Consider the following 72,089-nt stretch of genomic DNA (forward strand, 5'->3'; position numbering starts at 1 on the left):
CCCTCTTTGGGATGTGTTGAACATTTTGAGTCTTTAAGTTTGTGTCTTTTGCTAAACAGGAAGTTTTCAGCTATCCTCCAAAAAAATTTTCAGGTCTACATTCTTTCTTCTCTTCTTTTGCAACTCTAATGACACAATGTTAGATATTTTGTTATTATTCTACATGTTCCTGAGGCTCTGTCAATTTTTTCAATCTACTTTCTCTCTGTTGTTCAGACTAGATAATATCCACTGGGCTATATTTGAGTTCACTGATCCTTTTCTCTGTCATATCCATTCTGGTATTAAGACCTGTTAGTGTCCTTTTTTTTCTATTGTAGTTATTATATTGTTCAGTTCTCGTATTTCCATTTGATTTTTTTTTTATATCTTCTCTTTCTTGTGCCTATTTTTTCATTTATTTAATGAGTGTTAGAAATTGCTTGGTGGAACATTTTTATATTAGCTGCTTTAAGTTCTTTGTCAGATAATTTTAATGTATTTTATCTTGGTATTAGCATCCATTGATTTTTTTTTCTCTTTGTGAATTGGTATTTTTCTAGTTCTTCATGTACTGAATAATTCTGGATTTTATCCTGGGCATTTTGGATATTACATTATGAGGTTCTGGGTCTTTTTAAAGTCCTATGAAAAATGCTATTTTTGTTTCAGCAGGCAGTCAACCTGTTTAGGTTTTGAATGCACATTCCAACCCACCTTCTGTAGGCTGTTGTCCCAAAGTTAATTCAGATTTCAAAGTCTTTGCAATACTTTTTGGAGCTGTCCCATGTGTGTGCCAAACAGTGGTCAGTCTGAGACCTGGGCAATAATCTGTTAGTTCCATCCTCAAATTCTTTGCTGTGTTGATTAAACCAGAACTACCTTTGCCCAACTTTGGGTTGAGGGGAGAAATTCATTAAGAAAAATTTTGCAGTATCTCTTTCCCAAGGTCTTCCTTTTCTGTGATTTTCTAGTTTCATGCCCCCCTCTTAATTCTTAGGCCATAAAACTGGGGCTTTATTTACCCTTCTCTGTCTCATGCCTGTGCAACTACTTCTGTATCCAGAGACAAGCAAGAGGACAGAGGATGAAAGAGAATCAATAGGGGTTTGACTCATCCTCTGGGTCCCAGAGCTCCACGGATTGTGAAGGATGGCTGCTCTCCTCCAGTCTGGATGCTTATGGGCCCTGACGTCCACTACTGCTTCCACCGCTAACAGACTGCATCAGGTCCAGGAAGCAAGAAAATGGAAGAAAAAACTAGCCCAAGATTTTCATGCTGTCTTTAATCATTAGGAATTCCCTTTTCTGCTTATTGAGCCTGAACTCAAGGGCTTTTCCTAGAGTTCTTTCTCCACCCTGGTGCCAATTTCTGGATTTCAGATTGTTTTTGTTAGGCTGATGGAATGCCAGAGCAGGGAAAATAGTAAATTTACCACCAGTTTGGTTGTCCTTTGAATTCTGGTTTTCTTCCCTATTCTTCCCATCATTATTTACTTTTCAAATTCCTCAAATAACTGCTCTATGCATTTCATCCAGGTTTTATGGTTACATTCAGTGGGAGAGACAGGGTGGACTATGCTTAGTCTATTAAACTATAACTCCTCTAGTGAATTTTTTATTGCAGCAATTCCACATTTTGTTCATTTTTAAGATGTTCTTTTGTTCTAAGATCTTTACTTTTTTTTTAATCATTTATAATATTAATAAAATATCTTTGAACCAGAGAAAGCCTTACTAATGAGAGCTAGATGTGAAAGGAGAGGTCTTTTGTAATTTTGAAAATGTTTCTTTTTCTATTGATTAGATTTTCTTTTGTCTTTTTTATTTGTATCATAATATTTCTGTTTTCCAGAAATTTGTATTGTGCATTTCTGTTTTCCTATAGTTTATTTACTACCCAATACGCTCATGGGACCACAGTATTTGAAATGGTAAAAACATTGAAGGCACCTCAGTTTCTCTCTGTATATCTCATATATTGTGATATGTAGTTTTATAAATTTCTCCTTTTTTCCTCAAAATAGACTTAAATTTTTAAAAATTTTATCTTGTTATTTAGGAGGCTAATGCTTATATTTCCATATTTTTGGATGTTTTACAATGTGTCTTGAGAATAAAGCCTGTAAAATTTCTTCTTTTTAAAGTACATTCTTAGTGTGTCTTATTTTTTATCATTCTTTTCATATACCATCTGTGGCTACTGTAAAAATATTTATTTTTGTGATTCTGGGATAGTGAGTTGGTATCAGTTAATGACATCTAGATTATTATCTGTTTATTTCTCTGCCTTCCTTACTGAGCTGTGACCACCTTGAGGGCAGGTGCAAATGATTTCTCCATGTTTATATTCTCAGCAGCCAGAGAAGCCAGGCAGAATGTAGATATGAGAAATATTTATTCATATTATTTTCCACTGTGTTAATTTCTTTGACATTCTGTATGTTTCTCAAGCTTATTTTCTAATTTACTAATTGATTTTTCTGCAACACCAATTCTATTATTAACCACTTCTAATACTGATTTAAATTGTTCCACAGTAAGATTCAAGTTTGCTCTGTTCCTCTTTCTAAGATGCCCAAGAAATATTGTCTTATGGTTTTAAGTTTTTTTCATGTTTGTTCAAATTTTCCAAGTGATCAGTTTTCCTGAGAGGCTGTTTTGAAGTTCTGTTTTTGTTGCTCTTTTATTGGAAGAGCCTGAATTGTCCAAGTCCTGGTTTTGTGGTTGGGTTATTCTTGAAGGAACATTTTTAACACATTGATTGCCACACTAGGAAAAAAAATCTCCCTGTGGCCACAGTGTTTTATTAAAACAAAATGATACTTTCTAATTCGTTATTTTTTATTGTTTCCTGTGTGTGAGTTATATGCAATGCAGTCCATGTTTTTAGAATTAAATTGTCAATATTAATTGCAACAAGAACATTGACAAGTAAGATTTTCATGAACCAACTGCAGGGTTTTGCTTCACAAGGCCCTGGGCTCAAAACTAGCATGAGTTAAATACAACTCACATGGCAGTTAATGGGTTAAGTTTCATGTCCAACCAGGGCTGAATGGTGTTGGCTTCTCTGTGCTGCTAAAGTTTATATTTTCAGTTTGCCCTATAATCAGAAAAAATGATCATCGATATTGCTTTTAAATCTGAGGTTTTAAATTTATGCACAATTTAAGAAGTTTATTATTTATGTCTTCCCATTTTTCAGAATATCCAATGCTTCCAAACATGAAACAGAGCTCAATGAGAAAGAGTTCCTTTCCATTTGGGATGAGGGTCAAAAAAGTATCTGCCTTTTTGTAACCACACTGCTCAAGTACTGCCCCAGTGTTAAGACTAGGGCTGGGGCTCAGGCTGGTTGGTACATTTGCATCTTGTGTCTCTCCGATGAGAGGCAATAGGCTACCACGGGATCAGAGCCTGGAGTCGGAGCTCACCCTTGTGAGGTTTCTCCATCCTGGCGGGGCTGTGCCTCTGTGGGTGGAGTGCAAGCACTGAGCTGGCCCCGAGAGGTCTCAGGCTACGCCAGTCTCTTCTCCTGACCCAATGTCCTCTCTGAGTCAGGGTTCTGGGTTTGGGTTCAGCTGCTGGTGCCAACTTTTAATTCTCTCCAATTTTGTCAGATAGAGTATACATTTGCTGCAGAATATGAAATATGCTTAAAATTCTTGTCAAACATTTTGAGTGTTAACGTGGATTTTTTTTACCCTTTGACAGAAAATGTCATAGATATTTTAAGAGGAAAAGGGAGAGGGGAACTTATACAAATTTCTTCATAGTGCTGTCATTTTGGAATGACAATATGGTTCTATCTTAACTTCCCTACCTGTTATTTTTATCTAAGAATCTTTTCTGTGTCGTGTCTGGTGGCTTCTTAGTTTTCATTTGCATACTTTTGTGAAGTTTTCTTCTTTTTGACAGTACTTTCCGTCATCATCTTTGGTCCTGTTTTTAAGTCTACTGTCTCACATTCTTTCCTATCCCTACAAAATTCCCTCTGTCTTTTGCCATAATTCAGCCATTCTCTTACATAAGTCGTGAGTCAGGAGACTGAGTCTTGTGTTAGCTTCTCCTTTTTTGATACTTCATACTCCATACTCCTTTCTTCCTTTTTTTAATTTTTATTTTTTTAGAGACAGGGTCTCGCTCTGTCATGATCATAGCTCACCTTGAACTCCTGGGCTGAAGCGATTCTCCCATCTCGTCTCAGCCTCCCAAAGTGCTGGGATTACAGATGTGAGCCACCCTGCCTGGCTCATACGCCTCTCTTTTATAAAGTTATAATTTTTAGATAGAAAAAAAAAAAAATGAAAATGTAACCACCATTTCTATGCTCTTCAGTTTTTTCCAGATCTCTAAAATCTCTAGATGTGCAGTTCATTTTCTTTTTATTTTATTTGCTCCCAGGTGATGTGGGAGACATTGATGGTTCAAGTGCTGGGTACAGATCATAAGACTTCCCGTCACACACCAGGCTCATGTTTCAGGAGGAGAGTGTATCTGTCATAGCAATACACCGTCATCTCGACCAGGCACCTTGGCGACTACTTTGCCAAACTGGTCAGGCTAGTGTGAGCACTGAAGATAAAGTTGTATGAGGATCTGTAAGACTATCACAGGAGCATCCAGGAGCAAGAAAAATGTAATAGACCACCACAGGGGACCAGAGTCAAGACCTGAGAGAACATCTGGAGCCAGGGTTACTCTCTGTTTCTCAGGGCTGCATAGTCTCACCTCCGTGCTTCTCTGTCATCCACGCATTTCTCCTCTTTGTTTTTTTTTTTTTTTTTTTTTGTGCATAGGAATACAGCCACCTCCAGCTCAGTTCCTCATTACTTTCTAGTTCAAATGCACAGCAGAGATTGGCTAATATTTCCAAAGCCCAGACTCCAGGGAGGAAAAATCCATTGGCCCAGATTAAGTCCAATCAATTACATCAAACAGGAATGCAAAGGCACATCTCTGTGAGTGGCGGGGTCGTTCTCAGAAAAAGGAGTATGTAGGCTGGAGGGAAACCACAAAAGGTGTCTGCCACAATGTCTCCTTCTTAGAACTTTACCAACTACCTAACGTTCTTGGACATGGCAAGTGTAATGTTCTCTCCATTCTGTTCACCCGACTGTCCCTTGGAATTGGGATGGTTTCTATTTCACCAGAATACCTGCTACTCATCCTCCAAGAGAGGAATCCTGAATACGTGGTTTGGCTCTAAAATAAGACACAGATTCTTCATTCTTTAATTCTTCCTCCTGTATGCCAGTTTCCTTATCTATAAAAAATGGACACAGTGACACCTCTGGCCATTGGGAATTTAAATAGGATCATGTATAAAAACATACCTAGAATAGTAACTGGCACGTGGCACACACTCGAACAGTTTTGAGCCATAGGCTATCATATTCTTACATTGGACACTGATTTATCCCTTGTCCTTAGGGATATTTTTCTTTTTCCTAGCTTCCATCCTTTATTGTTTTTTTATGACAGCACACTGTCTTTGCCAAACCCCTGTCTATGGTTTGCAGAATTCTGCTCCTTAAAAATTGGAATATTTAGGTTGGTGCAAAAGTAATTGCAGTTTTGGACTGTGACTTTTATATCATTATAACTAGACTCAAATACATCTTTATTAATCTAAACAGGAACCATTACAATCAACATATTTTTGCTAATGAGAAATAAGTTTGTTTATTCCTATAGTGTAAAAATCAGTGCTTTAGGATTCCACGAACTCTTGGAGAGCATGTTCTGCATCCTGCTGATTGCGGAAGCATTTTCCCTGCAAAAAGTTGTCAAGATGCTTGAAGAAGTGGTATTCAGTTGATGAGAGGTCAGGTGAATATGGCAGATGAGGCAAAACTTCATAGTCCAATTCGTTCAATTTCTGAAGTGTTGGTTCTGAGACTTGCAGTTGGGCATTGATATGGAGAAGAATTGGGCCCTTTCTGTTGACCAATGCCGGCTACAGGCATTGCAGTTTTCAGTGCATCCCATTGATTTGCTGAGCACACTTCTCAGATGGAATGGTTTCACTGGGATTCAGAAAGCTATAGTGGATCAGACCAGCAGCAGACCACCAAACGGTGACCATGACCTTTTTTGGGTGCAAGTTTGGCTTTGGGAAGTGTGTTGAAGCTTCTTCTCAGTTTTACTACTGAGCTGGTCATTGTTGGTTGTCGTATAAAATCCACTTTTCGTTGCATGTCACAATCTGATTGAGAAATGGTTCGTTGTTGTTGTGTACAAGAGAAGATGACACTTCAAAATGACAATTTTTTTTTATTTTTGGCCAGCTCATGAGGCATCCACTTATGGAGCTTTTTCACCTTTCCAATTTGCTTCAAATGCTGAATGACCATAGAATGGTCAACACTGAGGTCTTCAGCAACTTCTCATGTAGTTGTAAGAAAATCAGCTTCGATGATTGCTCACAAGTGGTCATCGTCAACTTCCAATGGCCGGCCACTTTGCTCCTCATCTTCAAGGCTTTCGTCTCCTTTGTAAAACTTCTTGGACCACCACTGCCCCATAAATTCATTAGCAGTTCCTAGCCCAATGCGTTGCTGATGCTGTGAGTTGTCTCTGCTGCTTTACGACCCATTTTGAACTTGAATAAGAAAATCACTCGAATTTGCTTTTTGTCTAACATCAATTTCCATGGTCTAAAATAAATATAAAATAAACAGCAAGTAATAAGTCATTAGCCAAAAAACATAAAGTAAGAAATGCACATTAAAATGATGTATAACATAACCACATTTGTTTAAGAACGTATTCCAATATCAAACAGCAAATATCAATAATGCTAAAACCGCAATTACTTTTGCACCAACCTAATAGCATTTTTTTCATTTCCAGTCTATCAGAAACTTTCCATTTTACATGTTTCTCAAAGACACTGACAGAAGCTTGTTGATCTGCAAATTCTCTTTGTACTTTGAGCTCTAATGTCTCAGCCAAGAGACTTGAAGACACTATGAGAACGTGGGTCCTTTTAGTGCCTCTACTTTTCTTACAGTGGTTCAATCCTATTCTCAGTTTAAATACCAGGCTCTTGAAGAAGAAAACGGAATGTACAGGAATTCACTTTTCTTTATCCCTCAATATTCCATAGTTAAACTCAAGTTTACCCCTGCCTTGGACTTCCCTAGGCCCTCAGAGTAACCGAGAAAGCCTTTATTCAGAGTCTTAGTGTTTTTGCAAACCACAGCTAGCCCTGGTCCCTGTCCATGTCTCTGTTTGCCATATGGCTCCTTCCCACCTTTCAAATGATTTCTTTTACAACCTGAATCAATTATTGCTCAGTGGGCAGATCTAATGTTTTCTTTAGATAACAATTTTATTAGTTAACTGATGAAATGATTAACGTATTCCACGTCTGATTCTGTAGAGGGTTTGAAGCAGCTGCAGCTACATTGTACTAATCAGCACACATTGCATCGTACTTATTCAAAATAGTAGACGGTTGCTGAGGGTAGGGACCAAGCCTCATCCTTATACCTTCTTTCCCCGAATGGAGCCTGGTACCTGATGATAACAATGGTGCCATCTACTGAGCTTTTACTAGGTGCCAGGCACTTAAAGTATGTTATCTTATTCAATCATCACAGCAATCCCATGGAATGGATGCTGTCGCATCTCCATTTTTATGGATTAGAAAGCCGTACCATAGAAAGGTTAGTTAATAGGCCCAAGATCCCTGCTATGAATAGTGAGGCTGGGGTTGAAATTCTGTTGGCCAAACTCCAAGACATGGCTCTTAGACACTAGACTGTTCTGTCTCATCCACTGGGAGCCTCAAGCACAAGTGTTGAAATGAGCACCCGGCCTCTTTGTTCTCAAATGGAATCACATTTTTGAAAATTATCTTCCTTCCCAAAGTATCTTGGATTATGATTCTGCCTACCCTTTCTATTAAATTTCTGAAATTTGCCTTTAAAAATCTAGCATATCCATTCAATTTTGCCCAACTGTTTCCTTTTTTGCTATCATAAGGTGATGACAATGTTCTTTGAAGCTCTGTTTTTTGTTTTTTTTTTTTTGTAAACACAAGTTATTCCTTAATGAGTATTCATGGAGTTCATGAGAAGAGGAAAGTCAAAATGTTTGAGGAGTCAAATCAAAGATAATCTAAGACCTTTTAACTGTCCAATCTATTATTATTACTCTCTTGGTGTGTTATTAAGACACAGAACAGTAAACAATCATTCATAAATTTGAAATTCCTCAAGTTGATCCGAAGTCTTAACTGATTTTCCATGAATCTACTTGGTACGTTACTTGCTAGAATTCAATGACTTATAATTTACTTATTTAATTTCAGTTGCAGCTTAATGATCCACATGTGTGGGGTTAGTCAAGTTGTACAAACTTCCCATAGAGTAAATAATCTAAAAAGTGCATTTAGAATGTATTATAGATTGAGCTCATTTTATGTATTGAATTCAAACATTTCTTTTTTTTTTTATTTCAGCTTATTATGGGGGGTACAAAAGTTCAGGTTACATATGCTGCCCATGTACCTCCTATCCCCCCAAGTCAGAGCTCCAGGCATGTCCATTCCCCAGACAGTGCGCATTGCACTCATCATGTAGGTATACACCCATATTTCAGCATATTATGGGGGCTTTGAAGTTCTTGTAATTCCCACTTCACTGAACCATATCTTCTTGGTGGCCAGAAGAAAGTCCAAGGTGACACCTCTGATCACTTCCTCTACCATCTGCTACCCCTCTCTCCAATTCAGTATCTTTTGAGTAGGACATACTCAATGCTCCCAACTGGAGTTTCTTCCTATTATGCTTAAGGATACCATATAAGCATACTTTCATACTGTTTAAATTCTCTTAATATGTTATGTGTTTTGTTTGACAGATGTTGAAACAATATTGTTTTTTACCTGAATCAATAATTCCTTTGAGTCGATCATGGTGACTGCTGTCATTTAAAAGTCCCAGCTGCTCTCTTCTGTAGGAACTTGTTTCATGAGTGTATCTAGGCATACCTCTTTAGGTCTTAGACCAATAACCATTTAAAAGATTTATCTCCCCACAGTGCCCTTGGATTTTTAGATTGAATAACTCCATGTGAACAACAATTCCAACTACTTATAACTAAAACGATTGAAAGATTGACACAGGAGGACTTAACGCTGGCCCAGAGCCAAGGCTTTACACAGACGACCCGTGCTTCCTCCTCCAAGGTGGAGATGGGTATCTGCAGGACGTCTGGCCACCAGATGGCAGTCCAAATGGTCGCCACAAAGTTCTCCTTCATTGCCAATGTTTTCACACACTGACATAGAGAGACGTGGAAAAGATATATAAACACTGGGGTTTCCTAAAGTTTTATGGTAGAAATTAAGGTCCATGGGTTTTGAAAAAAATATTCTCAAATGTAGATTAATGCAATCATGTCTATGATCTGAGTTCAGCAACAGGGATGGTGAGGGTAGCACAATTGTGTTTGTCATAGTGTGTGTGTGTGTGTGTACATGTACCCTAGTATAGAGAAGATTCTCTGCTCACTGTAGCCATTTCTCTTCTCTTTCAGCTTAACATCCTCTTGCTGAGACCAGCTGGTCTCCAAACACAGGCTTGGGAGTTATGTATCACCCTGGCTAAGAGCTTATAATTTTGTTATCTTCAGCTTTGCTCTAGAAATTCAAATCCAATTTGTGAATACAGTTTCTGTGTTCTCTTGTTTCCAGATTCAAGTCTCCACTGGGAAGAGACATGAAATTGCCATCTGGGCTTCTAGACCACCTGCTTTCTTGTTGCGGACCGTACTAATCCATGGGTTATTATTTTTCCCAGTTCTTTTCTTGAAGTTTTGGGCTGTGTTTCTGGAGGGAGTGTCATAAGCACTGCAACTTTCTAGTGCTTTCGAGTCTCATTTCCTTCTCTGGAACTTAGAATCTTGCTCATATCCTCTCCATTCTACCAAGTTCAATGCTGAGTTTCCTAAGGTCGCTGAGACAGTCATTGGAGGAGCTAGGGTTTCAATCCAGGGGACTTCACATCAAAGGGAAGCTGTTTTCACAGCCCTGTGAAGCTTCCTACTGGGGAGTCTTATTATTGGTTCATGTTCCACAGATTGTCACTATTTCTCCAGAAAGACCCTTTGTGGGAGGTTTCCTTGAATGCAGAGCTCCATCTGCACTGACATCGGGATTCCACTCCTATGTGAGGCAGGATTTAAAAAGTTTCCTTGTTTAGGCCAGGCGCGGTGGCTCATGCCTATAATCCTAGCATTCTGGGAGGCTGAGGTGGGAGGATTGCTTGAGCTCAGGAGTTTGAGACCAGCCAGAGCCCTGAGCAAGCATGAGACGCCATCTCTACTAAAAATAGAAAAATTAGCTGGGCATGGTGGTGCCCACCTGTAGTGCTAGATATTTGGGAGGCTGAGGCAGGAGGATCTCTTCAACCCAAGGGTTTGAGGTTGCTGTGAGCTAGGCTGATGCCACAGCACTTTAGCCTGGGTGACAGAGTGAGACTCTGTCTCAAAAAATTTTTCTTTATTTAAAGTGCAGACTTGAGTCCTGCACACTGCCAGGGACATAGCACACTTCTATTCTCAGTTTTCTATGATGTTTTCTTTAAAACATAGTTGCACCTGTCTCAGAGGAGAGCCTGTTATGGGATGGCCCTGCCCCAACACCTGCAGAATGTGGCTACAGGACTTAGAAGACAGAGAAGATTGAGATAGTCCCAGAGTCTCCCCTGGCTAACCTCCCATATATGTCTCTAAAGATGTGACATTTATGAAAAGGATCTGGTTTAAAAGGGGATGCTTATGTGAAAATATGAGGAAATGGGCTATTTTCAGCTTTGCTATGCTTTAAAGCTTGGAAAATTGGGAGCCACATAGAAGATTAACCCAATCTGTTACCTGCTGCACTTCCTCTGAAAAAGATCCTCTGAAGGCCTTGCTGCCTGACTCTCATTAAGACAGTCCCCATCATCAAGTTGAATCAGGCCCTGACTCTGGGGTGGGATTGCTTGGCAGGGATATATTTCAGGAGGCTCTGTGGCAAACCCACTGCTTTAGACTCGGCCAGGAAGGAGAATGCGGTTTTATTTGGTGATAAAACGAGATTGCAGCTATCAGGGAAAATAGGAAAAAGGAGAATTTCTGATGAGAGTTTTTAGCATGGTGTCAGGATCCCTAAAGCTATAGCCTATAAGTGACTAATTGGATCAAATCCAGAAGTCGGGACATGCCTGGGTTAAGCTCTAAATAATGTATGAGGACAATGGCTTAGTTCGGCAGCCCCGGGCAGGTTCACCACATTTTATCCAAGGAAAGAAGGAGGGAATTCAAAATTTATGAATCACCTACTAGAGGTGCTTGGTTCTTTAATTGTGTTATTTTGTTTACTGTTAAGAAAACCCCTTTGAGAATGAGTACTCTTATTATCATTCCCATTTTATAAATTAAATACAGAAACGCAGGAAGATTCAGTAACTAGTTCAAGGTTACATGGCTGTCAGTGCTGGAATCCAGACATGACATCTTGGCCCATGATTTGGAGGTGGCAGATCAGTGTGTTTTGTCTATCTTACACACGGCTTAATCAAATGGTGACCCTCGATATCACCGAAGGGTCTGCTTTGTCACATACACACACATACACACACACACTGCAAATAATGGCTTGTGAGCACCTGTAGGGAAAGTGAGATTACTAGGACACAGACAGGTTTACTGAGAACAAGCCTTTTCTGATTAAGTTCATGTTTTTGTTGTTGATAAGGTTACTGGCTATAACACTTTGCGAGGAGTGACTTTAATAATCGTTGCCCGAAATAGCAACTGTGACTGCAGGTCACTCCTCTTGGACTGATTGTCAGTAGGATATTGCTCTGACCTTCCACCCTTGGCAAGCATTTCCCCACTTCATTTGACCCTTGACCCTTGACTCTTGATCCTGCTCGGGTTCTCACATTTTGATTCTACATTATATCCCCAACTCCTGGTGCGTTACTGATGACAGATTCTGTGTCATAATTTGCCTCTGTGTTTATAAATCTCACAGAGCCCTTCAAACTTTAGAGACACCCCCCCGCCGCCCTTCCAGCCTCTGTTGAGGATGGTATCAGTTTTAAATTCTTATATACACCTGACAAAGGCCTTGAACATGTGAATAGACAAGGGAGTGGAGCCAGCGTGGGTCTAAAGCAATGCGGGGTGGAAGTGGACATGAGTAGGCAGCACAGGTAAGTTTCATGCACTGAAAGGATGAATAACATTGACTCCGGGAAGGTGAGTCAGCCAAAGCCTTATAGGTGATTGAGAGAGGGGGACAAAGAGGACAGTACCTCACCTGTGTGATAAGGAGAATGCACCTGAACGGGGGAGACAGCAGCTGTTTTGGTTATCTGTTACCATGTAACAAATCAGCCCATCGGTAGTGGCTCAAAACAACAATAATTTATTTAGCTCAAGACTCTGCAGCTTGAGTGGGACTTAGTGGGAGAGGCTTGCCACTGCTGAGTCACCCTCAGCTGGAGGGCTGGACCAGACCTGGATTTTTCACTTCCAAGAAGGGTCACTCATGTGGCTGGCAAGTTGTTGCTGGCTGAGGGCTGGGGCCCTTGGTTTCTTTCTACATAGACGTCTTCACATGGGCTGCTTCACATGGGCTCCACGGGCTGCTTGGGCTCCCCCATGGCATGGCGGCTGGGCTCTCAGGGTGGCCCTGAGAACCAGGCAGAGCTTCATTGCCTTTGGAGACCTTACCTCTCATGGCATCACTTTTGCCACATTCTGTTTGTGGAGTCAGTCACAGAGACCAGTCCCCATTCAAGGAGAGGGAACATAGACCTCAGTCCTTGATGGGACAGGTGTCAAAATCACATTGTAAGAAGAGCAAGTGAGATGGCGGAAGTTCTTGTGGCCATTTTTGGAAAATACAATCTGCCACCAAAGCTGACAGGGAAAGTGCAAAACGAGAAGAGGTTACAAAATGTATTCCCGGGCTGTGGTTTCAGGACCTCTGATCTAACTGTCTGAATGGATTGTTAATCCTACAAGGTGATTAACTGATGTTGGAAAGCTCATGGAAAAGATAGTGTGTTTTGTTCTAAGAGTACTGAAGCTTTTGGTGGTAGAGGTAGCCCAGTTAATGGCTTATTGCCACCAGTGACAGCTGTGGTGCGGTTAGTGGAATTTGTCTCCATTCTGGTCTGGTCTCAGGGAAGGGGAAGTCTCTTCTAATTGGAGATGTGTCAGAGGAAGGCCTAAAGAATTTGTGTAGAACCTCGTGTGTATGTGTGTGTGTGTGTGTGTGTGCGCGCGCGCGTGTATGTCCGCATCTAGTTGGTACAACAGGCCAGCTGGAGTGTGTGAGTAAGTGGTACCGCAGATCAATTGCTATAAGCTGTAAGCCCTTGGGACCAATTCAACAGCGTGGGAGGATTTGGGCATTGCCCAGTCACTGGGACAGAAAATCTCTGGCCTTGGAGCCCACAAGGACAACATGATGCCTTACTTAGGTCAAGCTGCATAAAAGTTCACCCATGCTTTTGAGCCAGATGAGGTTTAATGTGGGCAGGAAGAGGCCTCAGGTAACAGCTGTTTTCTCTTGTCTCATAAAAAGCTCTAGGTCCACTAACATGAAGATGGGGTGGGATTAAGGCCTCTTAAAATTGCTAATTGTTATTTCTGTAAACACAACTTTTGTTTTTGCTTTTAAGTGCAGGATAAAAAGAGTAATATGGAGAAGAATGTCAGGTCAGGGAAGTACACAGCCACAGGCATAAATGTCCAGTGACTCAGTCATTATGCAGTCTATTTGTAAACAGTTACTGTGGCTCGATGGGGAAAATCAGCTTTCAGGACTTTTAAACGTATCTGTTCATGGGAGGGCTTGCACCTAGTCAGGATGAATGTGTGTGTGTGCCGGGTCGATTTCACTTTGAATATGCGATTTCTTCTTGGGTCTTCACAACCTGAGAGAGTATGATTCTGTGCTTTTTCAATATTTCAAGGCTGCAATATTTCTATCAGTGGGCCAAGAAAATTAGAAAATTCAAATGTCATTAGAATATAAAGCAGTGTTATAAGTGGTAGCTTCGTTAAGGTTAGGTGCTAAATCACAAACTTTACATTTTATTTAATTGTATTTGTCAGTCAGGCAGGCAACATGGGTTTATCGAGAGCTTACTCCGTTTCAGGTGCTGGTGTAGATGTGGGGCAGATGGTGGAAGAAGAGCCAAGTCTCTGCCCTCGAGAAGGCATAGACTACTTTGGCGAGGAAGTAAACGTGCAAATAAGTACAATAATTTATATGCATATAAATCAGATAATTTGAGGAACTGATTAGTGCTGTGAAGAAAACAGAAATTAGCGGCATAATAGATGTTGACCCAGGCCATCAGGAGGTGTCTCTGAAGGGTGGCATTTGAGAGGGAAACAGCAATAAGACCCGGCTGAGGAGCATCCCATGGAGAAGGTCTTCAAGAGATGAAGTCGGTGCTGGAAAGAATAGAAATAAGGCCACCGGCTGTGAACAATGAATAAAGGATCTGGGAGAGGTGGACAGGAATGCAGCAACGGGAACTTTTGGCTGAAGAGTTTGGTTTCACTCTAATAGCAGTTAGAAACTACTGAAAGGTTTCGGCACGAAGGTGGTGCTATCTGGCTTAGAATTTAGGGATATCACTCTGGGTATGTAAAGAGTCAAGTTTGGAAGCAAGAGATTGCTGCCCTAGTCCAGATAAGAGATGCTGGTGGCTTAGTCTTGGGTGTTGCAATGGAGACAGTAAATAGTGATATAGTTTCTGCTTTGCCATAGAAGTTGAACCAATAGGATCTGGACGTGGTTTGGATGTGAACTGTGCAGAAAAGAAAAGAAACAAGGATAACTATTGGCTTTTGGTTTGAGGAACTGAGTGGATGGTCTTAATATTTTCTGAAAAGGAAAAGACTGTGATAGAGCAGCTATTGGGGGTAGGTGTGGAAGTTAATGTTTGATTACGCTAAGTTCAGAATGGTTGTTAGATGTCTAATTGAAGGCATTGATTTGATAGTTGGATATCAAGCTCAAGGAGTATCAGCCTATCCAATCAAGGCTGGACTTGTAGATTTGGGAGTTAGCAGGCTAGAGATGGCACTTAGACCGATGAGACTGGATGAGATCACCTAGGGAGAGAGGGGACACAGAGAAAAGAGAAAGTGAGAAGGCCAAGGACAAAGCTCTGTGGTTTGCTGACATTTAGAGATCCAGCAGTGGATGAGACTGTGGAGAGACTGAGATGGGGCTATTTACTGAGATAGGAGGAAATCCCGACAAACGTGGAGTCCCGGGAACCAAGAGAAGAAAGTGCTTTAAGCAGAACTTCATAGCCAACCTCATCCAATGTTGCCGAGAAGCCTTGTACAATGAGAACTTAGCATAAACTCTTGGGTTTAGCAGTATGAATGTCTCAGGTGACCTTAGCAGAAGCCAGTAAGGTGGAGCAGTGGGGAGAGAATGGGAGACAGAAGTGGATACAGCAAAAGGGATACAAGGTCAAATGAAGTTTGCTTCTTTTTTTAATATGGGAGATATTAATGCATGAATTGAAAAGGATTGGGGAGGGAGAGAGAAAGAGGGAGAGAGAGGAGGGTGATGTAGGCATGTAGTTGAAGGAAGTGCATTAGATGATGTAATAGTGAAATTGTTTTTTATTTCATTATGTAAATTTTTTCTCTATTATTTTATTTATTTATTTATTTTTTTTTTTTGAGACTTTGTCTCACTCTTTTGCCCAGGCTATAGTGCAGTGGCACTTCCATAGCTCACTGTAACCTTGAGCTCCTGGGCTCAAGTGATCCTCCTGCCTCAGCCTCCTTAGTAGCTGGGACTACAGACATGTACCACCATGCTGGCTAATTTTTAATTTTTTTGTCAAGACAAGGTCTTGCTGTGTTGACCAGGCTGAATCTCAAACTCATGAGCTCAAGTGATCCTCCCACCTCGGCCACCCAGACTGCTACGGTTATAGGCGTGAGTCACCGCGCTTGGTCTTTTCCTCTACTTTGAGGCAAGATCATCAGGTAAGAGTGGGGATGTGTCTTACTAGGGAATGCAGTAGTTACAACTGTTAAAGTTGGGTGTTAATTTGAATTTTGAGGACATAAATCAAAAGCGAGGCCAGTAGCATGGTTGTGGATTTTTTTTATAGGGTGGTTTACTGCAGGATTTGGCAAATTTCTTCTGTCAAGGATGGATAATAAAGTATTTTTGGCTTTGTGGGCTGTACTGTTTTTGTCCCACTGTTCAACTCTGCCATTGTAGCAAGAAAGTAGCCTCAGATAAGACAGAACTTAATAAATGTGTCTGTATTCCAATAAAACTTTCTTTATAAGAACAGGCAGTGGTCCACATTGGGTCCAAGATTATGGTTTGCTGACTCCTGGCTTAGCTGCCCAGGTGTCCATGTGAAGGCAGAAGACATATGGACACCAGTAGTCTTTCCTCCCGGTGAGTATAATGGAATGAGAGGGATGCCGGGAGATCAAGGGCATTTACACAAGATTTAGGTAAAAGTATTGTACCACAGGCTCCAAGTTGAGCAAGGAAGGACGTGAGCACATGAGGACCATGCTGGACAAGGATTCCAGGTCCCAGTGGGATCAGAGAGTGGCAGAAATGGAATGGCAATACCCAAATCAGTGAGCTGAAAGACAGGAAGTTAGAGATATAGGGGTGCATGAAAGGGAGGCTCTTCAGAGGGGGCGCAGTTGCTAGGGGTAATAACCAGTATTACCCAAGTGGTTGACATGGCGCAGAAGGAAAGGTTATCTGAAGCTGAGAGGAGATATTGTTGGTTGGATCAACTATGTATGTTCCAAGGATGATGATATAAGAGGTAAAGGAAGACAGGGACCCAGGCCTTAAAATCTGCAGTGAATGAGGAGGAATGACCATGAGGTCAGCAGATGATGAAGAGCAATGAGGGTAAAGACTGACAGCTTGGACTTAAAAAGAGCTAGGTTTATGAGCTAGGAAAGGGGGTGCTTCAAGGGGAAGAATGAAGGATACTGACCCCCCCTCCAGGTACAGTGTACAAGGCCGTGGGGAGAAAGATGACCACTGCTGAGAAAGCTGCAGGGTATTTGGTGTGCATAGTGGACAAACAAGATGTCCCATTAAATCAAGGAAAGGAAAGGAAATTTCAGCCAAGGCTTGAGGAAAATTTAGTGATGCTGGAGGATGAGTTCCAGTGGCCACAGAGGCTGTTCTCTCTAAGCCGGAGGGGCTGCAGCCACTGAGAGCACATGGTGGCCAAGCACCTTGGAGAGTGGCCCCTTTCCTGGAAATACAGGAGAGTAAGTGGGTAGAGTGGCAGTCAGGAGAACAGGGCACTGAAAGCCTCTGGTCAGCTGACCCTTCTATGGTATGTGAAGATAGATTTTTCAGTTCCTTTTTCCATGCATTTTTAATAGACTTGATTGATGACTGATTTTTAATTGATAAATGATAATTGTGTATATGCATAGGGTACAATGTAATGTTTTGATCTATGTATACACTGTAGCAAGATTCAATCAAGCTAATTAACATATCCATCCACCAACTTGGACTTCAAAAGAGCTGGGGTGGTAAGAACGTTGAAAATCTTTTCTTTTAGCAATTTTGAAATATACAATAACTTATTATTAACTATGATCATCATGCAATGCAATAGCCTTCTAAAATTTATTCCTCCAGGCTAACTGACACTTTGTACCCTTTGATTAACATCTCCCCTTTGCTCATCCCTCCCCACACCCCAGCCCCTGGTAACCATTATTCTACTCTCTGCTTCTATGAGGTTGACTTTTTTAGATTCCACATATAAGAGAGATCACACAGTATTTGTCTTTCTGTGCCTGGTCTATTTCACTTAGCATAATGCCCAATTCCCTTTACTATAAGAAATACAGCGATCAAATTACGCTTGTTCAGAGATTTAGGTTGGGATGGCTGGAACCATGTTTAAATAATCATAAAGATCTTAAGAGTTCATATTTAATTAAAATTTGTACATGTATTACTTAAATTCAGGAGAACTGTCTTCTCATAGCATTTCTGGAAGAGGTTAAAGGTTTTCCAACCAGCAGCAGGTTCCTCAGTTTTGCGATGGGATAAGTCAGATTAGATGGTGACAGTGACAGCTGGCCAAGTGGAGAAATTATGTGTCCACACAGTAGAACACATTCTAGAAATGTCTTTGCACTAACGTGAGGCACATGTGTTAGGACCTGGCCCCCTAAGGCTGTTTTTTCCTTTCCCTGGCAGAACAAGTCTCTGGTAAATCCAGCAGAATAAGATGCCATAAAGGGAGAGATGCCCAATAACAGGTTATAGCTGAGGACATCCCAGGAAACAAGAGCTGAGTTTTGTGTCCCTTTGAATGGATATATTTTAACCTGACATTTCCTTTGATAACAAAAAGGAAAAGAAAGGAGAATAATACCATGTAATAAAATGATATGGGACAATTGGGAAATGGAAATTAGGCCATATTAATAAAATTTTAATCATATAATTACATTCTTAAGTTAGGCGATTGACTTACTTGCTCTTAATTTGGGTGGGGAAAGCAATTATTGTGAGATTTTATGCACTCTTTTGTGTGCTGTGGGTGAAGGCGCGATGGAACTTGAAACTGGATGCAAAGCCGCAGGCTCCACTGGAAACACCTGGTACGAGACTCTGATGGAATTTATTGAAAAGCACTATGTCATTTTCATTCTGTAATTTTCTCTCTGTGTGTATATGCATGTGTGCGTGCTATATTTGGAAAAAATGCCAGAGTTGTACCAAAGATTACTGGGAACCAATGTATTAATAAGTAATTTGGGGAAGTGCCTGAGGCAATGGAATGTGGGAATGCTTCTAGAACAGCAGAAGTAAGCAGGTTGTTCTGCATCCCCTTGGAATGCCACATCGACTCTACCATGTTCTTGGGAAAAAAAGATGATTTTCATTTAAAATTGTAACTGACATCAACGATCAGCTTCCTACAAAGAGCAGTGGTCAATAAATGGATTCTAATAAATTGTCAGCTTTTAATGCTTTGTGTTTCAAAAGATGCCAGAAATCTCCAGGAAAATGTTAAGAGCTTTTTATAAAAAACGTTAGAGTAGAAGGCTAGGCATGTAGGAGTAAGTAGCAAAGGACTGATGCACTAATTCAACAAATACTTATCATTTCCTTATGAAAGTCTTCTTATTATCCATGTACCATGCATTATTCTTGAGGGGCGAAATAGTAATCAAAACAGATAGAAATCCCTACTCTCCTGGAGCTTGCATTGTAGTGGAGAGAGACAGATTGTAATATATATATATGTGTGTGTGTATATATATGTATCATATATATGAGAAACATAAACTGTGCAGGTAAGTGTTAAGGAGAAAATTAAAGCTGGAAAAGTGGACAAGGAATGGTGGATGCAGGGAGTCAGTTTTCAATAGGGTGGTCAGGAAAAGCTTTTCTGAGAAAGAGCATTTCAGCAGTGATTTCAGGATGCAAGGGAGTAAGAGGTGTGCAAGAAAGAATGGTGCAGGTAGACAGAGTAGTGGTTGCGAAAGCCGTGACCCTGCAGCATGTCTTGGGTGCCTGCAGGCCAGCAAGGAGACTTGTGGCTGGGTGGAGTCAGGTGGAGTAGTAAGAGGGGCGGGCAGAGATGGAAGTGTGCGGGAGTGTGTGTTGAGCCTCGCAAGCCATTGCAAAAACGTCCACGGCTTCTCTAATTCAGATGGAGTAGCTAAGGCTGATTTTTCTTTTAATAGGCTCATTCTGGATGAAATACGGAGATTAGGTTGGAGGCCAGCGGGACTGCTAGCAGGAAGACCTGTTAAGAGGCTCTTGAAATGTTCCAGGTGAGAAATGATAGTTGCTTTGGACCAGAGTGGTAACAGGGAAGGGGGGAGAAGGGGTCAGATTCTGGGTATATTTTTGAGGAGAACTTTGACTGTTTGCTGACAGATTGAGTGTGGGAAGTGAGAAAGCAGAGGAATTAAAGATGAGGCTAAGCTTTTGGACCTGAACTACTGGAAGGATGAAGTTGCCATTAATTGTGCTGGTGAAGACTCCAGCTTTGTGCTTGCTACGTTTGAGCTGCCTCTTGGGCATCCAAGCAGAGGGGCCTTGCCATTAAATGCATGAGTTTGGAAGTCGAAGGAGAGGTCTCAGCTGGAGCTGTAGCATGTGCACCATCAGCATAATGATAGTATCTAAATCCACAACACTGGGTGAAAACACTAAAACAGTGTGCGTAGATACAAAAAGAAGGCCGAGTGAAGACTAAGAATTTTCCATTGGTCTTAGCAGCCTGAAGGTCACCGGTGACTTCGGTGGGGAGTGACTAACCTGATTGCAGAGGGTGCAAAAGAAAATTGAAGGAGAGAAATTTGAAATAGCGAGCAAATACAATTCCTTTTATTAATTTTATTGTAATGGGCAAGCAGAGAAATAGGGTGGCAGTTGGAGGGAGAAGTGGAGTCAAGAGAACGATTTTATTTGTTATTTATTTATGTATTTTTTAGTATGGGAGAAATAGCATCATGTTTGTAAATGATCCACTAGAGGGAGAAAGTGATGATGCAGAAGAGAAGGAGGATTGGCATGCTCCATTGGCAAGCAGGCGCAGAGGGCAGGGATCCACTGTGCAGCGGTTGCCGCTAGCTGGGAATTGGAGCAGTTAGTGCCCGGCACCAGAAGGGAAGACTAAGTATTTAGCCCCTAATTCTGGGTGGGACAGAGAGGTATTGGAGTTTATTCAAGATGCCTTCTGATTGCTTCTGTTGGAGTTAGGAAGTTCAGGGATAGCGTGCAGGAAGTGTGACGTTATCTAAATCTGCAGACCCTAATTCTCTACCAGTGATCTTGGGCTCAGACTGGATCCGATCTGAGATGCTTGGTCAGCTTCAAAAGCCATGAGTGGGGTTGGGCCAGTGTGCTCCTATGGGGTCTCTGCCTGCGGCAACACCACCTTGCCTACTGCCAGCAGGATCCTATCATTGACGTGAGTCCCTGTGTCCCATCTCTGCATTATGCCTGATTTACATATCCCATCCTTCTGAAAGAGTAGATAGAAATAGATCCTGGGATGGGGAAAGGCTGTTAATCCAGAATGTGCTTCTATAAATACCTGGCTTGTAAAGGTTTAAAAAAAATTTTAGTGGCTGCCCTAGAGTTTATAGTATACATTTGCAGCCAATCTAGGCCCATTTTAGAAATAACACTATACTACTTCACAGATAGTATGGTTACCTTATATCAGAGATTCCCAAATTCATCCTTCCTGTTCTTTACAACATTGCTCTCATTTATTTCAGTTATTCATAAGTTATAATCACCGAATATATGGTTGCTATTAGTATTTTGAACAAATTATTATGTTAGGTAAATTCAGAGAAATGAATTAGATATTTATTTTTAAGAAAAATAAAAGGTTTTATTTTATCTTCATTTATTCCTTGTCTTATTTCTTCCTTTTTCTGTGTGGATCCAAGATTCTGACCTACATCATTTTCCTACTTTCTGAAAAACTTAAACTTCTTTTTAACAGTTCTTGCAGGTCTACTGGTGACAAATTCCCTCAATTTTTATTAGTGTGAGAAAGTCTTTATCTCTCTCACACTTTTGAAGGGTATTTTCATTCAGGATATGAATTCTAATTTGGTGGAGTTTTTTGTTTTTTTGTTTTTATTTTTCCCTCAACACTGTAAATATTTTATTCCATTCTTTTTACTCCATGGTTTCTGAAGGAAAGTCCTATATGATTCTTATCCCCGTTCCTCTATAGATAAAGTGTTTGTTTTTCCTCTGGCTTCTTTCAATATTTTCTCTTTGGATAGGTTTTCTACAGTTTGAATATGATGTGACTAGTGCACATGTTTTGGTAGTTGTGCTTGATGTACTCCGAGCTTCCTGGATCCATGGTTTGGGGTCTGTCACCAATTCTGGAAAATTGCTAGCTGTTATATCTTCAGATATTTATTCAGTTCTTATTGTCCTTTCTTCTCTTTGTGGTATTCCCATTATGCATATGATATTATGTCTTTTGTAATTGCCCCATGGTTCTTGGATATTTTATTCCCTTTTTTTTGTTCTTTTCCCCCTTTTTTGCTGTATTCTTCAGTTTGGGAAGTTTCTACTGGAATATTTTCAGGCTCACTGATTCTTTCCTTAAACTTGTCCAGTCCACTGAAGAGCCCATCAAAAAAGCATCCTTCATTTGTATTTTGTTTTTCATTTCTAGCCCTTCCTTTTGATTCTTTCTTAGAGTTTCCATCTCTCTGCTTACATTACCCATCTCTTCTTGAATGTTGTCCACTTTTTCCATTAGAGCCTTTATCATATTAATTATTGTATTTTAAATTCCCAAATCTGATAATTCCAAAATCATTGCTATGCCTGAATCTGGTTATGATGTTTGGTTTGTCTCTTCAGATTGTTTATTTTTAATTTAATTTTTTTCCTTTTAGTATGCCCTATAATTCTTTGTTTAAGATGAACATGATGTATTGGGTAAAAGGAACTGAGGTAAATAAGCTGTTATGTGGTTTTATGTTTTTCTGCCTAGGAGTCAGGCTATTTGTCTATTGTTCGATATAGTTGTAGGTGTCAGAAGCTAAAGTGTTTTCTGGTGTTCTTTTTTTTGGTCTTCCCTGTTTTTGAATTTCCCTGGAGACTCCTTCTTGAATACAGTCTGAGCCTTGCAGTTCTTTTTAGCTGTAGTCTCCTGTTGTTATATAGGAGCCCCGTTAATGTGGTGAAAGCCTTTTGTTTTCTTATGATCAGGCCTCAGTCTTTGGGATTGGCCTGTGCCCATGCTGTGACCCTCACAAGTGCTTCTCAGCTCCCTCCCTTGCCTTCTTAGTGGACACAGGAAGGCCAGAGGTGGCTGAAGTGTGTATTTCCTCTTGCCCTTATTGGCTAGGAACTGATAAAACCCATGGTGGTTAGGCTCTGGTAAAACAGTTTCTTTTGAGGACAGGCCTTTGTTAATGAGAACAGAAAGCTCTGGGTATATTTTAAAATGGTTACTTTCCTCCTCCCCCTGCTCAAAGCATGGGGACATTTTCTCTAATCTCTACTCCAATAACTTGGTGGGGCTCCTGGTATTAAAAGTAATGAAGACGTCCTCACCCCACAGAGGGTGGGTCCCCAGAAGGCTCTCCTATTACTGAGTCTCCAGAAATTAGTCAATTGTCCTTCAAGTGTTCCTACCAGCCTACAGCTGTGGCTTCTGCCCTTGCTCAGCTCTGATTCTCTGTACTCACCTTTATCTACAGATTTGGGGCAAGGAATTTTCTGTGTTCCCTCAATTCTCTGATGGATCAAAGAAGAGTTGTTGATTTTTCAGTTCAGATTTTTCTTGTTATGAGAATGGGAGTGACAACTTCCAAGCTCTTCACATGTCAAACTGGAAACTGGAGCTCAAATGTTTTTCCATGGGAAACGATTCAGGTCACAAGACACTTAGCCTAAAGGAAAACAAAGGAAAAAAATCAATACCAAAGGAGCTGCTTGTTAAAAAAGACAGAAGAAAGATGGTCAATTGGACAAGTAAAGGGAAATAAGAAGAGGAGATTTTCATCTTTTGACAAGGGTTTATGATGTTATTTTGACACAAGCAAAAATAAATCTCTTTCCTCCTCATCCTTTTCTTCTCATCTCTTCCTGCTCTTTACTCTAATCTTCCTCTATGTCCTCCTCTCCCTTCTCCTCCTGCCTTCTCCTTTCTTCCTTTGTGCTAAGGGTGTGAGAGATTTCTTCTACGATTCAGGCATGTCAGCGGTTGGTATCTATGCTGGGGGATGGTGGCTCATCTGCCTTGAGGCTAGCTGTGCTGCCACGCCAGACAGACGCTTCACGTTGGGGTCACCTGCATGCTCACATGGGAGCCTGTCCCAGACCTTTTACATAATCGTCAGGAGGACTCTTTTTTTTTTTTCTCAAATATTCTCTTATTTTTTAAAAAACCCACTTTATCAAGGTATGACTGACATACAGAAGCAGGTACATATTTAATGTATACAAATTGATGAATTTGGAGATAAGTATACACCAGTGAAACCATCGCCACAGTCTATGCCATAAATATATCCATCACCTCCAAAAGGAGGACTCTTACATGATCCTTTCTGTACATTTTATTTTTATTGACAATAGGGGAGACATAGGATCTTAGGGATTGTCTCTGGAGGTTACTACTTGAAGTGAGGGTGATTTACACCCTTACCAAGTGCAGATGACAACTGTCTAGGAGTCTAAGAGACTGGTTGGAAGCTACCAAGTCCACCCTCTACTTGCCATGTTGGAGTTTATGACACTGCTTTCATTGTTTTTAATATACTTTGCTTATACTCTTGTGAACCATTTCAGTCTTCATTAATTTTCACAGGGCTCTAGCTGTAGACAGAGTGAACATATAAGCTTTCTCTCTCTCTCTCTTTTTTTTTTTTGGCTTCAGTGGGAAGCTATTCAGAAGCAACTGCTGCAGCCTAGTGAGTCAGCAGTTCTGGCTTTTGAAATAGTAATCTCAGGCCAGCACATTACTGGATGATGGATAAAACGTAACAGTCTAGACACTGACCACAGGTATGTGCCTTATCAAATGGGTGATGCTGTCAATACTGAGACACACAAATGTCCTTAGAATCTCGGTTACCAGGGTAGACTATTATGGGGACTCAAACCCTAAAAAGTTCAGCGAATTTTTATGTAATGCTTGGCCTTCCAGGGATCCCAGGAATCTAGTTATAAAGTCCAGACTGTGGCTTCACTCAGTCTCATGATAACTCTTTTTCTCAGGGCTTCAAGAAATCTCTAAATATAGTAGTAAACATCCAAGAGCCCTGCATGGGGGACATAATGAAATGAGAGCTCATTGCATTGGCCACGGGAGGGAGAGATCAGCAGACATATCTTGCGAAGGAGGATGAGAAGGGCCAGGGTTTGCATCCTGGGCACAGAATGTGGAAAGGTAGTCAAACAAGGCCTGGCTCATGGAGGAGGACAAAAAAAGCCCATACTGGTGAGAATGTAGATGTGAGTTGGACTGACATTGCCTTCAGGGGAAGGTAACTCAGAAGGAAAAAGGAAGAGATATATAATCAGGCTTTTGCTTCTGCATCTCAGGCTTAATTACCTTTAAAGGACATAGACTCGGGATCCAGAATGCTGGGAATTGAAACCCAGTTCTGCCTCTTACTCGCTGTTAAACCTTGGACAATTTACTTAACCCCTCTGTTCTCAGGGTTATTATGAGAATTAAATGATTTGATAACTATAAAGCTCTTAGAATACTTCCTGGCATGATGTCATGTTGTAAGCACCATCGGGTACGTGAGTTTCATATTGCGTAAGTGTGGATTGCTTGCTCTGAACGATGTTCTAAGTATGGGGGTGCCTGCATGTGTGTAGAGGTAGAGTTTGGTTCTGCCAGTGAGGTTTCTACTGTGCAATACTCAGCAAAAATACTTATTTTCTTGTGGATGAGACTAAAAAATACCGGTTGGAGCCAAGGTTACAGGGGGATCATGGAGATTGTGCACCGCACGTGGTATATAGAACCTGGTTAAGGTCAGCCTGGAGAAGGGTTTCCAGGGGCTTTGTTCAACCACGGCTGACCATAGCTATCCTGCAGCACAGGCTCTTTGGGACTTGGTGAATATATAAAGGTTGTGCTCATTGGAGCTATGGGGGATGTATACTGCATATGTTGGTTTAAAGAATTCAGATCCCAAAAGGTGTCATTCAGCTTACGTTGTTCTTGCTTGTCTCATTGTAACTCCTAACACTGTTCTCCTGTTATTGTTTGTCTACACGGCTTGAGTGTTCCTGTGCACACTGTATACCTTTTCCTCATGCCATTCCTTCTTCCCATCCATGTAGAGCATGCCTTTCTTAGATGATCAGCGGAATAAAGACCTTCCTCTTTAGGGCTCATTCAAGGCCATGATGCTCTAATCACAGCCCAGGGAACTGCCTGAAGCTCTTGGAGGCTCAAGACAGACCGAGGGCTTTGTTGGCAAATCCTGGCTTTGCCTTGGATGGCAGGATGAGGGAAGCTGCCCATCCCTATGGGCTCAGTGACTGACACATACGTGTTTACTTCACACTGAGCAAGATGCTCTCGACCCTGTGAAGGAAAGGGCCCTTGCCACTCCAGTGGGGACTTGCTGCTGTCCTGATCTGGACACACCCCTTTGTGTGGTCCCCTGTGTCAGCGGCGAGGAAGGGCTCCTCATTTAAGGGTTTATTAAATAGACTGGACTAGGCAGGGAGACCATGAAACAGGTCTATCATTCCCCCTCCCTGCCTTCAATCCCCTTTTGTCTGCCCTCCCTGTCCCACCACAGGATCATTTCTAGGGCAGGTATCAGAGCATTTCTGGTGCATTTCTGATATTAGAATAGTCACATCTTCAGGTATTATCAAGTTGAGATCACTTTAAATCGAAACTTCCTTCTCAGGTGCAGTGTAAAGCCTGTCCTCTGCCCTGCTCAGGCCCGACCCTGTCCTGGATCAGCGCTGGGACCGGCCGCCGCTGCCATGCTCCTTCCCTCGGCACCTGCATTGCCCACCTCCTCCTACCCTCTCGCTGCCTCTGCATCCTCCCGGGTTTGGGCTTGGAGGAGGGAGTTATTCATTGCATTTTTAATTTGCATCAGGCACTGCTCAGAGTTCTGGGTATAAACCAATGTGCTAATGTCCTGCTTCTTGGAACTTTAATACAGTAATTTAAGCAGGGTGAAGGTAAATATATTAATAAAAATACAACTTAAGAAAATGGGGGGTGCAGAGGAAAGTAAAGCAGAAAAGGGGAACAGAAATTTCTAGGAATGAGGTTTGCTATTTTGTACAGAGTGGTCACTGAAAGAGTTTCAGGGAAATAAGGGAATAAGCCATGGAGAAATGTGGGGAAGAAAATGCAAGCAGAGGAGACTGTTATGCAAGGGACCCAAGGAGCCCTGTGTGGCTGGTGGGATGAGTGAGATGGAGAGGAGTGGACATCGGGGTAGAGAGGTGGTGAGGACAGGGTCGGGGGGAGCTGTGCAGACATCAAGGTGAGAAGTGGGGAGACCAGTTGAGGGGTTATTGCAGCAACATAGGAATAGGAGGACATCTGGACAGAGGCTGACACTGCCCACGACAAAGACTCTCTTCTGGGAGTGAGCAGATGCTGGAGGTTTGAGCATCAGGGAGAAGATGTGAAGGAAAGGAGGGAAGGGAGAGAACTAGGGAAATACGACTGCAGGATGGCAGCAGCCCTAGTGGCCCCTTGAAGTTAGTGGTCATGAATTAAAACAAAAATTGGTCATCTGGGTTTTACTTTAGTGGCATTCTGAACATAACTTTGTGGCTTGTTTAAAGGATCCTGTACTAGGACCTCTGATGTACCTCATGCCCTTTGTGACTTCTGTCAACCCCCATGAGGCAGAACGCTTCTGAGATCTTGCATCTTGGCAGGACACCCCCTTGTTCAGGATCCTTTAAAAGTAACCTGAGATTTTTTTTTTTTTTGCACTTCCCACAGCATCCACTTTGCCTTTTCTTCCTGTTGGTGGTGGATGCAGTGGAGCCCTGTTGTCCTCGCTCCTTGCCCAACCATAGTGGCCGATGCAGCCTTGTCCAGGTGGGAGTCTCCAAACTGTCTCCTTGTAACCCACACTTTAGAAGGTACATGTCAGGTTCTTCCAATAACTTTCAAGGCTTGATCAGGTAGCAGTGGGTGTCGAACCTCCATGTTTCTGCAGCCCAGAAAGTCTCTAGCTGGAGAATAAGATGGTAACTTGCTCTTCTCAAAAGCACAGCCTTGGATCTCTCTGCATTCTTCCCGTTAAAAAAAAAGACTATCTTTTTATTTGGAAATAATTTCAAACTTACAGAAAGATTGCTAGAATAAAAATACTGCACCTGTATAACAGGACACGTGTGTACCATATACTATAGTAATAGGACACCTGCGTACTCTTTACCCGGATTCATCTACTGATAACTTTTTACCACAGGTGCGTATCGTTCTCATGCTCTCACTCTGTAAGAAGAGACACTATAAGAAATTTCTCCCTCTCACAATTGCTTCTTAAATCCTTCAGTGTGTATTTTCCAAGAGTAAGGATATTCTCTTACATAAATACAACACAGTTATCAACTTTGAAAATTTACATTGACATAATTATTTTATCTAATCTCTCATCTCATATTTCTATTTATCTGTTGATTTAATAATGTCCTTTAAAACGCTTTTCCCTTGAGTACAGAATCCAGTCTAGGGTGGGGTGTTGCACTTCGTTATTCTGTCTCTTTTACCACCCTTTAATTTATAACATTTCCACATAATTTTATGACACTGACATTTTTAAAGAGTACTTTCATATCCTTTAAAAAATAAAACATTTCTCATTTTGTGTTTGCCTAATATTTTCCTGTGATTAGATTGAGGTTAGGAATTCTATTTTAAAAATTAAGATAATGTTCACTTACCAAAAAATTCATTTTTAAGAATGTACAATAAGGCACAATTCAGTAGTTTTTAGTATATTCACAAGACTGCATTAATACAACCATCACCACTATCTAATTCTAGAATATTTTCATCATTCCAAAAAGAAGCTTTGTACCTATTAGCAGTTACTCCCCACTAGCCACTCCTTCCAGCCCCTAGAATACATTAATATACTTTAATTCTCTCAGTATTTACTTATTCTGAACATTTCACATAAATATTGTCACACAATGTAAGACCGTTTGTGTCTGGCTTCTTTGATGTAGCGGGTTCATCCTTATAGAGTGTATGAGTAGTTTCTGGATGAGTAACGTTCAGTTGGAGGGAGATACAACACTTGTTTATCCATGCATCAGCTGATGGATATTTGAGTTGTTTCCACCTTTTGGCTATTACAAATAATGCTGTTGTGAACATTCATGTACAAGTTTCTGTATGAAGATATGTTTTAATTTCACTTGGTTATATTCCTAGGAGTGGAATTGCTGGGTTATAAGGTAACTCTATTTTTAACTTTTTGAGGAGCTGCCAAACTGTTTTGTAAAGTGGCTGCACCACTTTACATTCCTACCACCAGTGAATGAGGATTCCAGTTTTTCCGCATCCTGTCAATACTTCTTTATGTCTGTGCTTTTGACAGTGTCTATCCTAGTGGATGTGAAGTGCTATCTCCTTGTGGCTTTGATTTGCATTTCCCTAATGATTAACGATGCTGAAAGTCTTTTCCCGTGTTTATTGGACACTTGTATATATTCTCTGGGGAAATGGCTGTTCAAATTTTTTGCCCATTTTTAAATGGGATTGTCTTTTTATTGTTGAGTTGTGAGAGTTCTTCCTATGTTCTATACTAGATCCTTAGCGGATACATTTACAAATGATCTTTCCCATTCTGTGGGCTGCCTTTTCAGTTTCTTAATAGTGTCCTTTGATGCATGCAAGTTATTACTTTTAATTAAATCCAATCTATTTTTCTATTATCTGGTTTTTTTGGTTGCTTGTGCTTTTGGTATCATAGCTAAGAAACCATTGCCTATATCAAGATCGTGAAGACATACTCCTATGTTTTCTTATGAGTTTTATAGTTTTAACTCCTAAACTTAGGTCTTTGATATATTGAGTTAATTATTGTATATGGTAAAAAGAGGGGTCCAACTTTATTCTTTTACATGTAGATATCCAGTTATCTCAGCTCCATTTTTTGCAAAAACCATTCTTTCCCTATTGGATTGTTTTTGCACACTTGATGAAAATCAATTGATGATAAATGCATGGGTTTATCAGGGACTCTCAGTTCTATTCCATTGATATGTATGTCCTTAAGCTACTATCACATAGTCTTTATTGTTGTAGCTTTGTCGTAAGTTTTGATATAGGGAAATGAAAGAATTCCAACTTTGTCCTTCATTTTCAAGATTATTTTGCTATTCTGTGTCCCTTACATTTCCATATAAATGTTAGGGTTAGTATGTCAATTTCTAAAAAAAGGCAGCTATGATTTTGGTAGGAATTATATTGAATCTGTAGAAAAATTTAGAGAATATTACAATATTAGCAATATTAACTATTCTGATCCATGAACACATGATGTTTTCCATTTATGTAGGTCTTTAATTTTTTTTGCAATTATATTTTACAGATTTTAGGTTTCAAGTTTTTCACTTTTGATAAATTTATTCCTATGTATTTTATTCATTTGGATACTATTGTAAATGGATTGTTTTCTTAATTTCGTTTTTGAATTGTTCATTGTAAATGTATAGAAACAGTTGATTTTTATATGTTGATCTTTTATCCTGCAACCTTGCTGAACACTTTTATTAGCTCTAATAGTTTTTTTGTGATTTGCTTATCATTTTCTACATGTAAGATCATGCCATGTGAAAATAGATATAATTTTACTTCTTTTCCAAACTGCATGCCTTTCATTTCTTTTTCTTGCCCAATTGCCCTGTCTAAAACCTCCAATGAAATGTTGAATAGAATTGATAAGAGCAAAAATATTTGTCTTGTTCCTGATTGTAGGAGCAAACGTTTAAGTTTTTCATATTTATGTATGATGTGAACTGTGGGATTTTCACCTACTATAGTTGGCCTCCTGTCTGTGGTTTTGCTTTGCGCAGTTTCAATTACCTGTGGTCAACTGTGGTCTGAAAATGTTATATGTAATAAGATATTTTGAGAGAGAGGAGAGAGAGAGAGAACACAAGCACATTTGTATAACATTTTAAAAGTACATTGTTATAATTGTTTATTTTATTATTATTACTATTCTTTTACTGTATCTAATTTATAGATTAAACTTTATCATAGGGTATATATTATAGGAAAAGACATAGTATATATGGAGTTCATTACTATCTGAAGTTTCAGGCATCCACTGGAGGTCTTGGAACATATCCCTCTTGGTTAAGGGGGGACAACTGTATGTCCTTTGTCAGACTGACGTTTCCTTCTATTCTTCATTTGTTGAGTATTTGTCATGGAGGGCATTAGGTTTTGTCAAATGCTTTTTCCATGTCTATGGAGATAATCTGTAGGTTTTTGCCCTTATTCTATTAATATGATTTATTACCTTGATTGCTTTTCATATGCTAACCAACTTTGCATTCATGGGATAAAATCTACTTGGTCGTGGTGTATAATCCTTTTAATATACTGCTATATTTAATTTGATACTGTTTGTTGAAGAGTTTTGCAGCTATATTCATAAGGGATATTCATTTGAAGTATTCTTTACTTATGATGCATTTGTCTAGTTTTGGCATCAGGGTGATGCCTTATTCTCCTATAACAAGATGCAAAGTTTTTTCTCTTCATCTGCTATTTGGAAGAGTTTGTGAAAGATTGGCTTTAATTATCCTTTAAAAGTTCTTGGCTTTTCCTCATGGAACATTTTTTTAATTATTAACTCAAACTCTTTACTAGCTGTAGGTGTATTCAGATTTTCTACTTCTTCTTGAATCAGTTTCAGTAGTTTGTGTCTTTCTAGGAATTTATCTATTTCATATAGGTTATCTAATTTATTGCCACATAATTTTTCATAATATTCCCTGACAAGTCTTTTTATTTCTGTAACGTTGGTAATAATGTCCTCTCTTTTATTTCTGATTTTTAGCAATGTGAGTCTTCTTTCTTTCTTTTTCTTGTTTATTCTAGCTACAAGTTTGTCAATATTGCTAATCTTTTCAAGCCACCAATTTTTGTTTCATTGGCTTTCTGTAACGTCTTTTTATTTTGTTTCATTCATTTCTGATCTAGTCTTCATTTTTTTCCTTCCTTCTGCTTGCTTTAGGTTTAGTTTTCTCTTCTAGTTTTTTAAGGTAAAAGTTTAATTACTGATTTGAAATCTTTCTTCTTTTTAAATATGCACATTTACAGCTATACAATTTCTTCTGAGCACTGCTTTTGCTGAATCCCATAAATTTTGTTATTGTTTTTTTAATTTTCAGTCATCTCAAGGTATTTTCTAATTGTTCTTTTGACTTGTTCTTTGGCTCATTGATTATTTAAGAGTGTTTCACGTAATTTCTACATATTTGTAAATTTCCTAAATTTCCTTATGTATTGACTTCTAACTTTATTCCATTGTGTTTGGAAAATATATTTTGTATGATCTCAAACTTTTTTAAATTTATTGAGACTTGTATTATCTCTTATCATATAGTCTATCCTTGAGATTATTCCATGCAGACTTGAGAAAAATGTGTATTCTGCTGTTGTTGGATAGAGGACTCTGCAGACGTCTGTTAGGTCTAGTTGGTGTATAGTGATGTTCAAGTCTTCTATTTCCTTGTCAAGTTTCTGTATAGTTGTTTTATCCATTATGAAAAGTGAGAGCATTGATGTCTCCAGCTATTGATATTATTGTTGATGTGCATCAATTCTTACAACTGCAGATAATATGAAATTATCTCAAAATAAAATGTTTAATTTTGAAAAACTGCACAGAGTTCCAACTCTAAAGAATGTCCCTTCCTTGCTCTTTGCTTGGGTTTAGTTGTCGGGGACCTCTCCCTGCTCTATTACTGCCAACTTGAGAGCCATAGCTGAACTGCTAAATGGAAAGAAAAGCTCCTATTTAACATGCTGCTATTGAAGTGTCATGATGAATCAGACTACAGAGGGTCACAGCAGGTGGTGGGGGGTGAGCTCTGGGCATGACCGAGTTGGTGTAAGAGGGATTGTCTGAACACAGGAGTAATTAGGTCTCAATGTCTGCAGAGTGGAGTCTCAATTATAGGTCAGTAATAGAGTTAGAAATTGAACTGGTTGAGGTCAGAGCAGTCAGTGTAGCTCAAGTTAGGTTGAAAATTAAAAACTAGGAGGGGACATTGGGTATCACTGTCTCAGAGATAAATTAGGTAGGCGCCAAAGTGGCGATCAGGAGATCCTACCAAATCCAAGCAAAGGGAGTATACCTCGATTCTGGCAGATTCCTTCCCGATTCCTCATTTATGGCTGCTTTTATTCATGCTCTGTCTTCAAGAGGATGTCTCTACCTCTTTAAAAGTGCCCGGGACTTCCAACAGTGAGCTCCCTGTGTGCCTGCAGGAAGAGGACACCTGTATCTGGCCAGAAGGCCACATGGGACCAAGGTAGGCTGACCTGTGGAAAGTGTCTGGCACTACCTCCAGCCCACAGTAGAGACTCAATAGAGGTGGCTTCCTGTTTGTTCTTCTCAGGTTGTGGTGTGTCTCGTGTGCCAGGCAAATTGCACTGAAATTTATGTATGTAGGTAGGTATTGCTGTGGGTAAGTCCTTGAGATTCTGCTTTGGGGACAACATGGTATGATAAAAGGAAGCTTTTGGAGCCATAAACCGTGATCATGCTTAGCTCTGATAGTTACTGTAATTTAGGCAAGTTATTACACCTCTGTGTGTGCACAAATGCATGTACATATAGCCATGGATGCATGCACCCTTACACATAGATGCATATACTGACACATATATATCAGACAGTGACTGATGCAATTTATTAATTTATTTGTAAAGCACTAACATGGGGTCTGTTATCACAGAATGGGATTTCTTTAGCATCTTCTCCCTCTTCCCCCTCCCTTCTGCCTGTGTGTGGGGGTGTGGGAAAGAGAGAGAGAGAGAGAGAGAGGTATCTTACTCAATAGGAAAAGCAAACTCAAACACATAGGGGTTTGTTGCCCAGAGAGACATCCCGGCTTTAGGCAAGTCAACCAATAGCTCTAATAGTTTTGTTCCTGAAACTGGCCATTTTAAAAAGCTAAACTAACTAGATGGAGGAGAGGCTGTGGCCTTAGGTAGAAGAGTGTCACTGCTGGTAAGGGGTCATTTTACCTTGTAAAATAGATGTGAGTATTCCTGGCCTCTTCTGGGCAGGACTAAGTGAAGATAGATGTGGATCCTGGACAGCCCCCAGGCCACATGTGCACGTTTCAGCACCTCTCCTTCCCTTTGCCCTCCCTGTGCTCTCCATCCTCATAGAAACCGTGGTTGTGCTGCTGCACCTGGATTTTGTTACCGTGGTTACAGATGTAGTCCCTAGTGGAGGAAGGGGAGGGAGCTGTATTTTTATAAGAGCAAATTGTACTGACATTTAAATTGGAGGCATCACAACCAAGTACATCTGCCGAGGAATGGGAGAGTATGTGTCTCCTTTGCAACTAGGATGTTAGGAAGACTCCTGCCTCCTGTGTGTGTGTGTGTGTGTGTGTGTGTGTGTGTCTGTGTCTTGGGGGGGTGGACTCATCCCTTAGCCCATAGCATGTTTGGAGGACTGAGATTCTGGTTGGGAGCAGGGAAAAAGCCTGTTTCAGTGATATTTTGAGGGGTCAGGGCTGAATTAGGAGTTTTGCAACAGATGCTACAAATGATGTTAAACCAAAGAGCCAGGTCTGAGTAGGGAGCCAAACCCATAAAGCCTAAAGGAGATTAGGAGGGTGCCCAAATGTAAGGAGCTGGAGTTGATCTGACAGAGGGACTCAGCAATCTGAGGATGAGGAAGACAGAGCAGCAGGTGTGCAGACCAGTGCCCGCCTCTGGTAGTTACTCGTGTGTGCAGTCTGCTTCTGGGGATGGTGCCTGTGTAGGTTGGCGGAATTTACCAGGTGGATCTAGCTCAAGGATGCCCATGACATCTGGAAAGTGAGACAGCCAACCAGACTGCTGAGTTGGGGTTTCTTCTCCATCCTTAGGGAATATGATGTGTTTACGGATAAATTGGTTGCAAATGTTCTGAGTGGTAGCAGGCTGAAAGTATATAAAACATTTTCATCCACAGAAGTGGATTTGCCACTGGAGCTTCTGGTTTTCCTTGTTGGTTAGTCAATCAGTCAGTTAACAAACATCTACTGAGTTTCCATCCTGTGCCAGGGATAAAGGGCTAAAGCTATCTAAGGGCTGAAATGCTATTCTTGTGTTTAACCTCAGCGTCCTCACTTTAACTGAGCATCCACACTCAGTGGATCAAGCACAGTCTCACTGAAGACAGGAATTGGGTTCCAGGATATTAGAGAATGAAAAGCCCAGAGCCCCGGAAAAAAGTCTCTGATTGGCTATTGACCTAGTCTCTGCCTTCAAGCAGGCAGATGTTCAAGGGCTCCTTGGAGTCCCTGTGCTAATTGCCGGCTCAGTCAGCCAAAAGTCCAGGACTGTGCAGATGGAGGAATTGCTGTGCCCACTTTTAACTTATTTTTCTGGCATTGGGTAAACCAACATGAACCGTTTACTGATATGAATACTTTAAGAGATGAAGAGCTTCCATGTTCAGTCAGTCTGGAGAGAATGTGTACATGAACAGGTGTGTATATATAAAGCTGTATAGATTTCTATTTGCGTGTTCTATGTATACATCTAAGTGGGTGCCTGCATGTGTCCATGTGTGCAAATGTGCGTGTGCACATACATGGGTAAAAGGCTTCTCAGTGTAGGCATTTGGAAACCAGAGAGCTATGGATTTGAGGGTTAAATATTCCTCTTATTAGTCCTATAATTTGAGTAAACAATGTTAGATCTTTCAGCCACATTTTTCTCATCTGCAAATGGAAATAATTAATCCTATTTCACAGGCATCTTTGTGAGGATTATATGCAGTAATTAATATAAAGCATCTGGCGGATGTCTGGTAGAGAAAAGGCAATTAACAAATATTCATTATATACCTTTCCCTCTCCCTGCTGTGGAAAGGCATGCCTCAAATTTTGTGTCATTACTCTCAATTGATGGAGGAGCAAATGGCCCTCAAAGCAGGCGTATCAATAGCTTGAATGGTAGGCGATTTATAGAGTTTTGTAAAAGCATGTTCACATACTTGTTCTCATAATATCCATTAGCTAATATAAAGCAGTCAAAATCGTCGTAGTTGGTGAGATGCAGAAGAAAAATGCAAAGGCACAATCAGAAGAGCTGTTAACCCAGCTTGCAATTCCTGGCTCACAGCTCTCAAGCACTTTGAACCGGCCAGAGGAGGACAGGGCTGCTCCATGTACAGTGACAGCCAAGTGCAGACAAAGTGCTCATGTACTCACTGTCCCCTTTCCTTTGTGGTTGGCTGCAATTGGTCCATTGACCCTAAGTCTTGCAGTGGTACCCCAAATTGGAATTGCATATGTCAAATTCCTGTTCCCTCCAGACTGAAACAATTACCATCTTGTTGCTTCACACCAAGCAGAGCAGGAGTCCCAAAGCAGGTGTGAGAGGCCCTCAGGGTGGCTCCTGCCTCGGTCTAGAAGCCAGCACAAGGCCCATCCTGATGGCCCCTTCATGGGCAGGCTGTGATGCCCCAGCCTGGGCAGGAACCCCGAGCTGGTTCCCTCTGAGAGGTGGTTCACACTGTTCTTGCAAGGCCTGTGCCCTGTGTTTGGTACTCGCAGCCCACCTTTGATGGGGGGTCTCGTACTTGCACGGTTGTCTTCAGCAGCGTTGAGCAAGAGCCACACTGGCAGCTGTAGCCATACTGGTCAGGTGCAGTTGTCATTTTGTTGAACCCAAGAGCACAGAGTTAAGGAGAAGAGCTGCAGCTGAACTGTGAAGAGCAGGACTTAGGTTAGACGTCGGGAGGAATTAGTTGTCTCTCTGGCTGAGCCAGCACCAAAACCCATGCTGGAGTGCTGGCTCATTGCTCTGTGTGGGATTCCCTCTGGCGATGTGTCTTGGCCAGTGTGCAGGTGGTCAAGGGGAGGGGCTGAAGGCAGGTCATGGCTCTGAACACAGGTACAACCAAAGTGCTCAGATATCTGGGGAAGCAGGAGTACAATTAATTCCTTATTTGTCACCACATTGTTAATTTTCCTTTCTAGCCTCAATCCTTTAATATCATTTAGGTTCTTTGTTCTATTCTATTAGAACAAGCAATGCTTTGACCTAGTGGAATTTTAGTAAGTTACGGTGAATGAATAAATATGTTAATTATATGCCTGCTCAAGGCCCAAGTATTTCTTCTTTAGAATATATCTGATCTCTGGTAGGTTACACTATTGTTAAAGACTATTTTGTAATCCCTAGGAGAGGGAGCTAATGCATTCTTCAATTTTTTCCAAATGTGTATTGAAGAAAAGCATGAACTGAAACCTGCTCTATCGAACTCTGTCTCTTGTCCAGCTGGGCTAGTCTCTCAAGAAACGCAAGTCCACTGTTCCGTTTCTAATCCTGCGCTGTGTCACTCACATTGTCCACCTTGGAACTACTCTCCCATACAAACCCTACCCATTTATCACCTCCCTGTTCATGGCATGATCACTCCAGCACCATTGACCGACCTCTTCTAATACCCACAGGTATAGTTGTCTGAGCTAGTGTCAAAGTGTGAGTGTTGAAGCTCGGGTAACTGTATTTGAATTCCATCAACAGACAGTCATGCACCACATATGATGTTTCAGTCAATGACGGACCACATATATGATAGTGGTCCCATAAGATTATAAGGGAGCCAAAAAATTCCTATTGCCTAGTGACTCAGCCTTTGTAATGATGCAATGCAACATATTACTCACATGTTTGTGGTAGTGCTGATGCAAACAAACCTACTGCACTGCTAGTCTACAAAAATATAGCACATCCAATTATGTAGAGCATATAATACTTGATAATGACAATAAACAATTATGTTGCTGGTTTATGTATTTGCTATACTTTTTAATTGTTATTTTACAGTGTAATCCTTCTACTTATAAAAAAAGAAGTTAACTATAAAAGAGCCTCAGGCAGGTCCTGCTGGAGGTGTTCCAGAAGAAGGCATTGTTGTCATAGGAGATGATAGCTCCATGTGTTTTTTTGCCCCTGTAGACCTTCCAGTGGGACAAGATGTGGAGGTGGAAGACAATGATATTAATGATCCTGATCCTGAGTAGGCCTAGGCTGATATGTGTGTTTGTGTCTTAGTCTTTAACAAAAGAGTTTAAAAAGTAAAAAATAAATAAATAAATAAAAATAAAAAAATGTTTATAGAATAGGATATAAAGAAAGAAATATTTTTGTACAGCTGTACAATGTATTTATATTTTAAGCTAAGTGTTAATATAAAAGAGGCAAGAAGCTCAAAAAACAAAAAACTCTACAAAGTAAAAAAGCTACAGTAAGCTAAGGATAATTTATTATTGAAGAAATTTTTATATAAATTTAGTGTAGCCTAACTGCACAGTGTTTATAAAGTTTATAGTAGTGTATAATAATATACTAAGCCTTCACATTCACTCACCACTCACTGACTCATCCAGTTCTGCAGGCCCCATTCATGGTAACTGCCCTATACAGATGTACCATTTTTTGTCTTTTACATCATATTTTTTCTGTACCATTTTCTATGTTTAGATACGCAAATATTTACCATTGTGTTACAATTGACTACAATTGCCTGTATTCAGTACAGCAATGTGCTGTACGGGGTTGTATCCTAGAAGCAACAGGCCTTACCATATAGCCTAGGTGTGCAGTAGGCTATGCCATCTAGGTCTGTGTAAGTGCACTCTGTGATGTTTGCATGATGATGAAGTTGCCTAAGGATGCATTTCTTAGAAAACATCCCATCGTGAAGTGATGCATGATGATATATATAATCTGTAACATGCAGGCTCTTAACAAATATCCATTCTTTCTCAGTTGTCTTTATTCTCCTCCATGATTTCTATATTAGGCAGGAATACTTTAATTGTAAGTGAAATAGACCCTACCCAAACCAGTTTAGGTTAAAAATAAATGGTGGTGGGACTTAGTAGTTTCTGTAAGTGGGAAGCCAACGGGTAGAATTGACTCAGGAATACTACTCAGCCATAAAAAGAATGAAATAATGTGTTTTGCAGCAACTTGGATGGAACTGGAGGCCATTATCCTAAGTGAAGCAACTCAGGAACAGAAAACCAATGCTGCATGTTCTCACTTCTAAGTGGGAGCTAAGCTGTGGGTACACAGGGGCACATAGAATGGAACAGTAGACACTGGAGACTCAAAAGGTGGGAAGGTAGGAGGATGGTGAAGGATGAAAAATTACCTATGGGATACAATGTATGTGGATGCACTGAATGCCCAGACTTTACCACTACACAGTAGATCCATGTAACACAGTTTCATTTGGACCCTCTAAATCTATTGGAATATAAATACATACATACATACATACATACATACAGTATCGAAATATCACCAGGAAAAATAATCAAAAGCTCAAAAACATTATGAGGATATTGAGCTTTCTCTTTCCATCTTTCTGCTGTGTTACCTCTGGGTTTTTTCTCAGGGAGGCATTTTCTGCATTATGGCAAAGATGGTCCCCTGCATCTCTAGGGTTATAACTATTAATAACTAACCCAACCACAGGTAGCAGAAATTCTCTTTCCCCAAAAAATGCCACAAAAAGTTCTAAAGTTTGATCTGGAAAAGTTTACCAAGCTCTGCATTGCCTGGCCACCTCTGACCTCTGACTCAGATCAGATCAGGCCTGACTCGAAGACCTTCACTTTGATCTGAGAATGGGCTCAGTCCCGACAAAACATGTAGAACCAGAGTGTGGAAGAGGGAGAATTTTCAAAGGAAAATCAGGGCTCTTGCACTAAAACAGAAGGAACTTAGTGCTTGGCAGACAAACAACAGATGACCAGTGCAATGAATTTATCCAACTTTGACCAACTAGTCCTCTTGGGCAATATTTGGAGTCATTCAGGCCCTAGATTTAATGCACAAGCTTTGCTTTCTGTTCTCCCTTGTTTTCTCTATTTAGTCCTTTCTTTCCTCCCAGACTGGAAACTTCACAAGGACTATGCCTCCTCTGGGAAACATGCAATGTGTTCAGAATGAACAATACTTATTTGAAACCAAATGTAGATTTAGATGCTCCTCCTACATTATCAGTGGCACCGTCATCACCATCCTCCTCCTCATCACCATGATAATCATCATCACTGTCACCACCATCACCATCACTGTAATAGACCTCATCATCATCATCATTGTCATTGTCATCATTATCATCATCTTCATCAAACACCCATTTCTTGAGTACCTAGCCTGTGTCAGGCCCTGCATAAATGCCTTTAAACATTGTCTCATTTTATCTTCACAATGGGTCAGGTTTCTTTTTCCTTTATTTTACAAATGAAAAACATGGGGCTGAGGTCACAGCACATAGAGCCAGAATTTGGGTTGGATTTGCCTGACTCCAAATCCCTTGCACTTAACTACCATGCTGCATCCCCTAAAAGCATTTTAATACTAACAATTTACTAAATATTAAATATTAAGATTTTTTTTTCTGTTTCTGGAGCACTGTTATTGACATATGGTCCAAGGACCACCTATAACAAAATCACTTTGGGTTGCATGTTAAAAATTCAGATACCTGAGTCTTATCTAGCAAAACTGAATCAGAATCTTTGAGATGAATGATATGTCTCTCACATGATTCTTGCTATAGTCTGAGAACCATTGTTCAGGGAACAGGAGGATGTCCCAACTCCATGGTTATCCTCCACCCTTTGGTCACTTCCTCAAGTAGTTCTCATTATAGCCGTAATTTTATAGGCTCAGCTACAGGAAATATGGTGAGATCAAAGGAAATCTACTGGAGAAGGGGGAAGTCAGGAACAGACATGGCCAAGGTCAGGAGAAACAATCTGACTGCAAAGCTCAAACTGGTGTCTACAGGGTGTGGGAAACTCCAGCTCATCTAGAAAAGCTCCAAATTAGCACAGCAATTGACATAACTGTCCCATTCCCGTCCTTCAGTGTAGATGTAATTTCTTCTACTGTATTTCATCACCCTTATTATTTTCTTCATTGCATTTATTCAGATCTGTAATTATTTACTTATTTGCTAATGTGTTATTTGTCTACTTATCCAGTTAGAGTGTAACATTCATGAGGGCAGGGGCTTGGCTTTGCTGAGGAAAATCAGAAATCACATGGAATTTACAGAGCCTAGCACATACATGCCTGACATCTTGAAGATATGCAAAAATACTTGCCAAAAGAATGCATCAATAATCTGGTGAGAGAGGCATGGCGGTAGCAACCTCCTGGTAGTGACCCAAAGGCTGACACCGGATGGTGCTGAGGATTGAAGACCAATGATTTCAAAGAAACTTGTGATAAATTCGTCATTGCTATCTCTGATTGATGTGAACTGGGGATATTTGGGAATATTCCTAACATCACCATGCTGACTGGGAGGAGGCCTTTCTGCCCTATCAGAGATTGTCCCTTGAGATGTTTGGGGCTCTTGACGCAGATGATGAAGCATTTCTGTGGCCAATAGTGATACTCTTTTACTTTTGATGACAGGGATTTTTCTTTCTCCTTCTTTGGAGCTTTCCATGCCCTTGCATCCTGCTCTTGATGAGGGTTCTTAGAGCAGGTGGTGTAAAAGAATTTCCTTGGCCCAGGTACTAAAACATCTTCCACAAATGCTGAAATACCACCTCAAGTGTTTCAACGTCTTCTTGTCTCAGCAATGGAATTTTGAAAGGCTTTAATTTTGCCTCTCATTTCTAATTTTTCTCTGCTTCTAAAAATTTATTGGTGGAGCTTTCAATATAAAATGAATACATGCCTATTAAAAATATTTGGAAAATACAGCAAATTAGAGAGGCAAAAATAACATCAGTGATCCTATACCCCAAAACAATTACTGCTAATATTTTGGCTTATTACTGTCCTACAATTTTATTATGAATAGCTTTTAAAATTTTTTGTTTGTTTTACATAGTAGCAATCATGCTTTATGCACAATTTTGTATCCCTAAGTATAAAATTATAATGATAACACAGCAGAAGCTTTTCCCCGTGTTATTATAAGCGGTTCATAAATATCAATCATGTGTAACACCATTGAATTAATCATTTTTTTATTATTGGACATTTAGGTTGTTTGCAATTTTTGAATAATGCTGTGATGAACATCTTTGTAAGTAAAACATTTCCCACACTGGGGAACTTTTTACTTAGTGTAGATTTCATGGAAATGGAGCTACTATGTTCATGTATGTAAATGACTCTTGCCAGTCACTAGTTGGCAAGGCAGCTGTGCAAATTAGAAAGAGGCACAGGGGACTTTCCACCAGACACAGGACTTCCATCTACAGGAAAATTGCCTAAATAACTATACATAGAGTTCCTGCAAAGTGAATCATGTCCCTTGGAGTTGTACAAAGTACAACTTGCACAACTATCAGTGCAAGAACTGATGTAAATATTTCTAAGATTCCAAATTCCTTTCCAAAATTTTTATAGTAATTTATTGTCTTAACAGAATGTATAAGTAAGCCATTTTATTTCACCTTAGTATGGAGAATTATTTTAATTTTTTTTTTTTTTTTTTTTTTTTGAGACAGAGTCTCACTCTGTTGCCCAGGCTAGAGTGAGTGCCGTGGCATCAGCCTAGCTCACAGCAACCTCAAACTCCTGGGCTCAAGCGATCCTACTGTCTCAGCCTCCCGAGTAGCTGGGACTACAGGCATGCGCCACCATGCCCGGCTAATTTTTTCTATATATATTTTAGTTGTCCATATAATTTCTTTCTATTTTTAGTAGAGACGGGGTCTCGCTCTTGCTCAGGCTGGTCTCGAACTCCTGACCTCGAGCGATCCACCCGCCTCGGCCTCCCAGAGTGCTAGGATTACAGGCGTGAGCCACCGCGCCCGGCCTATTTTAATTATTATAATTTTATGAGTGAAATGGCATTTTACTTATCAATTTATATTTATTTAGATTATTAATGAGGTTTACAATAGTAAATGCATTTGTCTCATCTTTCTCTAAAAAAAAAAAAAAAAAAAAACTCTAACCAGAGATAGGATTTTTTTCTTTTCAACAAAGGAAAGCTGAGCAGAAGTTGATAACTGAGGCCAGATCTGGCTCCCAACTAGACAGAAGGTGTTTCGTGGCTCATGCCCAAGACTTGTACTTTCTGTCTCTGTGGCTGGGAAAGCGTGTAATTGGCTCTTGCTGCTTTTAGCCTTCCCTTCTGAGAAGAATTCCTCCGGCTCTTCCGTGTCACATCTGGGCTTCTCCAGTGACGATGGTGATGTCCTCGGAGACGGAGGGTGCTCAGCGTGATCTGACCTAATGGAAACTTCCCCCCTCTCTCAGCTGCCTACCAGAGACCTGAGAGACTGTGGAGGATACCAGAGTGAATTCTGTGAGAGAAAGCCCTTACCGCTGCCCTCGGAGCCACCTGCTGAGCCAGAAGGCCACGGTCTGCCTGTGATTCTTTCCTGAAGCCCTTGTCGTACGGCAAAGCTGGGTCAGTGCCTCCGTCTCCACACGGTGATGTCTTCTTACTTAGAGCCCGTGCTTAGAATTTGTTCATCCGACTAATGTTTATGAGTTCCCTTGGTGTCTCAGTAACTGCTCTAGGCACTGCAGATAGTGATCAACGAGAACAGACAAGTTCCCTGCACTTGTAGAGCTCATAGGAATTGGCAGGGAAGAAAATCAACAAGTGATCAAAGAGATGAGTGAGTCAAATCTAAAAGGTCATGTGCTCAGGAGTGACTGAGGCTGGCAGGAGCTTTAGAGCAGGTGTTCAGGGAAGGCTCTTTTGAGGAGATGATGCTTGAACTGAGACCTGAATGACCTTATAAATGACTATAAGGTGAAAGAAGAAACTAATGTCTATTGAGACGTTACCAGGTACATTGTGAATATAATTGTATTTAACCCACATTACAAGGTGTAAGGTGCTACCGCATACTCACAGGGATTAAGTAACTTGCCCAAGGTCTTGCAGCTTATATGGGCACAGCGAAATTTGTGCCCAGCTGAGTGTGGGTCCAAAGCTTGTGTCCTTTCCATCAGATCTCATTGTGTATCAAAGGGGGTGGTAGGCCAGGAACTGAGAAGCTGCAGGCTTTGGGTGGTTTGGGCACTGGTAAGGGAGGATGAAACCAAGGATAAGAATTCCAACCCCCACTTTTATCTGAAGTTCTCTATGATTATAACTGCAGTGGCTCTTGGTAGAAAATGCTGGCATGGTGGATAGAGAGATGTAATTTATTGGTTCAGAAAATCTCACATGTGATCCTAACTCCAGGGACAGTCATCCTCAACTGAGAGATGTGTGACACATTTCTCTTTATCATTTTGACCATCAATAGGTAGAAGACCCAAGTTGGAGCAAGGCTAGACTCTCATGGAGCCCATTCTGTTCTGGCAGTGTTGAGACTCGGGGGAACTGTTCTGGCTACAGGCTGACTCCAGGATTCTCTTGTGTTAGAATGATCTGGAAAGGATGAGGGCAAAATAACCAGCCCAGAGACTAGCAGTGGGGTTCTCAAGCCCTGATCTCTTTCCTAAGTCTCTTGTGTTTTTATTGACATTTTCTGATACCAAATGCAGGAAGGAAGCTACTGGGGCCCTCTGACCGGACAGGCACAGTTGCCAACATGAAAGATGGGCAGGGCTGAGATTAACTGTGCCCTGGCCCAGCGGGGTCCAGTGGAAACTTTGACAGCTTAATTGTATTCGTACTCAGTCACCTGCAGCTAATTCATCTTCCTGGCAAAGCAGGTGTCTTCCATAAGGAGCACAACGGGGCAGATTGTTATCATAAGAGCTTGCCAAGGTCTGCTCTAAATCGTCCCTGAACCGGTGATAATAATCCAAATTGCTACAAATAGACAACAATTTGCAGAAATGTGAGCTGTCCAAGGGATGTCTTTGACTTGGGGAGCAGAGGCAAATGTGTGATAAATGTCAGATTTGTAGGAAAGGAATTTAAGTTTATCTTGGGGAACAGCAATAGAGTCAACTCTGAAAGATAGTACATTGCTCTGTTCTTTGAATTCCCAAGAGTTTGCTTTCCACTTCCTCAAATCATAGTTTGTAGCTTTGACAATATGTTCCATTGGATTGGACGTGTTTGCAGTCTTGGGATCTGGGCCATTTGAGAGACTAAGCATTGGATTCTTGGATGAGCAAGATTGTAGTATAGGAGGCCGTGAGGTTTTGATCCTGTCTGGCATCAGGGATGTGCAACAGAGGCTGAAACTAAAGGTCCCCTGGGAAAGAACAGATTGGGTTCAGGCCGGTGTCATTGGTGTTACTCTCTTTAGTCCAGAGTTTATTGAGTATTCAGACTCTGTTCTGGGCACTGGGGCTGGAAAACAGTAAAACGCTGTTCCAGCTGTTCAGATTCTGAGGGTTTAGTGAGCTAGATGTGGAGGGCATCTCCCTGGGGGGCAGGCAATCAGCCAGCAATGCACAATCACCTCCCGCCAGCCAGATCTCGGGGGCTGGGAACTTTGAAAGGTCAGGAAGAGAGGAGAGGAGACAGTAAAGGTCTCCTTCCTTTTCTCATCTCTTCTTCTTGAGTTCTTATGCTTTCATTTCTTTCCTTTTCCTTTTCTGTGCTTTCATCTTCTTTCCTTCTTTAGGCTATTGTTTCATTTTAAAAAGTCTTTATTTTATAAAATTTAGAAAATTACAAAAGGGAAGAGGAGAAATGTTCATAATCTTGCTATCCAAAGACAAGTAATAATATTTGAGCCAATTTTTTTCAGTTTTGTACTCTGCCCAGTTACTTTTTCCTAATTATGATTTTTTATTTGCATTTTATTTCACATTATGTGTTATTACTAACTTTTTATAAACAACTTTAATGGTTACATAATAGTCCAACAGATGGGAATAATATAAATTACTTAGCAATTCCCTTATTGTGGAACATTTAGGGTTTTTCAACATTCATTTTCATAAATAAGTAACCGTACAACAAACATCTCTACAAATAAGTACTTCTTTGTGTTTAAAAATAGTTCCTGAACATGGAGTGCTAGAAGTATAATTACTACATCAAAGTATATAACTACTGCTGATACTTTCTTTTCTTTCCTTACTTCCTTATTTCCTTCCTTTCTTTCCTTTTTTTTTTCTCAGTAAGAATTGTGTATATTTAAGAAATATAACATAATGTTTGGTATATGTCATATATTATATATATATGTACTGTGTGTATATATATTAATATGTTAAGTATATATAAACACACACAGTACACATGCATAATGAAATGATTACTATAGTCAGGCTAATTAATATATCCGTCTCCTATAGTCACCTTTGTATGTGTGTGTGGTGACGACACCTGAAATCTACTCTCTTAGCAAATTCCCAATATATGATATAGTATTGTTAACTACATTTCTCATGTTGTATATTAGATTTCTAAACTTATTCATCCTACATAACTGTAACTTTGTCTTCTTTCACCTAATTTTCTTAATATATTCATAACAAGAGGGGTGTGTGTGCATATGTGTGTGCGTAAATAAATTGTTTTCTGAAAGGGTCATATAAATTCACACACCTAAACACATTTTCCTAAATTTTGTATAGTACATTAAATAATAATCACCACTACAATGACAGCAACAATCTTTACTAATTATATGAAATATGATTTTTATATTGGCAAGTAAATGAGATATTCTTCAAGTACATTCCGAGGTCAAAATACACCTGAGAACTGAATGTGTCTGTGAGTCAACAGCTTGCAGAAACCTTGTCTGGTAGGGACCTGGTGCTATAGCAGGGGCCCTGGCCTGTCACCCACAGACGTACAGGATCTGGTGGTCAGAAACGGAGCATGGTGCTCTTACGATTGCACACAGGGTGAACAGATGGCATCTATATTAATTCCCAGCCTGTCACGTAATACCAGTTTACAGAACACAGAAATACAGAAATTATCCCTAGTTCCACACTCAGATAACCAAATAGATATGAAGCTTATAAATTATAAGCCAAAGTAGCAACTTTGGGTACCTTAAGTTCTGGGACCCTAGAGAGATCATGCCAAAAAAAAGCATAAATAATACATTTATTTGTATTTATGTCTATATTAATGATATATTAAAAAGTATTTAGTTGTACTATAATTACAGATATACACATATATGTTAAAGAGAGCCTTTCTTTCATGTTACAAATTATATATTAATAAATATTTAATTATATTATAATTATAATTATAAACAAATAAATATATATATTATATGGAGAGAAGGGGGGGGGAGAATGTGAGCTCTTTTTCTGCCAGGCATACTGAAGTCTTCCCATTTGTCTACTTAATTATGTTTATCAGGACTGTTGGAAATACTCAGTAACTAAGATTGCATTAGAGTGTCTAGGAACCTCATCTGAGTTTAACTACCACAGCAACAATAACAATAACAACAGCTAAACTTCATTGCTTACTATATACTGGATACTATGCTGAGTGTTTACACGTTTCCCATTTAATCATCCCAGCAATTCAGTGAGATTGGTATTTTCCTCACTTTATATATAGATGAGGTGACTGGGACCTGGAGAAGCTAAATGACTTACCTAAGCTCACACAGTGAGTAAGTTGGGGAGTGATGGAAGGAGAAATATTCTCGGTGTGGGGAAAGACAGAATAATTTTATCATTCCATTCCTGGGTCCTCTTGCTTGGGAAGTTAGGAGTTCTTCCCAGGATGAGCTTTGCTGATTCAGTAGGGTCTAATTCCTGAATGGGGCACTGGACCTTGTTCCTGACGTGCCAGTCTTTCATCTAATAGATTAAGTAGTTCCCACCTAGGATTGGGGTGGCCCACAGTTGAGGTTTGGAGAAGAAGAGAATAACTTGTTTTACAATACACCCAGAAACGAATTATCATAATGGAGAATGTAGATCAATGGAACTTCCCTAAATTTTTTTTTTTAAATAAATGACCATGAAGATTTAACTTTCTTGCACTTTAAAAGTGAAAAGCTACCATGGGAAGTCACAAGATAAAAATGCTCTTTAGGTATAGTGACAGTGGCTCTCTGGTGTCTCTTGGGCTCTTACAGCTGGTGGCAAGCTGTGTTGTCTGCACATACTACCAGATGCACCACAGTAAGCTGAGAGGTCCCTGAGTGCCCCAACGCAGGGAAACTCTAGAAAGAGGCACTGAGCCTGCTGTCTGTGCTGTCAAAGGAAAGGGTTAGGAGGAGAGACCCACACAAACCATCTGCCAAACTTATTACTTGGACATTTCAGGAAGCCAACATGGAGCTGTTCTTCTGAATGTTTCATGCCCCATTTTCTTTAAACTTCATTTATGACCTTTGATTTCATGAGACTTACATTTTCTAGTATCTAGAATCCAGCTCAGTCAATACTTTCAAATGTATTATAATCAAGAAATATGGATTTTTAGTTCAAAAATTAATCAATAGTCAATTACAGGATAAGATAGGAAATAAAATATGCACTTGCAAGTTAGAATGCAATGATTAATAACATATAGCAAACTCTATAGTGGATTGCTAAGGCTACGCTTTAAGGAAATCTTTTTTATTTGTATAAATTTAAGGAGTACAAGTGCAGTTTTGTTTCATATATATATTGCGTAGTGGTAAAGTCTGGGGATTTAGTGTAACCATCACCCAAATAGTGTACATCGTAGCCATTAATTAATTCCTCATCCTTCACCCCTGTCCCACCCTCCCACTCTTCCAGGTCTTCAATGACTGTTATTGCACACTCTATGTTCATGTATGTACATTACATAGTTCCCACTTATAAGTGAGAACATGTGGTATTTGACTTTCTGTTTCTTATTTGTTCCACTTAAGATAATGGCCTTTTGTTCCATCCTTATTGCTGCAAAAGACATGATTTCATTCTTTTTTACGGATGAATAATATTCCATCATGTGCATCTGTCTCTGTCTCTCTATATATTTTCTTTATCTAATCATCCACCATTGGACAATTAGGTTGATTCCATATCTTTGCAATTGTGAATAGTACTACAATAAACATATGAGTATAGATATCCCTCTGATACAACGATTTCTTTTCCTTTGGGTAGATACCTAGCAGGGGGATTGCTGGATCATATGGTAGTTTTATTTTTAGTTCTTTGAGAAATCTCCATACTGTTTTCCATAGAGGTTTTCCATTACCACCAACAGTGTATAAGCATTCTCTTTTCTCAGAATCCTCACCAACATTTGTTATTTTTTGACTTTTTAATAATAGACTGGTGTAAGATGATATCTCATTGTGGTTTTTATTTTCATTTCCCTGATGATTAGTTATATTGAGCATTTTTTCATATGCTTGTTGGCCATTTGTATGTCTTCTTTTGAAAAATGTCTATTCATGTCCTTTGTCCACTTTTCAATGGGGTTATTTCTTATTGTTTGAATTCTTTGTAAATTCTGGATATCTTATAGTCTGAAACACCTGCATTTAAAAAAACGTGAAGCTAAAAATAAACTTATTATACATCTTAAAAATTCAAAGAACAACGAGATAAATCAAGATAAAATGGGAGCAAGCATTACAATGCTTGAAATGAATGAAATAGAAAAAAATAGGAGTTACTTGAAGCACAGTTTGCAAAGGAGGAACAAAGTCTGTGTTGTGTTAGGGGTTTTTGCCCTCTGCGTTCCTGGAGCACTCTGCCAGGGCCCTGCCCAAACTTTCAAGTACAGGTCCTGAGGGGCACAAAGATGGATCCACTCTAATCAGATACACATTCCATTTTTGAACAGGACTTCTGTCAGTATCTAAGCCTGCTGTCCTACTGAGCTCAATAATAATAATAATGATGGTACTGACAGTAATTGCTGTCTTTACTGAGCACTTACTAGGAACCAGGGATGTTGCTGCATTAACTTATTCATTCTTACGACATCCTTATCAGGGAGATATATTTTCTACTATTATTAATACTAGGCAATGAAGCTTATTTTAGATGTTTTATTTATTCAACAATTATTTATTGATTGTTTACTTTGTACTGGGCAGTCTTCTCAGTGCTGAAAACACAGTAATGAATAAAACACATTACATTTCCTGCCTTCATAGATTTTCATTTTAGTAGCAGCTTCCCAAAGTTACCTGTAATGGAATTTTGAGGCTGGTCCATGCATTTAGTCTGCCTCATTTAAAACTGGGGACAGCAGAAGAAGAAATCAATTTTTGGCACAACCGTGCACTGACCACATGGCCTCCCGACCCCCATCTGTGCATGTCTGCTGGGGGCCCAACTACTCAGTGTGGTAGTCCCTTACAGAGGGTAGCACAGTGCCCGACACACAGGAGAGTTTAGTAAATGACAGCTAGTGCCATTAATATTCACTTTATTATCATCTGGTCCTGACTACTTTCACCTCTCCATACATATTAAAAGCTCCAGCACCTCTGCATAGTAAAGAATTTACATTTACCAAAAAGAACTGTGGCCTTTGTCTTTGGTTTCTTGGAGGTTGTCTCTAAGCCCTTGGAATGTCATGACTGATATGACTGATAGGAATGTCTTTGTTTACCCGGGGCCTTGGGTTGTGCCAGAGAATTTAACAACATGACTTAGGGTGGAGACTGGCCACATTAGAAAGATCAATAATGTGATATGTGAGTGATTTGGGTCACGTGGTATCAGTCAACCTCCAGAGGGACTGGAGGCTGAGATCAGCCCTGTAGGGTCACATCTGCATGATGGAGCCCCAGTAAAAACCCTGCACACTGGGGCTCAGGTGAGCTCCTCTGGTTGATAATACTCCACACATATTGTCACTCTTACTTGCTGGGACAGCAACAGTTTCCTGGCCCCATAGGAGAGGCCAACTGCAAGCTCTGTGTTTGGCACTTCTCCTGGACTCTGTCCTATGAGTGTTATCCCTTGGATGACTTAATCTCTATCCTTTCCCCGTGATAAACCCCGACCACAAGTATAACAACTTTCAGTGAGTTCTCTAAACCCTTCTGGCAAATTATCAAACCTAGGAGTGGTTTTGGGAGCTCCTATGCTTGTAATTAGTGTCAGAAGTGAGGACTGTTGTGTGGACTGCTGCCTCGAACTTTGCAGTTTGTCTAGTTCCACATCCCCAAAACAAACTTTCCCAGGTCTCATTTGGGACGATGTGAGATTGAGAAGCACTGTCCAGAATTCTTACAAGATACATACAAAACTTACAAACAGGAGGAAAAAAAGTGAAATAAGTCTAAAATCATAATAAAACACCCTGCCTTCATTCCTGAATCAAAGGCTGCTGAGCTGTAAAGCTCCAGCAGTAGCCAAGGTGGGCTGTGCCTCTTGAAGAGAAATACCAGGGTCACAGACAAGTTCTGACACCATCGCCCACAGGCTCGGGGCTCTGCTCCTAGCAAGAGCAAAGGCGTCTTTGGGGTCTGCGGCTCCTACCTCCCACGATGTCCTTTACAACCTCAGAACATTTTTCCTTACTTATTTGTTTACAGTCTTCATCCTTGTAAAGGGATTTGAAGTAACTTAATATACACCTACATGCTCCAGTGAGTTAGAGGAGTGAAAAGGTGGGTGAGGGAACTAGAAGTGGAAGAGGAAGCGGGGGAGCGACTGATCAGGATGGGAGGAAGAGAAGGAGCTGGTTAAGATTAATATCCAAAGTGCGTGCCACAGAAACACTCTGCATGCATTCATTATACTGTTTAAAACCTGCATGTCATGTTCTTATTTATTTATTTCCTTCCTTCCTTATTTACTTTTGGCTTACTTAATCTGTTTCCCCATTTCACAGCACTAAGAGCCTGCTACCTTGCTGATGTCTGTCAGTTTCCCCTGCGTGCCTAATGGCTGGGGCCCTCCACTTTGCTGCCGTGTAATTCATTTTCAAAGGATCGTGATTGTTAGATCTTCATTATGGGCTCCACTTTCTGTGTAAAGTAACCTTTTCTCTACTTAATGCATCTTGCCTTGGATTCTACTTTGTTACTAAAACGGCCACCCCTGGGTTATTTTCATTTGTGGACAGCCACTACAACGTTGAGTAACCTTTTAATTTTAATGTTTCAGTGTCATTTGGTTTGAGTTGTGTCTTATAAAATGGCATATATTTATCTTTGGTTTTCAACCCAATCTGAGAGATTTTGATTTTGAGAGAAGAATTTAAAGCAGTTGCCTTTTTCCAGACATGATGTTCGGTGTTCTCTCATACCCACATTAACCTGTCTAAAATAGAGTTCTGGACTTCCTGCACTCACTGACCCACTGTCCCAAGTTCCCACAGCTCAGTCGAGCTAATATTTTCCTCATCTTCCCGACCTCCATAATCTGTGTTACCAGTACCCTGATGTTGCATATTTATGAGTAAAGGTGAGTCTGTTTTTCCAGCTACCTTTTTATCACAGAAGCACTGACCGTGGCTTCTGTGCAGGTGGCAGAGGCCCCTGCAGGGCTGGCTGCCGTGTTGGCAGAGTGCCTTGCGGGGCTGCAGGAGTAGAGCAGGCCGGCAGGCTGGGCCCCTTCGACAGCCGTGATATGAGGGGCTTTGCTTGGAGGTAACATGCTTTGATGTAGCTGTGCTGGGGCTTTTCCCTTCTTTACCCCTCCTCGGTGTCTCCTGGAGAGCTCTGGGGTTGCTTCCCTTTGCTCAGCTTCTCTTTCCAATACACCACCCTCGTGTTAGGAGCTGCCCCCCTGCACATTAATTACATTAACTACTTTTTTTTTTTTTTTTTTTTAAGAGAGTACTTATTTGGTTTTGGTCTGAGGTCAAAGACCTCTGCTTCCAGAAGCTCTGTTTTTTTGGGGGGTGGGGAGAAGATATTGGGAAAGAATGGTCTTTGCAGCTGTGCAAGGTTCAGATTTTAAATTAATTACCTTACAGCACACTGGCCTGCTCTGGTGCTGTGCGTGTGCATGTGTATGTGTGTGTGTGTGTGTGTGTGTGGTTTTTTTTTTCTTTTTGTTTAATCTTGAGCTTTGAGCTTCTCCTGGGTTATCTTAGAACAAATTTTGTTTATCTCTGATGTTTTATGCAGTTTACTACCATTTTGACTACTCTGATTTCTCTGTCAATCCAATTTCATCTAGTTTCCATATTCTTAAAAATTCAAAAATAATTTTTGGACCATTAAGAAATTGCCTTCAATGTCCCCCACATTATTCAAGCATCTTCTTGTCTCATTATACTAACAAATCTTTTGGGAAGAAGGTAGATCCTTATGTTTCTCTTTACGGGCACTTGTTATCTTTTCTTAAAGATCATATTTTTTGGATTCTACTGAGCATATGAAACAGATAATTTAAAAGCTGTTCTCTTTTTTCCCATGGAATATTATTTTTAGAGGATTGCTTTTTCCCTAATTGTCTTATGATTCCTAAAGTCTGCCTGGGCCTTCAAGCCCCTCCCCCGCCCCCCCCCCCCACTCTTTGCCGTTTTCTCTCCATTTGCTTATTCTTCGCGGCAAAGCCATTTATCCAGTCCCAGAGCCAAGAAAACATTCAGTTCATTTTTGACCAGGTACAGTTCATGAAAGGAACACCCCCTGGCAAGAAAGGTTGCACATGAATTTCCTGAATCTGTCAGTTTCATTGTCGTTTAATTCATCCGAGATTGCGAGACACTACCCAGTGGGCTTTTAAAGTCTTCAGTGAGCGATGGTCATCAAATGGTGGCACTTGAGTCTAAAAGAAACAAATATAACTACTGAATCATTTTTTTCTCCATTGTTGACAAATGGATAAATTATTTAAGCAATGGGCAAATATAATTTTTCTCCAAAGTAACCTCTGTCTCATGACTTCTATGGGATGAAGTGGATGAAAGTAAATGCTACAAGATCATATGATATTAGTTAAGAAAAAGATATCACTAGGGAAGGTTATAGACACAGATCAGCACAAGGAGGTTCTCTGTCCTTGCTCTCTGGGCATCCTACAGGAGGCACACTTGGGTTAGGGCCTGTGAGATACATTCTGGCCAAGCCCCAGGGAGGGACCTCAGCAGCATCACCACCTTCTTGTTGCTAATACTCTTAATGAGCCTTGATAGCCTTGTTATTGAGGAATAAGACGTCTGAGCCCTAATGTCACAAAATCTGAGATTGGACACTGTTTTTTTAGGGAGTGTTGGAATATGCACCTGGAGATGTTGGGAGCCTGTGGGAAACTATAGGCCCTCATACTGAAAGGAGAAGGCCCAGGTCCCCATGGACAACTGGATTCAGGCTAAGCACCTACCACGGGAGTTTGGAGGGGTTCTTAGTCTCAACTAGCTCCATCTCAAGTATTTTCCAGAAAGATCTCCAGGGATTATTTTCACACAACCCTGTCTATTACATCACAGACTGTAATTGCTGAGGTCCTCTACAATTTGACCTGTCAGCATAGTATCCTTAAATTCCCTTTGGACCTTAAGAATCTATGGATCTGTGATTTTAGTGCAATCCGTGTCCATTATAGGTTATCAGATAGTTATTGATTTTTTAAATATTTCATTTTTTCAATGATTTTAGACTTCCAGAAAAGTTGCAAAGATAATACAGATAATATAATTCCTGTATACCTATGGAGGGAGAATAATGCCCCTTGTCCAATATGCCCATGTCTTGATCCCTAGGACCTGTGAATGTGTCACCTTACATGGCAAAAGGGACTTTGCATCTGTAATTGGATTAAGATTCTTGAGATGGTGAGATTATTCTCGTTTATCCTGGTGAACCCAGTATAAGCACAGGGAGCCTCATAAGGGAAAGAGGAAGGTTGGAGCGTCAAAGAGTGATTTGAAGATGTTATGCTGCCGGCTTTGAAAGTAAAAGGGGAACCAGGAATGTAGGCAGTCTCTAGAAGCAGAGAAAGCAGGTAAACATTGTTTAACAGGAACAGAATTTAAGTTTGAGAAGGTGAAAAAGTTCCAGATACAAATGGTGGTGGTGGGTGAACAAAAATATAAATATACTAAATGCCACCGAACCATACACCTAAAAGTGGTTCAAATGGTAAATTTTATGTCATGTAAATTTCACCATAATTTTAAAAAAAGGCAAAGAAACAGATTCTTACCTAGAGACTCCCAGAAAGATGTGGCCCTTCTGCTATGGTTTGAATGCATCTCCCAAAGTTTGTGAGTTGGAAACTTAATCCCCAAAGCAACAATATTGAATGGTGGGAACTTTACAATGATTGGGTCGTGAGGGCTCTGCCCTCATAAAGAATTAATGCTGCTATCTTGGAAGTGGGTTAGTTGATGTGGGAATGGGTTACTGATAAAAGGATGAGTTTGGCCTCCTTCCCCTCCCTCTCTCTCCTGCCCTTCTGCCTTCCACAGCAAGAAGGCTCTTGCCAAGTGTGGGCCCCTTGACCTTGGACTTCCCAGCTCTAGAACTGTATGAAATAAATCTCCATTCTTTATAAATTACCCAGTCTCAAGTATTTTGTTATAGAAATATAAAACAGACTAAGACAAAACATTGGTACTGATATGTGAATTGTTGCTATAACAACTACCTGAAAATGTGGATATGGCTTTGGAACTGGGTAATGAGCAGAGGCTGGACGAATTTGGAGGAGCAGGCTTGAAAAAGCCTACAGTGTCATGCATGGAGGGTTAAGGGCGATTTCGGTGAGGGCTCAGAAGATGAGAGCTGTAGGAATAGCCTAACTCTTCTTAAGGATTTCTTAACTGATCATGATCAGAATGTTGGTATAAACATGGATAGTAAAGAGTATTCTGATGAAGTCCCAGACAGATAAAAGGGAAAAGGTGTTAGAAACTAAAGGCCATCCTTGTTATAAAGTTGTGAAGAACTTGGTAGAATTATGTCCATGCCCTAGGACTTTGTGGAAGCCAGAATTTAAGCCAGATGAACTAGTATATCCACCAGAAGAAATATCTAGGCAGCAAAGTATTTAAGGTCCTACATGGCTTCTTTTGGCTGCTTACAGTAAAATAAGAGAAAAGAGAAACAATTTAAAGACACAATTTGTGTTAAAAGGGGACAGAATGGAAAGATTTGGAAAACTCTTACTTAACCTAGCCATGTAAAGAATGAAAATATGCGTCTGGGAGAGAATACGATGGCTGTGGCCAAGCGGCCTTTGCTAAAGAGATTAACATGGACCGAAGGAAGCCAGGTCCTATTCATCAAGACAATGGAAGAATGACCCCAGAGGTATTTTGGACACCTTTAAGGCAAGGTTTTCAGAGAGATGCCCGAGGGAGCTCAGCATTAGTTGCCCAGGGCCGTCCCAGAAACCTGCTCCCTGAATTTGGCTGTCCCAGCCATGACTCAAGGTATGGCTCTACCTGCTGCTCTGGAAGGTACAAGCCATATACCTAGGCAGTTTCCATGTGGTGTTAATTCTGCAGGCATGCAGAATGCAAGAGTTTTGAGGCCACGGTAGCCTCCACCTAGATTTCAAAGACTGTTGCAAATAGCCTAGGGACCTAGACAGAGACTTGTCACAGGGGCAGAGCCACTATAGTGAGTCCCCACTAGGGCAATGCCCAGAAGATCCATGGGAGTGGAGCAGCTCCCAAGACCACAGAGCTGTAAGCCCACCCAAGTGCAATCCAGCCTAGGAAAGCTGCAGACACGAGAATCCGACCTGTGAGACCTGCTGGGTGAACTGAGCCCAGCAAAGCCATAGGGCTGGGGCCGCCTGAGGCCTTGGGGTCCCACCTCCACCCTCATATGTCTAGAATGTCCAGGATGTCCAGGACATGGAGTCAAAGGTTATTATTCTGCAGCTTTAAGACTTAATGTTGTTTTCTTTGTTGGGTTTTAGACTTACTTGGGACCAAGTTACCCTTTTCTTCTTGCCTGTCTCTCTCTTTTGGAATTGGAATGTCTATCCTATGCCAGTAGCACCCTTGGATTTTGGAAACTGATAGTTCACGGCTGGAGAGGAATTCACCTGAGGATTAGTCTCACCTGAGTCTCACCCATATCTGATTTAGATGAGACTCTGGACTTTGAGTTTTAAGTTGGTGCCGGAACGAGTTAAGACATTGGGGCTATTGGAATGGCATGAATGTATTTTGCCTGTAAAAAGGACACACGTTTTAGGGGCCAGGGATGAAATGCTGTGGTTTGTATGTGTTCCCCAAAGTTCATGTATTGGAAACTTAATCCACAATGCAACACTTTTGAGAGATGGGGCCTTTACCAGGCAATTAGGTCACGAGGGCTCTGCCCTCGCAAGTGATTTAATGCCGTTATTGCAGGAGTGAGTTCTCAGTAAAGGATGAGTTTGGCTCCTTCCCCTCTCTCTCCCTTATGTGCTCTCTTGCCCCTCTGTCTCCTGCCATGGGGTGACGCAGCAAGAAGGCCTCACCAGGTGCAGCCCCTCAGCCTTAGACTTCCCAGTCTCCAGGACTCTGGAGAAATAGATCTCTGTTTTTATAAATCACCCAGTGTCAGGTATTCTGTTATAACAGCACAAAACAGACTAGCACACCTGCTAACATCTTGATTTTAACCCAGTGATACTTCAGATATCCAGAACTATAAGGTAAGTTTTTATTGTTTAATTCATAAATCCATGATAATTTGTTATAGCGCCAATAGGAAACTAATATAATACACTTCACTCAGTTTTCCCTGATGGTAACATCTTATATAAACATGGGACAGTTATTAAAACCAAGAAAGTAACATTGGTACAATACTGTTAACTCTTAATAAACTTCAATGGTTTTTAGATTTCTTCCAATTTTTCTACAAATGTTCTTTTTCTGTTCCTTGAGCCAGCTCAGGACACTGCATCATATAATAGTCAGTTATTGTGTCTCCTTAGCCAATCTGTGAGAGCATCTTAGACATTTGCTTCTGTGACCTTGACCCTTTTGAAGATTACTGGTCAGGCATATTTTAGAATATATGTCAATTTTGGTTCATCTGATGTTTTCTCATGATTAGAGTGAAGTATGGATTTGGGGGAATGATACAGTGATATGTGCTTCTCATTACATCGTATCAGAGGGTATTATTTGATGTGCTATTTTAGATAAGATAGCCTCTGCAAGTTTCTCCATTGTTAAGTTACTATTTTTCCCTTTCTGTACTCTATTCTTTAGAAATGCTGCAGTTTTGCTCCATAGTCTTCATTATTGAAGGTCTGTAATAACTTTAAGAGTCAACGAGGCCGGGCGCGGTGGCTCATGCTGGTAATCCTAGCACTCTGGGTGGCCGAGGCGGGTGGATCGCTCGAGGTCAGGAGTTCGAGAACAGCCTGAGCAAGAGCGAGACCCCGTCTCTACTAAAAATAGAAAGAAATTATCTGGCCAACTAAAATATATATAGAAAAAATTAGCCGGGCATGGTGGCACATGCCTGTAGTCCCAGCTACTCGGGAGGCTGAGGCAATAGGATCGCTTAAGCCCAGGAGTCTGAGGTTGCTGTGAGCTAGGCTGATGCCACGGCACTCACTCTAGCCTGGGCAACAGAGTGAGACTCTGTCTCAAAAAAAAAAAAAAAAAGAGTCAACGAAACTGATTTTGAATGCCAAAGATGCCACTTCCTACCTTTCAAAAGTTGAAAAAAGTTATTTTGCTCCCATGAATCCCATGCTGCCATATGTAAAATTGTGAGAGTGATAACTCCTGTGGCTGTCCTGAGTATTAAATGAAATAGCACATGTATTTACCCAGCAAACATGTGTTTGGTAAGAATCTCATTAAGTGAAAACGATACAGGTGGTAGGTATCAGTGATGAAGCAATGATGATACAGACTTTGCCCATGCAGCATTCACAGTGTGGCAGGAAAGATAAATTACTGAGCAAGAATCACAGTAAAGTGTGCGTGTTACAGCCGGGGAAGTACAGAGAGCGGTGAGAAAGCGTGCTACGAGGATCCATTGCAGATATCAGGAGTATCACTTAGCACAATGCACAGAAGGCTCTTAAGGAAGGATGGATGTGCATTTCCTTCCCTCTCCCATGCCTGGGTCTCCCCCTAGTCTCTCAAACTAGCAGGGTAAGATAATGACGGGTGCTTCTCCTTCTGCCCCTGTAGGATGCAGCAGAGCCTTTAAAGTGCTAACGGACGTGATGACCCGCGGAGCAGCAACGCCCTGTGTGCAGCGGTTTCCTGAGTGTACATGACAGTGGAACTGTTCCTTGCTTGGAGCTTGTCATTAGCCTGGTCCTGTGCAGAAGAGGAGCTTTAGGGAAATGCCACTTTAGCACATTTGTCTCTTCAGCACACGCCTGTGTCTGGGATAAAAATCTACCTAGAAACATCTGAGCTTGTAGCACGTGCAAATTTTCACAAGCATTGCACGAGGGCACTCCAGATCACTTCCCTTCTAAAAGTGAGATTAACCTTCCCAAGGATAGTGGAGGTATTGTATACCAGTAGTTGTAGGGAGATTGTTAAACTTTAATTTTAAAAAGAAATTTAAGAAATTTAAACAAATGAACCCCTACATATCCATCACCAAGATTCAACAATCATCAAGATTTGCCCACATTTGCTTTATATACCCATTCTACTTTTTTCCCCCAGGGCTGAAATATTTTAAAGTAAATTCCAGATATCGTACCACTTCGCCTCTATTTTCTTTGGTACACATCCCTAAAAAGCACATACCTTTTCTTATATAATGACAAACCATTATCAAATCCAGTATTAATAAAAAAATCAACACTAATTTGCTGGTGTCATTGACTAAGAATTAAGTGTTTGGGAAAGCTTAGTAACTCCTGCTTTAGAATGAACGACAGTGTTGGCCTCCGGTGGGAAATAGGTGGTGACTTTCTCACTTATTTTTCTGCTCGTGGAAAATCAATCTTCAAATCCTGATGGTGCGCTAAATCCCCTCTATCAGTTGCAGCTTTGGAGAAGAGGAGTTATTCAGCAATTGTGGGCCAAACCGAGGCAGTTGGGGAGATATATTTTGAATCCACAAGAAAGAAAGAGGTCCCAGAAAGTAAGAGACATTTCTGTAAATTGGATGGACAGGAGGCTCTGAGGAAGACACAGGGTTCTTTTCTCCACAGGATTCTGTTATTCTTCAGGGGCCGAGCAAAATGTAATTGATCTAAACAGTTATAACGCAATTCTGTAATACAATATTAAGCTGATTGCATTGCAATTGAACATAAACCAGTTACTTCAATTGCTTTCTAAAAACACTGTGTATGTTTGAGATACGAGGCCAGCAAAATCAACTGGTCAACAAGGTATTTGGTGGGTGCGTGTCATCATTAGTTTTTGACCTCTGTGTAAATTTGGGAGACGCCTGAGATCTATTCTTCTCTTTTCACACACACTAGTGGATGCAATGCAGTTTTAAAAGTGGCTGCCCTGTGGCATCTACTCAGTGACAAAGTGGAGGAGTCCTGTAGTTTGATGAGGTACCCACACCTCAACCTGTGCAATTGTCTCTTTACATTTTGCTCTTTCATTTATGGTTTAATGACACCCCATGAGTCCATGGCTCAAAGAGGTTGGAAAATCACTAGTCCAGTACGCAACTGCTGGATATCTAAGAAGAGAGAACTGTCCCAGGCAGTTCTTCAGTTGTTCCTCTTCACAGAGCAGCTGAGAGATGAGGGCATACGTTTCTCTTTTCCTGTGGGCCTGGGGCTGTCCCAACATGTGATAGAGCTGTGACAATCGGACCAGTCTCTTACTGCACAGCCATGTCCCAGGAGAAGCACGTGGTGGATTCCCAACCTGAGATGTGTGCACTGAGGAAGCCCAGCTCCTCATCTCTCAGCAGGAGGGGGGTGCGATTGAACGCTGCCCAGCTGTGGGCTGCTGGTTGGAGCAGGACCCATGATCAATCATCGCATTTATCTGACAGCTGAACAAGCCTGTTAAACAATGCCCAAGGCACTTACTGTCCGGGGCAAGCGGGAGAATTATGGCTTTCATATATATACACTGATAGTTTCTTCTGTTATTTACCTTAACAAAGCAACTCAACACAATTAGTGCAAACTACCAAAAGCTCCTGGTTATATTTAGCTAACGGATTCCGTTTAAGGAGCAAGTAGCTAATGATCTGAAGCGCAGCCTGCTATCACAGCAGCCCTAATAAGCTGGAAAACACAGGGAGAATAAGCGCTGAACATTTGCCCGGCGGGGGGGTGATTGAACCTGGAAATGCACCAACAGGTTCCGCTCAGTGTCCTCAACTGTTTTACACAGAGAAGCCCTGGAATCAGGAGGACACAGGGGGACTTTGCCCCTTTTGTGCCTTAATCCATCCGTTTTTTATTGTCAGCTGCAGCTGTGGGCTTCCCTGGGCCCAGGCTGCAGGTGGTCGGTGGGGCCCTGACAGACTCGGAAAAGGGGGGTTGTGGAGATGCACGGGGAGGCAGGGATGGGCTCACTGTGTCACGTTTGGATGCCAACGATGGAAAACAGGAAAGAGGATGGTGATGGCAGAGTTTTGGAGAAGTAGGAGCTAAAGGAAGGGGCTGGCACACAGGCCCTGCCACAGGCCCTATGGTCAGGATGTGGACTAGGGGAGTGAGGGACAGTCACTAGACAGACTCTAACAGACTCTTAGACAGACTCTAACTCACTGGGGTAATCCTTGAATGCTCTCGGCCTCTGCTTTTTATCTGTACAAGGGGGAACTGGTGAAACCCACCCCATAGGATTGGTGTGCCACGTACATGCAATGATACTAAAAAGAGAAGTTACCTCATGGTGCCTGGCGCATTGACATGCTCAGCACAGGGTGAGCGCTTTGGTCTTTGTCATTGTTGTCACAGTGCCTGTCCTGGTGGCTTGACCAGACATTAGCTAACAATGTGCGTTGCTCTCAGCAGTCTGTGCTCTTGCTCTTTAAAGGAGCAGAGATGTGGCTTCTCACCACACTCTGGATGTTTTCTTGGGCTACTGGTTGGATATTTTGACTTTGTAGCCAGACTTGTTGCCAATATTTTGGTAATTATTGGGTCCTATACCAGGATGGGATACGAAGCCACATTTTTGAATTTAGTGTCTTTGTGATGGGAGCACATTCAGGATGAACCAGTCATAGTCTTACCTATGTATGTGGACAGTTGTCTTTGTAAACTGAGACTTAGGGAGGATTTTGTGCCAGTCTCTGCGATGTGCACACATTTTCTTATTTACTTCTCCTTCTTCTCACTTACTCACCTAAAAGTAGCTATGATTCCTTACTCCTTTTTACAGGGGAGGAGACCGAAGTGACTTGCCACAGCCACAGAAATTGACATTGGTTATTTGTGATGCTGTAAATCTTAGGTACTCCCTTCACAGTTTGACACTTATCTATTTGGTAAATCCTGCCTTTCCAACAAAATGTCTTAAAAATTCTACCGTGACCACCACCAAACCTCTGTGCTGCCAGGGTGTAGGCGTGTGGCTTCTGGGGCACCAGGCAGGATCTGGGGCACCCACTTTGTGGTGGGAGTGGGGTCAGAGGGGACAGGGTTGTGGGTTTCTTCAGCGGCAACTTTCTTATCAGAACCTCTGTAGTTCTAGACAATAATCTTAAAAGTTCAGCCTAGGGCCTGTTACCCCTGCCTTTTCAAACAGCACATGACTTTTCTAAAATCCCTGAAAGAACTCCCCTCTACCTACAACTCAGAACCTCACCTGAGAATCTGACTGGGCTCTGATCTTTATTTCTCTAATGTTCATTACAGCCCAGGAAGATGATTGCCTGCTCTTGCTGCCGGAGGCCTCCTTCCCTGCAGACTCTGGGGTTGCAAGAGTCCAGCAGTCTCACGAGCATCCACCTCACCAACCGGTGACTGCCAGGCCTCCATGCTGCAAACGGTGGGCAGCTCCCACTCTCCCTTTCTTGGCAATTAGGTTCTAAAATTTAAGAACCCCCTGCCAAGAGACTTTAGGGTTCCAAGGCTGAGCAGCAGAGCAGATTGTACCCCATCATTGTGGTCTCTAGTCTTGCTTCTTGGGAACATGGAGCCACAGGAACTACCATGACCTTGGAAGAGAGGAGGCCCTTTGGTAACTCACTGGCTGCTCTGGCCCCAGCCTCATCATCTGCTTTGGGGCCCTGGCTCGGGGCCAAAGTGGAAGCTTTGCATGAATTTCTGGAGTGAGCCCTTAATGATATGCTGATTGATTTCTTTGGGGGCCTGAGTTCTCCAGTGCCCGTTTGTTGGTGTCTTTTTAGCGCTTACTCTACATCTAGCTTATCCAGAGTATATTATTGACTGGAGAAAATCTGTGATCCTATTTGCCTCCCTACCTTTCAGCATGTGTAGGTGGTCAACCTCATCTTCCTTCTGCAGAAGATGCCAGGCTGTCCTGCCGCTCAGAGGAGTACCAGGTGTAAAAATAAGAAGTCAGTGTGCAAAATAGAGGAAACCATAATTTCTTTAAAATGATTCCAATTTACCTATCATTTTTTAACCTGTTGAGATTTATACTTAGTGTGTCAATTTTTTTATTTTATGCTCTTATGGTAGATTATCCATTCCACTGAGGTTTTTGATGGTGTAATTTTATAAGTATGCAGGGTATTCACTTATAATTTAAAACGATATTTTGTACATAGCTGGTCACATCTCCTCTCTTTCTAATTTTGTTGATTTATGACTTTTTTCTTGATTAGCTGCAACATGGCATTGTCTCTTTTATTAGTACTTCCAGAGAACCAGGTTGTAGATTTATTAATTTTACTATTTTTCTATTTTTTATTGTCTACTCTTGTTTATGTTATTATTTTGTTATTTTCCTTTTTTCACTAAGATTTTTAAGTGTAATGTTTAGCACCATTATTTTATATATTTTTATAAAATATATAAAATATAAAAGCATGTTTTATATATGCCTTTATATTTTTATATTGTAGAATCATCTAATGTTCTAATTTTACAAATGAGGTCTGCTGTGCTAGGATACTATAAGTTTTGATATTTTAAAAATTATTTTAATTGTCTTATAACCTTATAGTTGCTGTTTTCTGTATTCTTTTCTGCACCAATATTATGCAGTACAGCGTGAATGTTAAAAGAGCGGCTTTATCATGAGATTGGCTGGGTTAGAATCCAATTTCTATACTAACTAATGTGTGACCTTCTTTGGAGATGTGTGATGAGGACTGGGTGGATAATCCATGGGAAGGGTTTTGTTAAACTATTCTATATCTGTTCATAGCAAATTTGCTTTGGGCACACTTGAAGATCTCTGAATATTTGAGGTAGTGGGGATATTTTTTCAAAATTAATATAGTTATATTTATTAGCAAAAACTCTTGTCCTTTGTTTACATTCATCTTGATTTTGTTCTGTATTGAATAGTTTCTTTACCTGCTTATGAAAGTAGTCTCCAAGGCGACATTGCTTTAATTCAGCCCTTATCCTTCTGGATAATTGGTTGACATACTTCTGAAGTTCTATGTGGATGCTTGCCTCTCCTCAAGCTTTACTTACCGATGTTAGCTTAGCAGTGTAGAAATTGAGTCACATTTTCCCCCTTTAATAAAGTTTTCTGAAACCTAAATTAGATCACTCATAAACTTTTATGTCCACCTTGTGATGGTTAATTTTATGTGTCAACTTGACTCAGCCATGGGATGCTCAGATAGCTGGCTGAACATTATGTCTGGGAGTGTGTGTGAGGGTGTTTCCAGAAGAGATTAATATTTGAATTGGTGGACTGAGTAAAGCAGTTGGTTCTCTCCAGTATGGGTGGGCATCATCCCATCCCTTGAGGGCCTGCATAGAACAAAAAGGCAGAGGAAGGTTGGATGCTTGAGCTAGGACCTCTATTCCCTGCTCTCCACGCTCCTGGTGCTCAGGCCCCAACCTCCAGACTGGAGTCTGCACCACCAGATCATCGTCTCTCCAGCTCTCTGGCCTTCAGATTACACTAGTGGTATTCCTGGGTCTCTAGCTTGCCCATGGCAGATTGCGGGACTTTCTCAATCTCTGTAATCATGTGAGCCAATTCCTTATAGTAAGTCTCTTTATATATTAAATATACATACATACATACTCACACAAACACACACATACACAGCTGGCCCTTGATATCCATGGGGGATTGGTTCCAAGACGCCCCCTCAAATACCAAAATCGGTGATGCCTTAGTCCCCTGTGTAAAATGGTGCAGTATTATAACCCATGCAAATCCTCTTGTATACTTTAAATCATCTGTAGATTACTTCTAATACTTAATACGATGTAAATGCCATGTAAATAGTTGTTATACTATAGTGTTTTTATTTGTATTTTTTTATTGTTCCTTTTTTCTGAGTATTTTCAATGTTCGGTTGGTTGAATCTGTGGATGCAGAACCCGTGGAGACGGAGGACCAGCGGTGTGTATATCCTGCCGGTCCTAATACACCCCCACCCCTTGTTGGCTAACAAAAAAGTTGCATTCCTGTTGCTGGAAACGTGTCAGGAGAATCCCTTTATGTGGCCTGAGAGCCCTGGCACACCAGGCAGGAATGTTATCATGGGAGTGGATGGGATGAGCGGGCCGTTGCAGTTGTACCTTTCCAGTGCCTTGAAGTCACCGTAGTTGTAACATGGGGAGAAGCTTGTATGATCTACTGTGAGCCCCTCTGCTTACAAATCATGATTGATTTAGTTTTAGTTTTCTTTTTTTTTTTTTTTTTTTGTTTTACCATTCTTTTTTTTTTTTTTTTTTTTTTTATTTTTATTTTTTTTTTATTTTACAGAATCAAAGAGTCTAACAGTATATCTTGTTAGATACAGTATGTCTTCATAATGTATACATTATTTCTTGTACAATGATATGAAATAATATGGGAAATATTCATGATAAATTATTAAGTGAACAGTGCAAGTTAAAAACAATAGTTTCATATTTTTTCCCCCACCCCCCCTTTCCCGAGTCAGCACCTTCAAGTGTTACCACTCCCCAAACGGTGCGCAATGCACTCATTGTGTAGGCATACCCCCATCCCCTCCCCCACCCCCACCTCAGTCTGATGTCCAATTGGTGTCGTTCCCAGGTTTGTATTTAGGTGATGATCAAGGAAACCAGTTTTCTGGTGAGTACATGTGATGCTTGTTTTTCCATTCTTGGGATACTTCACTTAATATAATGGGTTCCAACTCTCTCCAGGAGAACCATAGAGATGTTGTATCTTCATCATTCCTTATAGCTGAGTAGTATTCCATGGTATACATATACCACAGTTTACTAATCCAATCATGTATTGATGGGCATTTGGGTTGTTTCCACATCTTTGCTATTGTGAATTGTGCTGCTATAAACATTTGGGTACATGTGCCTTTGTTACAGAATGACCTTTTTTCCTTTGGGTATATGCCCAGTAATGGGATTGCTGGGTCAAATGGCAGGTCTACTTGAATCTGTTTAAGATACCTCCATAATGCTTTCCACAGAGGTTGCACTAGTTTGCAGTCCCACCAGCAGTGTATTAGTGTTCCTGTCTCTCCACACCCACGCCAACATGTGTTGTTTTGGGTTTTTTTGATAAAGGCCATTCTCACTGGGGTTAAGTGATATCTCATTGTGGTTTTGATTTGCATTTCCCTGATGATTAGAGATGTTGAACACTTTTTCATATGTTTGTTAGCCATTTTTATATCTTCTTTTGAAAAATTTCTATTCATGTCCTTTGCCCACTTTTTGATAGGGTTGCTTGATTTTTTCTTGCTGATTTTCCTGAGTTCTAAATAGATTCTTGTTATCAGTCCTTTATCTGATGTGTAGTATGCAAAAATTTTTTCCCATTCTGTAGGTGGTCTGTTTATTCTCTGGACTGTTTCTTTGGCTGTGCAGAAGCTTTTTAATTTAATCATGTCCCATTCATTTATTTTTGTTGCTGCTGTGATTGCCTTGGGGGTCTTCTTCATAAATTCTTTGCCTAGGCCAATGTCTGTAAGAGTCTTTCCTACATTTTCTTCTAGAATTCTGATTGTATCACGCCTAAGGTTTAAGTCTGTTATCCACCGTGATTTGATTTTTGTGAGAGGTGAAAGCTGTGGGTCCTGTTTCAGTCTTCTGCAAGTGGCTAACCAATTCTCCCAGCACCATTTGTTGAATAGGGATTCTTGTCCCCAGAGTATATTCTTTCCCGCTTTGTCGAAAATTAGGTGACTATATGAGGATGGTTCTATATTTGGATTTTCTGTTGTGTTCCACTGGTCTGTGTCCCTGCACTTGTGCCAATACCAGGCTGTTTTAAGAACCACGGCCTTGTAGTATAGTTTGAGGTCTGGCAGATTAATACCTCCCATTTTGTTTTTGTTGCTTAAAATTGCTTTTGCTATACGGGGTCTTCTTTGGTTCCATACAAAGTGTATAATTATTTTCTCTATGTCTGTAAAGAATGATGTTGGTAATTTAATAGGGATTGCATTGAATCTGTAGATCACTTTGGGTAGTATAGACATTTTAACAATGTTGATTCTTCCGATCCACGAGCATGGTATATTTTTCCATCTATTTGCAAGTTCTGCTATTTCTTTTCTCAGTGTTTCATAGTTTTCCTTATAGAGGTCCTTTACCTCTTTAGTTAGATATATACCTAGATATTTTATTTTCTTTGTTGCTATTTTGAAGGGTATTGAGTCTTTAATTTGGTTTTCTGATTGACTGTTATTGGCATATATAAATGCCTCTGATTTGTGTATATTAATTTTGTAGCCTGAGACTTTGCTGTATTCGTTAATCAATTCCAGGAGTCTCTTGGTTGAATCCTGGGGGTTTTCCAGATATAACATCATATCATCAGCAAAAAGTGAGAGTTTGATCTCTTCCTTCCCTATTTGGACTCCCTTGATTCTGCTCTCTTGCCTGATAGCTCTCGCAAGGACTTCCAATACTATGTTGAAAAGTAATGGAGACAATGGGCAGCCCTGTCTGGTTCCAGTTCTAAGTGGGAGTGCTTTCAGTTTTTCCCCATTCAGTATGATGTTGGCTGTGGGTTTGTCATATATGGCTCGTATCATTTTTAGGTAGGTTCCATCAATGCCTATTTTGTTAAGCGTTTTTATCATAAAAGGGTGTTGAATTTTGTCAAATGCTTTTTCTGCATCTAATGAGAGTATCATATGGTTTTTGTTTTTGCTTCTATTTATGTGGTGAATTACATTTATAGATTTACGTATGTTGAACCACCCCTGCATCTCTGGGATGAAGCCCACTTGGTCGTGGTGGATTATTTTTTTGATAAGTACTTGGATTCGATTTGCTAGTATTTTATTGAAAATTTTTGCATCTATATTCATGAGGGAAATTGGTCTGTAGTTCTCTATTTTTGTTGTGTCCTTTCCAGGTTTTGGTATTAATGTTATATTGGCTTGGTAGAACGTGTTAGGGAGAACTCCATCCTTCTCAATATTGGAGAATAGTTTATGTAGGATGGGCACCAGTTCTTCTTTGTATGTATGGTAAAATTCAGGTGTGAACCCATCTGGACCAGGGCTTTTCTTTTTGGGAAGGTTTTTTATTGCTGTTTCGATTTCAGTTCTTGATATTGGTCTGTTCAGGTACTCTATTTCTTCCTGGTTGAGCCTGGGAAGACTATGTGTTTCTAAAAATCTGTCCATTTCCTCCACATTCTCCAGTTTGTGTGCATAAAGATTTTTGTAGAATTCATAGGTGATATCTTGTATCTCTGTAGCATCGGTTGTGATTTCTCCTTTCATGTTCCTAATGGAGGTTATTAGAGATTTTACTTTTGTGCTCTTGGTTAGTCTAGCCAGAGGTGTGTCTATTTTGTTTATCTTTTCAAAGAACCAACTTTTTGTTTTATTAATTTCCCTTATAGTTTCTTTGTTGTCCTTTTCATTTAGTTCTGATTTGATCTTAGTAATTTCTCGCCTTCTGCTGGGTTTGGGATCGTTCTGTTCTTCTTTCTCCAGCTCTTTGAGTCTATTCGTTAGGTTGTCTATTTGCATGTTTTCTGTCTTTTTGATATAGGCATTTATGGATATGAATTTTCCTCTCAGGACTGCTTTAGCTGCATCCCATAGATTTTGATAAGTTGTATCTCCATTGTCATTTAATTCAAAGAAATTTTTGATTTCCATCTTGATTTCTTCTTTTATAGAATAATTATTCAGGAGAAGGTTATTTAGCTTCCATGACTTTGAGTAAGGGTGAGGGTTTCTGTTTGTGATCATTGTTACTTTTATTCCGCTGTGATCTGAGAAGATGCATGGTATAATTTCTATTTTTTTGAATTTTTGAAGACATGATTTATGTCCTAGGACATGGTCAATCTTAGAGAATGTCCCGTGAGCTGATGAGAAGAATGTATATTCTGTGGACTTTGGGTAGAATGTCCTATAGATGTCAGCCATGCCCATTTGTTCTAGCATTCTATTGAGGTCCATTATGTCTTTGTTTATTTTCTGTTTAGAGGATCTGTCCTGTACTGTCAGTGGGGTGTTAAAGTCTCCAGCTATTACAGTATTGTTATCTATCATTTGGTTGAGATCTAGTAGGGTTTGCTTTATGAATCTAGGTGCACCTAGGTTGGGTGCATATATATTGAGTATAGTCATGGCTTCTTGATGAATTGTGCCTTTAATCAGTATGTAGTAGCCATCTTTGTCTTTTATTATTTTTGTTGGTTTGAAGGCTAAGTTATTGGAAATTAAGATTGCCACACCAGCTTTCTTTTGGTTACCATTTGCTTGAAATATCGATTTCCATCCTTTTATTTTCAGTCTAAATGCATCTTTGCAGGTTAGGTGAGTTTCTTGAAGACAGCAGATACTTGGATTGTATTTTTTTATCCATTGGGCCAGTCTATGTCTCTTGAGCGGGGAGTTCAAGCCATTCACATTTATTGAGAAAACTGATAAATGAGACAGTTTTTTGTTCAGCTTGTTGGGTAGAACTTCATTGTGATGTTTTCTCTCCTGGGCCAGTGTGGTATCTGGAATTTGATCTTTAACTCTTGAGTAGTTTTACATTTGTGGATCTTTCTTGTGCTGATCCGTGTATAATTCTCTTTTGAGTACTTCTTGGAGGGCTGGTCTTGTCTTGGTGAATTCCCTCAACCTTTGTTTATCTGAGAATGTCTTGATTTCTCCTTCGTATAGAAAACTTAGCTTAGCTGGGTACAAGATTCTAGGCTGGGCATTATTCTGTTTCAGAAGCGTGAAAATGGGGCCCCAACCTCTTCTTGCTTGTAAGGTTTCAGCTGAGAAATCTGGCGTAATTCTGATGGGTTTTCCTTTGTAAGTTACTTGTTTCTTTCTCCTTACAGCTCGGAGAAGTGACTCTTTAGTGGATATTTTGGTCAGCCTGATGACTACATGGCGTGGTGTTTTCCTATTTGCTATGAATCTCCCAGGGGTCCTTTGAGCTTCTTGAATCTGTATGTCTAGAGTATTGGCAAGGCCTGGAAAATTTTCCTCGATTATGTCTTCAAATAGCTTGTCCAACCCTTGCTTGTTATCTTCTTCACCCTCAGGAATGCCAATAACTCTCAAGTTAGGTTTCTTCACATAATCCCACATTTCTTGAAGACTCAGATCATTTCTCTTACTTTTTCGATCTATCTCTGTGACTGACTTATTTAGTTGGAAGGAGTTATCTTCAATTTCTGAGATTCTTTCCTCTGTTTGATCTACCCTGCTCTTGAGACTTTCCACAGTGTTTTGTAGCTCTCTGAGTGAATTTTTCACTTCTAGGAGTTCAGTTTGGTTTTTCTTCAATATTTCAATTTCTTTAGTGAATTTTTCCTCCAAATCCTGTATTTTTTTTGTGTTTTCCTTGTGTTGTTTATCCATTGATTCTTGTATATTATTCAGCTTGTTTATAATCCATAATTGGAATTCTTCCTGTGACATGTTGGTGTTTTGAGTCTGGTTTGTGTCAAATGGTTGGGAGCTGGTATTTCTCTTTGGGGATGAGCTTTCCATTTGATTCTTTTTGCTCTCTGTGTTTTTTCGCTGGGCCCTTCCCATCTAGATTTGTCGTTGGATCTTTACTTATAGGTTTAGTCTGGTTAACAGGACTCTTTGTGCTCTATTCTTAGGCTGTGAAACAGTCTAGGTATGTTGCTTCTTTTGGCAAGAGAGGGAGTTGCTGTAGCTCCCACGGGCAAAAGTCTGTCTTGGCCCAATGTCCCCAGGGATCAGGTTCCACACTCTCGCTTCTGGAGAAGTATTCAGTGTTTACACTTGGGCAGGGATCCTATATAAGGTCCGTGGACCAGGGGAGAGGGCCGTCCAGGGAGCCTCTTGGTACCCTATTGCTCCGCAGTGACTTGGCTGTGGGCTCTATAGTGGCAATTGCGTGCCCGCAGATCTCCGGCCCTGGGGGTGACTACTCAGGATCCGGTATGTACCAGAGCCAGGGACCTGGCCCGTTCCGAAGCTCACCGTGGGTCCCCAGTTTGAAGGCGAGAAGAGAGGAGAAAGAGAAGAGAAAAGGAAAAAAAAAAAAAAAAAAAAAAAAAAAAAGAAAAGAAAAAAGAAAAGGAAAGAAAGCAAAGAAAGAGGAGAAAACGAAAGAGAAAAGAAAAAAAGAAGAAAAAGAAAGAAAGAAAAAAAAAAAAAAAAAAAAAGAAAAACGCAAAAAGCCAAACCAAAAAACACCAAAAACGCCAACAAAAATGAACAAAAACAAACTACATAGCACTTCACCACACCGCAAGGCAGAAAGATACACAAATCTGAAGTATATAATTCAGCGACTCAATGTTTTTTTTTGTTTGTTTGTTTGTTTTACGCCTTAGCGCAGCTCCGCCCCTTCACTTCCGCTCGGCTGGGTCCGGAGCGGCCATTAGATGTTTTTGTTTTTACGCCTTAGCACAGCTCCGCCCCTTCACGCCCGCCCTGCTGGGTCCCGGGCGGTTTCGCAGTGGATTTCAAGATGACGTCTGCGCGCCCGCACAGCTCCGAGGGTGGTGGGGATCCAACCTCCGCGCTCAAAAAGGCGCGGCAGCCAGAGGCCCAGAGGGCAAAGGTGCCCGCCGAGGCTGTCCGCCGCCGGAAAAAAAAAGAAAAAGAAAAGAAAAGGAAAGAAAAAAAAAGAAAAAAACCCCAAAAAACAAAAACAAACACAAACACAAACAAACAAAACCCAGAAGAAATTTACCAAGAATAAAATATACAGTTCGGCGAGCCTATTCTTCTTGTTTGTGTTGTTTTTTTTTTTTTTTTTTGCCTTAGCGCAGCTCTGCCCCTTCACCCCGAGCGCGGCCCCGGCATATCCCGTACTCCTGGCGTTGGTTCAGAGACCAGCGGAGGGCGCCGGGCAGAGAGAGCCGCTCGGCACTTTATGGCTCCTGAGCGGTTTCGCCCTCGCTTTCAAGATGGCGCCTGCAGAGCTCCGGGGCTGGAGGAGACTGGCTCCTCGGCAGGCAGAGACTACCACTGCCCGGGGGCTGGCGAGCAAGGACGCGCACCAGGGGGTCACCGGCTGGAGAACCGCCGAAAAAGGCAGCACGGGCAGAAAGAGCCGCTGGGCACTTTTTGGCTCCCGAGCGGTTTTGCCTTCGCTTTCAAG

The sequence above is a fragment of the Eulemur rufifrons genome, chromosome 28, assembly GCF_041146395.1.
Source record: "Eulemur rufifrons isolate Redbay chromosome 28, OSU_ERuf_1, whole genome shotgun sequence".
In the NCBI taxonomy this organism is placed as follows: Eukaryota; Metazoa; Chordata; class Mammalia; order Primates; family Lemuridae; genus Eulemur; species Eulemur rufifrons.